This window comes from Bidens hawaiensis, unplaced genomic scaffold, assembly GCF_021521415.1.
Source record: "Bidens hawaiensis isolate Kalapana, Puna unplaced genomic scaffold, B.hawaiensis_p1.1 tig00019200_1, whole genome shotgun sequence".
NCBI lineage: Eukaryota > Viridiplantae > Streptophyta > Magnoliopsida > Asterales > Asteraceae > Bidens > Bidens hawaiensis.
In genome coordinates, this window is record NW_027492910.1 from 60,026 (window position 1) to 132,114 (window position 72,089).

The 72,089-nt window shown below is 38.0% G+C and overlaps 1 protein-coding gene and 1 pseudogene across 1 annotated transcript; both read right to left on the reverse strand.

Moving 5' to 3' along the window:
* Nucleotides 1–8,785: 8,785 nt before the first annotated feature.
* LOC143557824 (xanthotoxin 5-hydroxylase CYP82C4-like) lies at nt 8,786–47,665 on the reverse strand (annotated as a pseudogene).
* Nucleotides 47,666–57,129: 9,464 nt separating this feature from the next.
* Nucleotides 57,130–58,140, reverse strand: LOC143557825 (uncharacterized). Its single transcript, XM_077046803.1, has one exon. The coding sequence runs from the start codon at nt 58,138–58,140 to the stop codon at nt 57,130–57,132; it is 1,011 nt and encodes a 336-aa protein (XP_076902918.1).
* Nucleotides 58,141–72,089: the final 13,949 nt, after the last annotated feature.

The following is a 72,089-nucleotide window of genomic DNA, read 5'->3' on the forward strand; positions in this document are numbered from 1 at the left end:
ATCAACCACAACCACCTCAAACCTTCGAAAAATATACAAAGCAACCACCCATTCTTCACCGCCGCACCGCCACAATCGACCTCCGTTACCACCACAAACGAGGTCACCACCATGTTTAAATCAATGAAAGACGGCCTGACTTACATTAACCGAGGCTAGCAAAATTGAGTGGCGGGGTGACGGCTTGGGCGGTTAGATAGCAACCCTCGAAGGAGATAATGAGGAGTCGACGATTACTGATTTTAGGGAAGACTTCTTAGACCCGTCTTTTATTAAACTAAATTGTCAAAATTTAATTTGACCTTGGAAAGGAAGGTGGATCACAAGCAGGTACCTTTAGTTGTTTTATAGAACAAAGTTTCAAGAATTGAAAAATGTACCCTAAACCTAATGGAAGGGCAAATATGGCTCAAACTTATGTTGGAAAATCAAATAAATCATGGATATTCGATTGTGGTGCAACCGATAACATGACTTATGATCTATCAGATCTGATGTCATCGTATAAACCCTAAAGAAAGTATATACAAACTGTAAATGGCAGGACAATGGATGTGAAAAGGGAGGAACAATTGAGATTCCGTCAACACTAAAACTCTCTAATTGTCTTTACGTCCCCTCTCTATCACATAAACTTTTATCAATAAGTCAGGTGACTAAAGAACTCAATTGCACTGCACTTACGCATCCCACCATCTGTATTTTACAAGAGATCTGGACGGGAGTAATCATTGGTAGTGACACCTAAAGACAAGGATTATACTACGTGGACGAAGTGACTCAACATGGTACTGTTATGTTAGCTCATAGGACTGTAGACTGGGAGACATGGTTATGGCACAGAAGATTGAGCACCCATCCACAGGTTACTTGAAAATTCTATTTCCACACCTATTTCCTTCAAAACTGTTTCGCATTGTGAAACATGTGTTTTAGCCAAAAGTCACAAACAAAACTTTAACACCAAACAACACTAGGTCAGTTCACCTTTATCATTGATTCATTCTGATGTTTGGGGTCCTATCCCAATTATTGGGGTCGTTTTTTCCTTCTCTTTGTGGATGGTTGCACTAGAATGACTTAGGGTTATTTCTTAAGATACAAAACCGAATTAGATGAATTTAGTGCCTTCCATTCCATGATTAAAACACAATTCCAAAAAGATATTCAAATTGTTTGATCCGATAATGGTGGGAAGTTTGTTAACACACATATGAAACAATTTATAGAAACTAAAGGAATAATCTATCAAACATCCTGCACATAACAGTTTAATAGAAAGAAAAAACCGTACCCTTTTAGAAATTAGCGGGCATTGTTAATTGAATCCCAAGTTCCTAGGAGTTTTTGGCATGAACCTGATTTACCGTCATCCAACCTATATCCTAAAATTAAAAACCCCATTACAATCCCCCTCAGAACTCATCAAAGTACCACCTTTCCATACCCTATAACCTCGAGTCTTTGGTTGAATTGTCTTTGTCCATATAACCAAACTAAACTAAATAAAACGTAACTCGACCCATGTGATTAAAAGTTCGTGTTAGTTGGTTATGGAGTGAATCGAAAGGGATATTGGTACTATAACCCACAAACAAAGCGTATGCATAGAAACATGAATTGTGATTTTCTAGAAACAGAGTATTATTATTATTCCCAACACACTAGTCAGGGGGAGAAGGAAGATCTTGACACACTGAGTTGGTTGCAGTATATACATAAGAAGAAATTAAACATAGGACTCACGAAGAGTCAGACTCAAACTCAACACAAGAACCCGAAGAACCAATCACTAGTGCTACGACCTCAAATAACACTCTTTCCAACATGATACCTGAGGTAAGTAACTTATCTGATCCTGAACCCTCTGATGGTCATGTTACTAATTCTCCTGATGTTTCTAATTCTTCTGAAAATCACGAGAGAGTAGAAAGTGGAGGAATTGAACCATTATCAATTCTTGAAATAATAGAATATAGATGTGTACTACCTACCATATCCAACAGTGGAGTTCCTCCAAAATGGTATTCATCGGAAAAGCAATCCCGTCGATCTAAGTACCCTATAGCTAATGCAGCATAATGAAATTCATCCAAGGAAGCCAACGCTTTTGTTTCATCTCTTTATTCTGAAGAAATACCTACGGATATAGAACAAACTTTGCAAGCAAAGAACTAGAAAGATGTAATGGAAACAGATTTGGAAGAACTGAAAAAGAATGGTATATGGGAAAAGGTACTCTTCGGTCAAGAAAGAAACCGGTGGGATGTCGTTGGGATTTCAAAGTTAAGTACAAACCAGATGGTACGATTAAAGATACAAGGCCCGATTAGTAATAAAAGTTATACCCATACATACGGGAATAATTATTTCGAAACATTTTCTCAAGTTTCCAAAATCAACATAGTTAGAGTTCTTTTCTCTGTTGCTGCAGATAAAGGTTGGTCTCTTCATCAATTTGATGTGAAGCATGCATTCCTTTATGAAGAGCTATAGGAGGAAGTGTACATGGAAGCTCCTCCTGGATTCACAGGGGATTTTAAAGAATGAGACGTATGCTGGCTAAAGAAATCCCTTATGGGCTAAAATAGTCTTTGCGGGCTTAGTTTGGTATATTAACTCTTGCAATGAAGTATGGGTTTTAACAGAGTAATTCAGATCATACTTTATTCCTTAAACAAAGAAATGGTCTTATAACATGTCTAATAATATATGTTGATAATATGATTATTACTAGAAATGATATAGTAGGAATGGAACAACTAAAAAGTACCTTATTTGCGGTATTCAAAATGAAAGACCTAGGAAGACTAAAATATTTTTTTGGGAATTGAAGTACTAAGGTTAAAGCATGGGATTTTTATCTGCCAAAGAAAGTATATTCTTGATCTCCTAACAAAGAAAGGTTTGATTGATTGCAACCAGCCAAAACCTCTATGATACTAAATCAAAAACTTCATATGGAAGTTGAGGCTGAACATGCAAACAAAGAAAGGTACCAAAGATTTATGGGAAAATTAATATATGTCTCACATACCCGACCTGATATAGTATATGATGTAACATCTCGGAAATACCATATTCAAGTTTTGTGCTTACAATGACATTCCTGGAACTTAGAGGGTTTAAAATGAAATTTCGGTTTTTAAGACCCATCGCGTTACACGATGGGAAGATCATAGTCTTCGTCACGCTACGCAATGCAGTATTCCAGGAATTTAGAAAAATGGGCATTGCGCTACGCGATGGTCCAAGTTTAAGAGGTTATCGCGCTAGGCGATGACACTACAAGAAATTTCAGTTTTAGCGGTGACTTTTGTCGCCGCTAAAGGCCCCTAAAGTCGCCGCTATTGCTATTAGCGGCGACATGTCGCCGCTAAAGAGTCGCCGCTATTTCTGCGCCGCTGATGCTAAACCTATCGCCGCTGATGCCAAATTCCGTCGCCGCTAGTTCCTACAGCGATGATTTCACCAGAAAACTTTTCGGTGACGGATTTCCATGCTCTTTAAGCAAACAAAACACGATTAAACCCAAATGAGAATTTTAACTTGAAAATGAAATAAAAACACGACTAATATCTCATTAAATCGGAAAAATTTATACAAAATTTCAACTAACACAAGATGTACAAGTGGCTGGAGCTCTAGCTAGCTAAACCAACACTATACACCATTTGTACATAAAATTACAAGAGATATAAACTAGTGGTGGTGGTGGCCGGAATTGAAGTTCCAGGTGCTACCATGGTGGTTGACGGTGGTGGCCAGATCTGAAATTACAAGGTGTATTGGAGCTGCAAGAAGGTGTATCGGAGCTTCATCGGTATGTCGCTTCATCGGTGGCAGATCTTCTGTGGTGGAAGATGAAGGTGGTGGCTGATATGTGGGTTTTTCTTATGGTGGAGGATGAAGTTGAAGATGGGGATTTGGTAAAGGGTGTGAATGGATAGAGGAATAAAGGAGTGAAGATGTAACAGGTGGAGATTTAAAGCCGTTAGATCTTGATATTATCAATGGTCAGAAATTGATTTCAAAGGTTCACACGGATCAGGACCTTTAGTGGCGACACCTTTAGCGGCGACGATGCCAGGTGTCGCCGCTGATGCCTGTTGTCGCAGCTAAAGGTGTCACCGCTAAAACTCCGATTTCTTGTAGTGTGACCTCGTTAAGTAACTGAATCAACGTGTCCAACCACGTGTTAACATGTGGCAGATTCTGGTGAATTGCGGCGTCGCGCTACGCGATGGTCGAAGGAAAAGCCCCGTCGCGCTACGCGATGGTGGCCAAAACTTGCCTATAAAAGGGGAGCTACGGTTTTGAACCAAAACAAGCAGTTGATGATAGATTTGGATTTATGATGTCAAATTAATTAGAGAAGCAAGAAGGTGTCTTGAATTAAATCAATCGTGATATACATTAAAGAGAAGAAAAATAAGATATTGTTGCTCTTCATGAGGAAAAAAATTTAAGTAGAAAGTTGCAATTACGGAGAATTAATTTGATAGCCCACTAGCACCATAAATTCGATCGAGAATCTAGAAGCAAGAACTAACCCTTTAATTATTATTTTTTTCAGACGAGAAGAGCAAGTTAAAAGGAAAAGGCGAACGAAGAGTTAGGCCAACAAATCAAAGACCTGAGCAGCAAGGAATAAGATCGAATCCACCTGAGAAGACGGATTGCAATAGTGTATGTCACGCCCCGCCAAGTCGGAAAAGCGGCGTGTGACGTTATGTATACCGTAAGCATATGATTATCGCAAACATAATAATATTAGGATTTCATGAGTAAATAGTTTTACAAAATAACTTGTCGTTGAAACTTTAAACACTAAAAATAGGATTTTCCAACTACTACAAAAAAAATCCCATTAGGTTACATGCGCAAATCATTTTCAAAAGCGGCATCCTAACTGAAAAGCATACTAGAAAGTGTCAACACTAGGTTGGTGAGTTCACATATTTATATATAAAATTAGTTTTCTTGTGAATCTTTCATGTAAAAGAGTAACTATTCAAAGAGTTTCTGTCTTGTGTATAATTAAGCAAACAGTTTAATCGTAAGTTTTATGTAAAAGTATGAGGAATAAATAGAGCTATTAATAGTGATCCGTCATAAGTTTGCAAAAAGGAAAGTAGTATTAGCCAAACCAAAACATTTTTGATTTTCCCCATCTTGTGGTCTTGTTAAACCAAGACATCTTGTGGCACAAATCTTGTGGTCTTGTTAAGCCAAGACATCTGGTGGCGCGAACCTTGTGGTCTTGTTAAACCCAAGACATCTTGTGGCGCAAATCTTGTGGTCTTGTTAAAACCAAGACATCTTGTGGCGCGATTCTTGAGTTTGTATAAAACTTAGTTATATTGTATAAAACTTTCTTATAATATGTTTCTAGCATCGTATAGTCTCGTGGTTATATAAAAACAGATTTTAGTATGTTTCTCCCACGAGGTTATAAAAACAATAAAAAGCGTAAAAGGGGGGGGGGGTCATGAACTCACCTGGTAGTTTCGTTCTTGTGACCCAGAGAATTAGTTTAGTTTGGTTCCTGTACCGCCCTAAACACGTACGAGCGGTTAGATTCCAATGACTATCTTTTGAGTTAGTTTATGCCAATTGTCGGCCCAACTTAGTTATATGCGTTTAATTCTCATATGTCTTGCGAACGTTAAATTTTGATAAAACGTTGGTGGGGTGTCTTAAAATTACAAGAGAGTATGAAAAACAAGCTCGGTTTACAAAATAAACTAATATCTTAACCCGGGTCATAACTCGACTTGATTAAAATAATTATATACAAAATTATATATATATATTGGGAATGTTCACCAAATACAACTCGTATTTATATTATAGTATATATGCCATTTTTCAATATTTTTGCATATATACATTCCCAAAAAGATATATTGGTTTGTTTAATTGTGCATTATATGGTGAATGTATCCTCATGTTTGAAATATATCTTTTTCTCTATTTACTATCTTGTAGTAAAAGGTCATATTTGGAGTCTATGATTTAACCACTAACTTGTATATTAAACATCATCAGTAAGGATAATACTCGAAACCACACCTTTGGAGCTAGTAAAATACTTGTAATACTTGTGTATTATCAAATGTCTTTTAGAAAAACAACTTGTTTAAGATATAGGTTTCCAAGTTTTAGCGAGTTAAAGATACACTAGTTGGGCGAGTCTTTCTAGGCATAAATAACTTGATAAATATTAATGGTAAGGAGTAAGTTTATAAAGAATGCTCACTTAGTTGTTTAGGGAATGTTGTTTAAGACGATAATAAGAAAGAACTTGAGCTAACTACCGGTCCGCTATGCTCGGTTCGGTGACTTCGGGTTCCTAATCCTTGTTTTAGATTGAAAACCAATGTAAGGGTGGGCGATGTGTTCGGCCTACGGGAAGAGACCGTAAACATGTGTTGTGATATTCAATTGGAAAAGAATGCAAGGATTGAGATTTGAAACTTGGAACATGAGAATGGTTGGGGTTGTGTGTTTCCAACCGAAAACAAGAAAGACACAGAAGGCATTTGAGAGTGATGATTGGCTGAAGATTTTGTTGTCCTTTGGAGCTATATTAGAAGACTAGGTTAGAGCCCGTGTTTCATATGGGTAAAAATATAATAAAAATAAAAAATTGTTATATGTAATACATTAATTATAAGTGAATTAACAATATATCATTTATAAGTCAAGAAATTCAACACAATAACTACTTAAGTAGAGTTGGTAAGCATCTTTAGTTTGAAACATGAGGTTTTGGGTTCGAGACTTGTATCACACAATAATTTATTTTTTAAAATTTTACAAAGATAAAATAGGAAACTGCTCACATGGCATCCATGTGGCATCGTATATGGAAGCCCTAGAATGATGCCATATGGAAAAATCATGTTGCTTTAATATATAGTTAGATTAGATTAGATTAGATGTATGCAAATACTTTACACACACACACACACATATATATATATATATACATGGGAGATTTCAAATCAGAACCCCTTTAAGTTTTAAGAATTCGAAATAACTCAGTGTAACGATTTTTTTTTCGAATTTTTTTTACACATGCGTAATATATGTAGGTTACATATACGTAAAAAAATTACAGAATTTTTTACGCACCGAGTCGACTTTTTACACGTGTAACGGACGTAAAAGTTAGTGTTACCACTTACATCGTTATTCTCTCTCTTACTTTGACTTTTTTTACCAGATTTAATCTCAACCACGTATTCCAATCCATTTAATTAAATGTGTGGCATAGAATGGAGTTCTTAAGTTCTTACAGCTCAATATGGTTCTCAAAAACGATCAAGGAGAAGACGAAGACGGTCGTATATGTATGAGCGATCAAGAAGATGAAGACATTCATATCTGTGTGAACGATCAAGGAGAAGAAAAAGACGGTCGTGTTTGTCTGAACGATAGAGAAGAAGAATCAACGTCAATCTATGTGATTCGTTGAAAGAAGAAGCAACGTTAATCTGTATGATTCGTTGTGGTCGCATCCGTGTGAGCGATCAGAAAAAGACGATCTATGTGATGTCAAGAAGGTTCTGTGTGAACCAAGAAAAAGAAGACGAAGAGAGGAAACAGCGTGTTATAGCTCGAAGAAAGAAGAAAGTTGCGACTGTTTAAGTTTTGGACGAAAAAATCGGAAAAGAAAACAGAGAGGAGGATCGGAGTCGCTTCAAATAAAGGAAGAGGGATAGTAGAAAAGATTGTATGGACAATGTTCAAAGTGATAGTTTGGATGGTTATCCGAAGCCAAGTGACAAAATAAGGAGTTCAAGTTGATAAAAGAAGTTGTTAGGAAGTATGTCGAGCCTACATGAAAAGAATGGATGATTCATATTGTTGGGTACAAGAAGTCGAGGTATGTTAACCGGTTGGTAGATCAAAGACGAGTGTTACTTGGACTTCAAGACTTAGGAGGAACACATTAGGATTAAGGGGGCGAATGAAGGGCTGATTCTAATAATTTACATGTGAAAGGGCTAAATGGTTAAATCGATAAAAAAGAGGGTTGAAGTTTAAAAGTTGGTGATCAAAGATAAACAAGAATGATAAGTAGAGATAATTATTTGATTAATAGAAAAGTTTATTTTAGTTAGTTTATTTAGTTTCCTAGTTTGAGTGGTGTATTGTTGAGAAAATTACACTTTTAGTATAAATTGTGTGGTTTTCGTTCTTAATAACTATTGAAAGAGTCTTGGTGAGTTACAACAAAAATATTGGTGTTGTTCGTATTGCTCGATTCAATTAAGTCCAACAGTGTAGACGACAACAGTAGTGCAAGTAGTGGTGTAGGAGGAGCCGAAGGAGGGCCGACAGAGGCGACGGTCCGTTACAATGGAGGCAGCATTCATGGAGTTGCCCACAGTTGTTTGGTCTGTCGCAATGATGAGATGATGGCGGCTGGCGTGGCAGTTGTTGCTATCACCTATCAGGCTTGGTTGGGTAAATAACTAAATATTTTGAAATAGTAATAATAAAGGTTAAAACAGTGGGCTGTTAGATTCGATGTTCCAAACTGTTAATTATCAAACCGTCAACGCCGCAAACCTGGCTGAACCCGCCAGTTTCTAACTACATTTCTTTATGTAAATGAGAAGATTAAAGGTAAACTGATGGTAGTTTTGAGTCATTGTATATGCTAATATGACAGATCTATTAATTTTAAAAATAAATAACAAAGAGATCGATCTATTCAAATGACAAGAAGCTCTTATGGTTGTTTCACATCAGACATGTTATTCATTACAACTCAACCATAAATCAAAGATGGAAGACGGGGGGTTAGCAGGACCTCTAATGACTTCTTTTTAGGATTAGTCATCCCAGGGCCTTCGGTCATGTCCACTGGAAGACCTCCCGGTCGACTCAAATCGAAAGAATGAACAAGACGAGCCAATGTCAGGTGAATCTCAAGGAGAGCAAACGTGACCCCGGGCAAGAGCATCGGCCAAATCCAAATGGCAGGAGGACAAACTGTTGGCCTCTCAGGTCGATGTGTTCATGGCCTAAACCCATAAACCTCTCGGGTTGAAATTTAGATGGATGACTCCAAACCCTCTCATCCCTTTGAATCTTCCAGACAATAACGGTTAACCTAGTCCCGACTTTGACGTCATACGCCGCTACGTACCGTACAGTCTTTCCTGGCCTCCCTCGGTGCTAGGAGCGGGCCCGCCGGGTAAAGACGAAATGTTTCTTTGATCATCGCCTCAAGAAATACAACGTTTTTTTATGTCAGTTTCATCAACTTGTCTTTCTTTACCTACATGTTCATCTATCTCTTGTTGCAATTTCATTAAAACATCAGGATGGTTTTACAATAATGCGATAGCCCAATTTACTATCCCGGCTGTCGTGTTACCTCCTAGGATCATGCCCTATAACATAAAACATTTTAAAGATTGTACCTATCAACAATAAGTGTTTAAAATTTAAGTTATTAGTATATATGCAACTTACCAAACATGTAGCCTTGATGATAGTATTTGTATCAATCTCACTATTTGGGAGTTGCCCTTCATCATCAAGTGACAGCATCACATCTATAAAATCCTTTACATATTCATCTTTATTTCGTTCTAAATCTAATTTCCTCTTCTGTCGATGCTCGTTTAGCCACCCACCGAGCACCAAGTCCAAATCTTTTGCGGTCTTTTTCATCTGCTTCTGGTAACCATGCAAGTCCAACCACCAAAGAAAAGGTATCACGTCAGATACAACGAAAACACCAGACAATCAATAGAACTCGCTGATGGCCTTCTGGAACCTTGCCGCCTCATCACTGTTGAAATATGATTCAAACCCCATTTGATATGCACTTGGTGATTGGTTTGTTCATCCGAAGTTCAAGGCTTTTTTTACTAGTTCTTTTGTTTACGTTATTGTTTATTTGAATAAGTTTGTGTGATCCACAATTGTAGGCATTTCAGTTTCTTTCCGTTGTAATGTTGCTTATAAAACGCAGCCTCCTTACTTGTTTCATTCATTCACTTTTGCATAATAAAAAAAGCCTTGAGTATTGATCTAAGTGAGAAATATATTTGAGTGTTATTAACAGTTTTGATATCAACAGTGGTATCAGAGCTTGAGTGTGATCCATTTTCCATTCCTTCCTCTACTCTCTCAATCAATGGCCGATCAAACAAGTACTTTGCCCACTGCTCCTACTCCGATTCCTGTCTTTAAGGGAGAAGGGTATGAACATTGGAGCATACGAATGAAAACCATTCTAAAGTCTAGAGATCTTTGAGGTATGGTGGAACAAAGAGTCAACAATGCTGAACCTGATGAAATCAAACTCAAGAACATTAACAAAAGAGATGCTCATGCCATGGCCATTATCTAGCAGGCCGTTCATGATCAACTATTTTCTCGAATTGCAACTGCTGAATCTTCCAAAGAAAGTTGGGATATACTGAAGATGGAGTATCAAGGAGATACCCAAGTGAAAGCTATAAAATTGCAAGGGTTAAGAAGAGAGTTTGAGAATCTCTCAATGAAAGAAAACGAAACTGTTGGAGAATACTTCTCTAGATTCATGGGGAATGTGAGCAAGAAGAGAGAAGAGAGCATATGGGGAGATCATTTCTGATGAAACCATAGTTGAGAAGATACTTCTAAGTTTATCTCCGAAGTTTGATCATATTGTTCCATCTATTGAAGTATCCTTTGATTTGTCGAAACTCATTCCAGTGAGGCTGATGGGTTCCTTGCAATCACAAGAAGAAAGAATAAATAGTAGATCCCATGAGAAAACAGAAAGATTTGAAGAACATGCCCTACAAGTCATGCAAGAAGGAAATCGGTCATCAAGTGCATGTAGTAGAGGACGTGGTGGTTATAGGGGCCGAGGCAGAGAAAGATCATTTGACTGAAGTAAGGTACCACAATGTTATACATGCAAAAAGTATGGTCATTTGTCCAAAGATTGTTGGTATAATGAGGAGGCATAAATCAATATTGCTGTTGAACAGGTGGAACAAGTAGAAGGAAATAATAACAGTGAAGATCAACACTTCTTTATGGCATTTGTACCTGAACAAGAAGCCAACAATCTGTGGTTTTTTGATTCAGGATGCTCCAGCCATATGACAGGTTCCAAGGCGAGTTTTGTTGAACTTGATGAAACCGTCAAGATGAGTGGTCAATTGGGTAATAAACAGTCTCTTGCAGTTGAAGGTAAGGGTGTTGTCCGAATTTATACTGGCCCAAACTCATACAAATTGCTTAATGATGTATATTATGCTCCAACCTTGGAGTATAACCTGTTGAGTGTGGGTCAGCTCATGAGGAAAGGTTACTCATTGTTATTTAAGGGAAGTAGCTGCACCATTAAGAATCAAGGTGCTGAATTGATGAAAATTCCAGTTGCCACTAACAATATGTTTGTTGTCGATGCCTCAAAGACTGAATCCAGCACTCCCAACAAGTCATCACTTCTACAAGTATGGAACAAGAGATATGGTCACTTAAACGGTGATAGTTTAAAACTGTTGCATGAGAAAGTTGTGGTTGTTGGTTTGCCTCAGATTAAAGGCACAAGCATATGTGAAGGGTGCATTCTAGGCAAGCAGATCAGGCTACCCTTCAAATCCACTTCCTGGAGAGCTATAAAAAGATTGGAACTGGTGCATGCTGACCTTTGTGGTCCAATGCAGGTACCTAGTCTTGGACACAGTCTTTATTACTTTCTATTAACAGATGATGTGTCTAGGATGTGTTGGGTATATTTTTAAGTGAAGAAATCTGATGCATTTGAAAGATTTAAAGTATTTAAAGCACTGGTTGAAAAACAAAGTGGGTATAGCCTGAAAGTGTTAAGATCCGATAGAGGTGGAGAGTTCTGCAACAATGAGTTCAACTCCTTTTGTGAAGTGAATGGTATTAGAAGGGAATTTAGTGAACCTCATACAACACAACACAATGGTGTTGTGGAAAGAAAAAATAGGCCGATTATGGGAATGGCCAGAAGTATGCTAAAGGAGAGAAGCTTGCCAAATCATTTATGGGCTAAAGCAGTTACCACAGCAGTGTATGCCATTAATAGAGCTTCAACCTCAGCTGTTCTAAATAAGACTCCTTATTAGGTATGGTTTAATGTTAAGCCGAATGTCACTAATATGAAGATTTTTGGATGTGTTGCATATGGTTATAAGTTTGTTTAGGGGAGGAGAAAGCTTGATGATAGATCAAACAAAATGATCTTCATTTGGTATTCTTCTAATGGTACAGGGTATAGACTCTATAATCCTGTTACTAAGAAGATTGAGACCAAGAGTTTTGGTGACACAATGATCTTAGAAGACAATTCATGGGATTGGCAGGAGTTGCACAAGGTAGACAAACAATTGTATGAAAGGATGTATTCCGATCCTTTTCCTGAAGAGTATGCTGAGAGTTCATTAGTTGAAACCACTAATGATGTTGAACCTTCTGATTTGGAAGGAGTAGCATCACCAAGTGCTAAAACTCCTCAAGGCAGTACTCAACAGCCCAACATTGCTGACAGTTCAAGTTATAGTTCATCGACTCCTCTGAGAGTTAGATCCATGGATGATCTTATGCTAATACTCAAGAAGTTACTGAGGTTCCTTCTGATTATTTGAACTGCCAGTTTGATCTTAATATTACAGAGCCTATGAAATTTTCTAATGCAGCTAAGAAGAGAGATGGCAGGAGGCCATGAAATCTGAAATAAATGCCATCACTAAAAATCATACTTGGAGTCTGGTTGATCTTCCAAGCGGCAAAAATGTTGTGGGATTGAAATGGCTTTATAAGACCAAAGTGGGTCCAGATAGGAAGATAATCAAACACAAAGCCAGATTGGTAGCTAAGGGGTATTCTTAGAAGTATGGTGTAGATTATGAAGAAACGTTTGCTCCGGTGGCTAGATTTGAGACTATCAGAATGGTGATAGCAGTTGCAACACTTAAAGGATGGCTATTGCATCAGTTGGATGTAAAGTCAGCCTTTTTAAATGGTGATCTTGATGACGAGATTTATGTTGAGCAGCCAGAAGGGTTCATGATGAAAGGGCAAGAAGACAAAGTTTATAGGCTGCACAAAGCTCTCTATGGTTTAAAACAAGCACCTAGATCATGGTATGCAAAAATAGATGGGTACTTCAGTAACAATGGTTATATTAAGAGCCTCAATGAACCTACTCTTTATACTAAATATTGTTCAACTAATGTCATCTATGTGTGTTTATATGTGGATGACATCATTTACATAAGTTCTAGTAAGGTTCTAATTACTGAATTTAAAGCTGGAATGAAGCAGATGTTTGAAAAGACTGATTTGGGGCTGCTTCAATACTTTCTTGGATTGGAAGTGAAGCAGACTCAAGATGGTGTTTTTATTTCGCAAGAAAAATATGCTCAAAGTTTGTTGAGCAAGTTTGGTATTCAAGACTATAAGATTGAGGATGTTCCTATGAGTCCGTATGATAAGTATTTGATTGATGATGGTGAAGACAAGGTTGATGAAACTAAATATCGAAGCCTAGTTGGTGGCTTAATATATCTAACTCACACACGGCCATACTTGGCTTATTTAGTTGGTGTTTTATCTAGGTTCATGCAGTCACCATAAAAAATTCATGAAGGTGCAGCTAGGAAGATTCTAAGATATGTTGCTTCTACATCCGAATATGGTATTTGGTACAAAAAGAATAACCAAATCAAGCTGGTTGGTTATTCAGACAGTGATTGGGCAGCATGTGTAGATGACAGGAAAAGTGTTGGGGCCTATGTGTTTACTATTGGTAATGGAGCTGTATCCTAGAGCTTAAAGTAGCAAAATACAGTCGCACTCTCTAGTACTGAAGCTGAGTATATTTCAGCTACTAATGCAACTTGTCAAGGTATTTGGATCAGAAGAGTTTTAGAAGACTTGGGGTACCCTCAAAGCAATGCTACAGTAATTTGGTATGATAGTCAATCAGCAATCAACTTATCAAAAAATCCAATGGAACATGGCAAAGCAAAGCATATAGAGTTAAAGTATGTAGGTCCCGACGCGGGTGGATCTAACAACAATCTTTGGATCAATCGAACTTAGTGCTAGCGGAAATCACACTAAGTCACCTAAGTGGTCTCGGATCTTGAGAATGTTTATGTTCGGGTTTTAGAGAGAGAGTAAGAGAACTAGAGAGAAAGTAGGAGTATGAGAAGTTAGAGAATTTTGGCAAAAGGTTGTTCTTTCTCATGCCATGCTCCCTATTTATAGAGGAGCATGCATGAGAAATGGTTTTATTTCCAAATGCCCAATGGGCTTGATTACATTTCCCTTGGGCTTTGTACATACAAAATAACATCTAATGCACAAATAAATACAAAAGATGCCAAACGTCCCAAAAACAAAAACGAACCAATACAAAAGACTAAATACATAAAAAGGGACCTAAGAATCTTCCTATAGTCTTTAGTATTGGAACTCGTCGGTGTCGTAGACCAAGCAGTCCTCCTCGGATAGTGGAAGTTCAACAAGTCTTCGGACGAACTTGTTGAAGGCTTCAACTATCCGGTCTGTATTCTGACGACCCAAATCCTCGACGGTCCCAAGCGGTGAGTTGTAGAGCTTCTTCACATCTTCAATGTGGAATCCCATTAGCTCATGCTTATCAAACACTCAAATCTCGTACATATCACGACAGTGGATGACGGCCTCACCTGTTTTATTATCAAATTCCCAACTAATGAAATCTCGGAGAGTATTGGGAAGGAAGGGCTCGCCATGATATATCTCGTGAAAGTCTTTTGGCGCCCTGTACCTCCTCATAGTACGTCGCTCTCCGGTGGTTGGATCAATCTCCCGTGGGTTCTTGAACTTGTGACCTTTATTGACTTCAAATTCCTTGTATCCCACTTCTGATTGACGATGTAAATGGGTCTCGACACAGCCCTCCAATGTATCCTTATACTCACCATGGCCTATAGCTTTTCGAAGATAGTTAATATCGAGCTTTGGTAACGACTTCAGCTCGTGGTGGTTGAGATAGATTAGGTCTCCGCTGTATCTTCTTATAGCCCAACAGCTGTTCTCCTTATCATACTTGGCGTAGACAATCAATGTATCGTCATGATAAGGGTAGTTGAGCATGCGGGCACAGGCACGGCTTGACACGATGTGGGTCTTTCTCTTTTTCTTTAGAAGTTGATGTGTCAAGTCGGTGGCTGGATCAGATATGGGCTCTGTAGCAGGGGCCTCTGAAGCTTGAGCTGGCGGCGTGTCAGGATTTGGCGAGTAGTTGAAGTAGTCGTCAGTTGTGTCTACTGCCTCCTCCGTTCCTGCAAGTAAGTCGACCAGGCCCTTCCCAGTTTCAATAAACTCATCCATAACACCTGCAAAATCATTTTCAGGAAACAGTTCCTTATACATGTCACTGATTTGTGTGTCGTGCTCCCTGACTTTTCCTGCAGAGTCGTGAGCAGCAGGGTCTTGAACATCTTGTTGAGTGTGTGGAGGTGATTGAGTGTTAACTCCACCTCCACCTCCTGCTGCCCCGGCCCCTCCATCTCCACCATCACCATCACCATCACCATCACCATTGTCATCATCATCTTCATCAAAACTGTCGTGTACGTTTTCGTCGTCTTCATCTTAACCATCATCATCATCTTCCTCATCTTCACCTTCCTTCTCACCTTCATCACCACCACCATTATCACTAGACTGGCCGCACTGTTGTACCATATGACCAACAGTCGCCTCACCCTCAGATCCAACAACCTGTACTCCTCGGAAGGACATACTCGGTCCCGCGGTAGGTTGCTCACCACTGATTTGAGAAGTCTCTCCTGACCTTCTCCAACTCCTGACCACAGCATCAAGCCGGTCTTCCAACCCAAGAAATGCATTAGAGGTGGCTTGATGCTTGTTGATGAACTCCTAATTGAGTTTTGACTGGCGTTCATTTAAACTTTCTTGCACAGCCAGTCTAGCTTGAAGAGCTTCGATCTGTGTTCTCAGCCTTGAGTTCTCAGCAACGAGTGCATCAGATGAGCTTGATTGATTCTCAAGAGTTGAAATCCTAGAGTGGGTGGCCTCCTTCTCTACATCCCACTTGGTTACCGTGTCATCAATCTTCTTGAAAAGATTTGCTTCAAGCACAGTGGCAGAGGGTAGGTTTCTTTCAAGTGTGGCCACTCTATCGCCAAGTCTCGAGTGGTCTACCCTCAAATTTGCATTCTGAGAAGCTTTGTGGTTCATCAGTAGCTGATGATTCTGAATTCTGGTATGCAGTGTGTTGATTAGCAGCCTTTGATTTTCAGTCAGCGTATCGTTCAGCTGCTTCTGCTCCTCCAACACCTGTACCCTCTCCTTTAACTCTGCCTTCTCCTTCTCATCCTCAACCTCCTTCCTTTCCAGGATAAATATCCTTGATAAACAGAAGAAGCACAATCTCTCGTTCCGCCCTTTTTGCGTTTGATTCCTCCAGTGCGACGATCCTATCGAGATAGGATCGGCGTATACTGGAGGTGTCGAAGACTTCCCTCTGGTAATGGGTTTCGGTGAGAAGATTGTGGTTGGTGGGGTTGTGGACATAGTGGGTAGTGAGGTGATTTGGAAAGGTTACGGTGATGGATTGGGTAGGTACTGGTGAGGTTGTGGAGGTTGTTGGTGTTGAAGTGGGTGGTGATTGGGTTGGTATGGGTGGAGTTGTGACGGTGGATGATTTTGAGAATATGGAGGTGTATGGTATGGGTTCTAGGTTTAATGCTGGTGGAGGCTTTATAGGTGGGGAGGTGATAATGGTTTGGCTCCAAAGGCTGGTGGTTTGTATGGGTGAGCTGAATATAGATGATGTGGATATTGAGGAGGTTGTAGATTCAGTAGTTGGTTGTGTGGGTGGTGTTGTGGTTTGGAAGGCTCGTGTTCGGTTTGGGTTGGTTGTTTGGTTGGAGCTGTGGTTTGGGATGGCTGTGATTATGGTGGTGAGGTCGGCACTGGTGGTAGGAAGGTTGAGATAGGTTGGTCTATTTCTAGGGGTTCGGGAGAGGAATCGGGTGAGTCATGGAGCATGGTTTTTGTTTTCTTGACTTTGGCTTTCTTTCTCGATTTGGGTTTCCTATAGGTTGGGATTTGGATTTTGGCTACATCTAGTTCTTTGAGTACTTGGGCTAAGGTCTCTTTGGTAACTACAGGAGGGTCAGAGGGCTTACCATGAGAGGGAACCTTGACAATGAGCTTGGGAACCTTCTTGGAGTCTCCAAGCTTCCTCAGACGCTTTAAAGGCGGTTGGTCTTCCTCTTCTTCCTCCTCTTCAACAATCTTTTCTTTTCTAGAAGCACTACCAACAGAAGGCTTGTCGGCAGCCTTCCTCTTCAGATTTTGCTTCACCTTCTTACTATCTTCAGGTGCTTCATTAGATGAATCAGCTTCAACCTCAGCCTCAGATCCCTCGATCTCTCTACTTTCAACCTCCTGGTCACCCGCAGTCTCGGTCTCCTCAAATAAACCGAATTTAAGACCCGGCCTTGGTCCCTTCCCTTTGGTGCTCAACAACACACCAAATATAGAAAGCTTGATTTCATCGACATGAGAGGGCTTGGGAAGGGACTTTTTGTCTTTGGCTTCCTTGTGGTGAGGTCTGGCTGTGTCTGGCATCAAATCATCAATCCACGAATGTCATCAAAGCAATGGGTGACTATGTGAAAGAGAAACCTCCAATATTGCGGGAGGTGTTTCTTCTCTAAGATCTTCCACTAAGTGTCATAAGCCATCTGAGCAACAAAGTCTTCCAACTTAGCCCTGTCACCCTTTTCATAAGTATAGTTAGGTTCGTCTTTGATCTTCAACACCCTTCTAATATCCCCTTCAGTGATGGTCAGTTCATTCCCCGCTACTTTTGTAGTGATTGACAAAGCATCATCAGCAGGCTTTGCAAACGCCCATAAATCCAACACCCGTTTGTAATAAACAGCTGGGTCGGCAGAGATAGCATGTGCAACAGGTGACTGTCTTAAGTCCTTTACCATAGATGTGAACACTTTGTCTTCTTTAGTTTTATGAAGCTCAAGAGCACAGAATTGAGAATGACCCTGAAATCAGACATTGAGATCATGAGAATCATCATTTAATGTAAAAGTAAAACAAATAAGTTATATACATATGCTTTAAGTATTTACATATTACATTATTTAATTAATTACTTGTAGTTGATTAATTGTGTTCATTTTAGTTTTATTAAGTTAAAAGGGTTAATTTTAATCTATTAATAAGTTTCTAAGTCCAATATATACAAAGATTAAGTCCCAAAACAGTCCAAGAGTCCAAACAGTCCGTTAGTCCATAAACAGTCCAGTAGCCTTAGTCTGGTCCTTCTGAAAAATTTTCTAAGTATAAGAATTTCGCATGAGGTAACGGAAAACCCTTTCGCTTCGCATGCCTTCACATGGGCATGCGAAGCGAAAAATGTTGGGTTTTAACAAGTTTATCAAAGTGATAAAACCTTACTTTTACCAAAAACGCAGCGGATAAATGTTTTAAATCTTGTTAGTTTATAGTGTTTAAAACCAATTTTATACATGCAAAACCCAAACCCGGATCCAAATACGAAATACATACTATCAAACACATGCATGTCACTATATGTCCATGCATGTTAAGACTACCTTTCAAAACCAAGGAAATGTGAAAGGGATGATGAATAGTAGGCTAGAACTTCAAGGTAGGAGTTCCTCAAGCTTGTATACCCTTCAAGCCTACAAGCAAACACCTTGTAGCTAGGATTTGCACTCAAAAATTTTCTTCCTCCCTTGGCTCCTCCTCTTGGCTGAAAATTAGAGAGAAAAAAAGAGAGAGTAGAAAACTTTTTGTTACTTGCAAAAATGAGAGTGAAAGAGGAAGTAAGTGTGTATCTTTTGGCACCACCCATGGCACCAATTAGAAACCTTGCATGTCTCCACTAACATTTGAAATAACAATAAAATAATAAGAGAGAAAGAGATTCATTCCTTGTTATTATTATTATTATTATTTTTTAAACCTTCCATTTATATATTTGATTTATAAAACTTATTACTTATAAGTATAACACAATATATAGGCAACATGCTAGGTAACCATTTTTACATATTATTATTTAATCATCTTAAGTAACACTGTGGAATGTTCTCTCTCAAAATATAAATCATACATATGATTTATTCATTTCACAAGTACATTGTATTTAGAAACCCTTTTCCAAATAATATAAGTGTCAATATTTATTTACTTATGATCATATCATATATAAACAAATATAATTGGTGTTTGTCTAGCTTGTTATTGGGTATGACCCGACTTGGATCATAATGTACTAGCCACATCAATTATAATATGTGTCTTGGGCAGACCAAGTCCAACAATATCCCACTTGCACAAGATACATAGAAGATTGATGCAAGTAGCAAATACCGCCTGACTACGGTTTACTACCCCTAATACACATGACGAAGTGCCATTCAATAAATCATCCCCTTCAAGTCCCTTACTTGAAATGATTTAGGTGAATCTATCATTTATCATTTTGTCTCAGATGTCATGTCAAATCCAAAGACATAGAGTGATCATTCTCAGTTGATTTAACTTTCAGGCCTTAGACATCTCACTCTCAACGAATAAGAGCGACAAATCTCCTCTTGACTACATAGGTCTCTCACAATCACCTTCTACCATACCTAATCTTAGACTTATGTACTGTCATGTTTCAGAGCAGCGAAGAACTAAGTCAAAGTACAATATTCGGTGAATATCAAGACCCAATATGTATCTCAGGTCGGAGGATACTATTATATTCTCCTTTACTCAAATTTACTTATGATCAATCACAAGGATTCCATGTAGTAACATTTGAGAGCGGGTCAGTCCAATATTTATATCCCATAAATATCTATAAACCTTGGCAGCAACCCTTGCTCTATATTCATATCCCATGAATATCCACCAATCTAAGTTCATAATAGTCTTACCTTCATATTTGTTCCTACAAATATGAACGACTATGGACATTTAGAATAATTAACTTATTCATGGATTTAAACATGCTAAAATGGAACATAACTCAAAATATCATAATCATAAACCATAATCATATGATGAGTCAAATTACAACTGTTCCGATATCCAAATACAAGATTCGATCATATCCAATCACTAGAATATCGAAGTCCTAAGGCACAAGTGTGACCTTCATGCTTTGGCCTTTCAAGGAGCTTCATGAGTGGATCCGCAATGTTTTGATCGGTGTGAACTTTGCGAATACATATCTTTCCCTTTTCAACTTCATCCCTTATGTAGTTGAACCTCTGCTCAATGTGCCTCGTCTTTTGATGTGCACGAGGTTCCTTGATTTGAGAAATCACACCCTCATTGTCACAAAAGATTTCTAGAGGATTCTGAATGGTACGGACCACCCTTAGGTCGGCAATGAATTTCCTAATCCATGCAGCTTCTTGAGCTGCCAATGAGGCGGCGATGTATTCCGCATCTGTGGTGGACAAAGCTACCACATTTTGTTTCGAGCTCTTCCAAGAGACTGCCCCACCATTCATAATGAAAACATATCCCGATTGTGATCGAGAATCATCTCGATCGGTTTGGAAACTCGCATCTGTGTAACCCTTTACAACGAGTTCCTCTTCACCCGAACCGTATATTAGAAACATGTCCTTAGTCCTTCTAAGGTATTTCAATATACTCTTAACTGCCATCCAATGGCTACTTCCAGGATTATGTTGGAATCTACTTGTCATGCTTAAAGCGCATGACACATCCGGTCTAGTGCATTCCACTGCATACATGACGGATCCAATAGCTGATGCGTGTGGGATCCCATTCATTTTATCTTGCTCTTCCTTTGAGCTTGGACATTGAGACACACTCAATATCGTTCCTCTTTGAATAGGTACCAAACCTCTCTTAGAGTTCTCCATCTTGAACCTTTTCAAGATTTTATCAATGTATGCACTTTGGTTTAAACCTATCAACCGCCTTGATCTATCCCTATAGATCTTTATTCCCAAAATATAGGCAGCTTCACCAAGATCTTTGATGGAAAAACAACTTCCAAGCCATACTTTTACACCTTCCATGGTTGGAATGTCATTTCCAAATAGTAGTATGTCATCAACATACAATACTAAGAAGGTAATGATGCTCCCACTAGCTTTCTTATACACACTAGCTTCATCACCATTTTTGATGAATCCAAATTTCTTAACTTCTTCATCAAAACGGCGATTCCAACTTCTAAATGCTTGTTTCAATCCATAGATTGATTTCTTTAACTTGCATACTTTATTAGGATGTTGTGGATCGACAAAACCTTCGGGTTGAACCATATAGACATCTTCCTCAAGATGCCCATTTAGAAAAGCAGTTTTGACATCCATTTGCCATATCTCATAGTCATAATGTGCGGCTATGGCAAACAATATCCTAATAACCTTTAGCATTGCTACGGGATAAAAAGTTTCATCATAGTCAACCCCTTGAGTTTGAGTGAAACCTTTTGTGACAAGTCTTGCTTTATAAGTATCCAAGTTTCCATGCATATCGGTTTTCTTCTTGAAAACCCACTTACTTCCAACCGGTTTGGAATTAAGAGGTTGTACAACCAAATCCCATACTTGGTTATCATGCATGGATTGCATCTCAACGTTCACGACTTCAAGCCATTTGTCAAAATCGGATTGTGACATTGCATCACGGTATGTGGTGGGTTCATCTGAATCTACCACGTAGCATCCATCCATGAAAAATCCATATCTTTCGGATGGATGACTAATTCTACCGGATATGCGAATGTTTTGTGTGTTTTGATCAACCATTTGATCATTCTCAACATCCTCTTGTTGATTGCTAGTATCAACCAAACGTGTATCGGCTTGTGGTTCTCGATCCTCCTCGAGTTCCACCGTTCTACTAGTACCTTCCATAAGGAACTTAGTTTCCAAGAACTCAGCCTTTCGAGCAACGAACACCTTTTGCTCGGTTGGGTTGTAGAAATAATATCCCATAGAATCTTTGGGATATCCTACAAAGATACACTTAGTGGATCTACTTTCAAGTTTGTTTTGGGTGTTGTTCTTGACATAAGCCTCACAACCCCATACCTTTAAATATGATAATGATGGAGCCCTTCCATTCCATATTTCAAAAGGTGTCTTGTCCACTTTCTTGGTTGGGGCCATATTTAGAATACGGGCTGCGGAGAGCAAAGCGAAACCCCAAAATGATAGAGGCAATGTGCTTCTAGCCATCATAGATCGAACCGTATCCATTATAGTTCAATTCCTCCTTTTGGACACACCATTGTGTTGTGGTGTTCCGGGTGGAGTAAGTTGTGAGATAATCCTACAACTTGTAAGATGATCTCGGAAAGCATCACTTAGGTATTCACCTCCTCTATCCGAACGAAGTACTTTGATGGTTTTATCGAGTTGATTTTGTACTTCATTTTGGAAGATTTACATTTCAAAAGCTTCATCTTTGTGTCTTAACAAGTACACATATCCATAACGACTATAGTCGTCAATAAAGGTAATGAAGTATCTTTCACCATTCCTTGTCATTGCCTTAAAAGGACCACATACATCCGAATGTATGATACCTAATAAGTCTTTTGCCCTTTCGTTTGTTCCACTAAATGGGTCCTCGGTCATCTTTCCTAACATACAAGACTCGCATTTATCAAATGAATCACCTTCACTTGATTCCAAAAGACCATTCTTTTGAAGTGTATGTATGCGATCTTTGTTTATGTGACCAAGGCGACAATGCCAAAGATAAGTTTTACTCAAATCCATTTTAAGTCTTTTGGTACTTGATTGGTATAATATGTTATCATAAGATGTGTTATTATGAACCAATTCATAAATGCCATTAGATGGAATTGCTTTAAAAAAATACATCATTCATGAAAACATAAATACAATCATCCATAAACTTAAAATCATAACCATATTGTCTTAACAAGGAAACGGAGATAATATTCCTAGTCAAACTAGGAGCATACAAAACATTGTTTAAAATAACTTCCAAACCATTTGGAAGCTTCAAAGTGTAGTCCCCTCGGGCTTCGACAACAACCTTTGCTCCGTTGCCCATGAAGAGACTAATATCTCCTATCTTGAATCCTTCATTTCCTTTGAACCTCTGCAACAAATTGCAAATATGAGTTCTACATCCGTTATCCAATACCAATGTGTTAGAGGAAACAATATTAAGATCAATATGAATCATGAAAGTTGTACCTGAGGTTTGCCCCGCATCCCTCTTAGCTTTCAACTCTTTGAAATAGGTTTGACAATTCCTCATCCAATGCCCTATCTCCCCACATCCAAAGCACGGATCCTCCGCGCAAACCTTTGGCTTCTTTTCCTTCGGCTTGGGTGGTCCCGCTTTCGCCTTTCCCTTGAACTTGGCCATGACTTGTCCCTTACCTTTGGCAACCTTTGCCTTAGGTTCCGGGTGATGACTCTTCTTATTTCCTCCCTCATTGATCGTGAGAACGGGTAAAACCTTTTTACCCATTCCCCGTCTCGGCCGTCTTGAGCATTGCATGAAGCTCACCAATGCTCTTGTCACACCCATTCATGTTATAATTCATAACAAATGTCTCAAACTTTTTAGTTAAGCCATTTAGGATCAAATCTATGGCTAACTCTTTAGAGACGGGACAATTAAGGCGCTCGAGACGATCAATGTGGCTTTTAATCTTAAGTATATAGGAGGAAACGGATTGGGTTTCTTCCATACGACATGCATGAAGCGCTCGAACCGTTTCGAAGCACTCCACCCTAGCTTGTGTAAGGAACATTTCCTTAAGTTGGGTAATCATGTCGTATGCCCCATGAAGTTCAAAATCCTTTTGAATTTCGGGAATCATAGTTCCCAACATGAGGCAAGAAACTTGCACCGAATCCTCATTGTGCTTTACCCAATTGTTATAGTTTTCGGCATCGTCAACACTAGGTTCATTAGGAATAGGTTCGTCTATTACGTAGTATTTCTGTTCTTGCTTGATAATGATTCTCAAGTTTCGATACCAATTCATAAAGTTGGTATAGTTTAGACGATCCTTATCGAGAATAGATCTTAGTGATAGGTTATTTACGGGTGGAATAATAACGTTAGGTGGATTGTTGATTGCGGCCATCTACAAAAATAACAAAGCTCAATTTTAGTATTTTCATTATCAATTATTTTAATCTTTAATACCCTTTATGTCTCCAAGACAATTAATGATTAAAATCTAGAACCCAACGTTACATTCAAATAGTAGTTAGGTGACCTTTATCCTACTATTTAAATTAACAAGGTAGTCAACGCTTTCGATTGCAACCCTTTGCAACTTCTAGTTTTATGGGATCGGTTAAACATCTAATGTTTAGTTGGCATGTTTAATCCCTTCAACACCATTGTACACCATGCTTCGGTGACCATATTCACATGGTTTCCAATTTAAGTCGTCCTACTTATACACACATGTGATTTTACATATACAAGTGGTTAGGTGACCTTTATCCCACTTATATGATAAACCCACCTCAAACTCACAAGTTTCCTCCAACATGGTTAGGTGACCTTTATCCCATATCGAGTTCCCAAGTGATTCGAGTGTTGTATAAAAGGATGGTGTTCGACTTATTTTATAAAAGGGATTTTTAGTTTTCAAAATTCTAGATTGGAAAACTTTTTATGTACCTTTCATTTGCATGCATTCAAATGTATGGTACTTAGTTGAAAAACCCATTTCCAAAGTTCCTATTAGTAAAACCCATTTTATTATGAAATCATTAGCCTTTAATAAAACCAATTTTTATTACCTAACGATTTCTAAGGAACCAATTTTATGCTAGTTGTTTTTTTTTTTATTAAGTTGTTAGAAAACCACATTGCAATAACACAAACAAAATTAAAACAACCACACAAGCATAACACATACACAACCACAAGTTCATAACCATAGCCTCCTAATGTTGACCACACTTGTTGACCGAAGACAAGTTTGTCAAAAGGTCTATCCTAAGGGACTCAAAAGGACATGTGCTTGTGTCGGTGGACTCCCACTTGATCCCGCATCCAAATGCTCCAAGTGTTCACCCCCGTGTTGTGGTCTCCATCATTTTATTTGGGCTTCCTTCCTTGCATCTTCTTTTACAAAATATATCCTAATACATTTTTCAAGTAAAATAAATGCATCTAATCTACTTATTATTACAAACCAATTGAAATGAATAAATAGATTAAAAACCCAAATAAATATTACAACCATATTGAATGAACAAACAACCACTTTGAATGAACAAACATAACAACACAAACATTCAACCAAACACAAGGCAATGGCTAGGTTATGAACATCTATTACACATATAAATATGCGATAATCCAAGACCGAAAAATGGTTCCTCTTTCCCTCAAAACTTTTGGCCCAACCTTAACCAAACCGAAAGTTTCGAGTTTTGTCCAAACAAAGTAAACAATCATCCAAATGACCTAGTTTTTCAAAATTACCAAATGCATGTAAAGAATAACCTTGAAAAACCACGGGGAAACCAAAACCCCAAAACTTTCAGCCATATGGTAAAACTCACCATAAACCCAAAAATTTTTGGGTCTAATGAAGCATGCAATTATATAAGCGGCTCTTGATGCCATTGTAAGGTTTTAACAAGATTATCAAAGTGATAAAACCTTACTTTTACCAAAAACGCAGCGGATAAATGTTTTAAATCTTGTTAGTTTATAGTGTGTAAAACCAATTTTATACATGCAAAACCCAAACCTGGATCCAAATATGAAATACATACTATCAAACACATGCATGTCACTATAAGTCCATGCATGTTAAGACTACCTTTCAAAACCAAGGAAATGTGAAAGGGATGATGAATGGTAGGCTAGAACTTCAAGGTAGGAGTTCCTCAAGCTTGTATACCCTTCAAGTCTTCAAGAAAACACCTTGTAGCTAGGATTTGCACTGAAAAATTTTCTTCCTCCCTTGGCTCCTCCTCTTGGCTGAAAATTAGAGAGAAAAAGAGAGAGAGTAGAAAACTTTTTGTTACTTGCAAAAATGAGAGTGAAAGAGGAAGTAAGTGTGTATCTTTTGGCACCACCCATGGCACCAATTAGAAACCTTGCATGTCTCCACTAACATTTGAAATAACAATAAAATAATAAGAGAGAAAGAGATTCATTCCTTGTTATTATTATTATTATTATTTTTTAAACCTTCCATTTATATATTTGATTTATAAAACTTATTACTTATAAGTATAACACAATATATAGGCAACATGCTAGGTAACCATTTTTACATATTATTATTTAATCATCTTAAGTAACACTGTGGAATGTTCTCTCTCAAAATATAAATCATACATATGATTTATTCATTTCACAAGTACATTGTATTTAGAAACCCTTTTCCAAATAATATAAGTGTCAATATTTATTTACTTATGATCATATCATATATAAACAAATATAATTGGTGTTTGTCTAGCTTGTTATTGGGTATGACCCGACTTTGATCATAACGTACTAGCCACATCAATTATAATATGTGTCTTGGGCAGAACGAGTCCAACAAAAAAACTCTTTCATGCGAAAAAATGACACTTAGCCTATTTTTTTATTTTTATTTTTTGCTCCTTTTTCATATCACCAAAGTCGCTTAGACCTGAATTGAGTTTCTGGAGACTTTGGGTTGAAAACCCCTTAATTTACATGGTTAATTGGACCCCTGAAACATTGAATAAGACCTAGATCTACAAACTGTACACACAAACCTAGAACCAAAGACTAATTATGATAAACATGATCTAAACGGCCTAATAACAGTTTCTATTGAAGATTATGACAACATGTATGAAGATCTGATCTCAGATCTGGCCGACGGTTCATATGAACCGCCGCCAAGTTCTCCGTAAACCCAGAAACATAAGATGAAAGGATGAACTGATGATCCAAGGTGTTTATGAAGTTATACCGAGGGAGTATGTTCTGGATTCATGATCAAATGTGATATAGAGTAGGCCGGATCTTGAGGTGGAAAGGTTAGGGTTTGAAGAAGAAAGTAAAGTAAGAGAGAGAAAGTGAGAGTGAAAGTTTGAAAGGTTTTGGTGAATAGTTAATGAAAAGTTAGGTTCCCCATTTATATAGGGTCAGCCTATCTCGCGATAAGGTCAAAACATCGCGAGTATTCACCGAAAATACACTCTCGATCCTCGGTCTATAAACATATTTTCATTTTCAACCCCGAAAAACATTTACCCACCGAATCCGAGCACTTGTTTATTTATTTGATTTTTCTTTTGTCGGTCCGTGACTGTTAACGTTTGCAAGATCGATCTCTTCAGCAAAACAAAATAAAAGAAAGTTAAAATATCCTTTTAAATTAAAAATTAATATTGAATTAATTTACATATCTATATATACATAATCTTTTCATTGATTAATTTACAAAGAACGATCTCGACATGGAATCATATTGGTTTGCAAAGCCCTAGATCGCGTTTCCATTTTGAAATTATTGTGACACAAATTCATCATCAATTATAGATATAGTCCACTTGTTTAACTTGACAAGTATTTTGATGTTAACCTGATACATTTAAGATTCAATTAAGCACGGTATTTATGTTGTCCCCACATAATCAGACATGTTACTGATTCCATCATATCTCGGGCCTAGTTTGTGTTGACATATCACCTCAACTTGACTTAAACCTTTCTTAGTTGATCACAGTACTCTTGTTAACATACTTGACACTTTGACTTTGTACATTTGACTCTTTTGTGCTCTTGACTTGATCTAGAAAGATAAAAATAAAGCAGAAGTTCAGGCAATAACAATCAGGTCGGATAATACCATATTATCGCGCAGAGAAAGTCAAAGGCTTGAACAAAAGTAAGAAAATAAAATAAAGTAGAAAACTCAGGGCCTTAACGATCAGATCTTGTATGACTACAAACGTAGAAAGTCCAAGGCTTGAGTCGAAAATAAATGAAGAAATAAAGCAGAAGTTAAAATTCCTATAACTGACTCTTTTTCTGACTTCTTTTGTTTTCTGACTCTTTTGTTTTTCCTTTTCTTGCTTTTCTTGACGCTTTACTTGACTCTTTTCTTGACTCAATAAGAATTAAAATTGACACATATTTCATAAGACGACTATGATCAGGTATAGAAAGGATTGGGTATGATATGCGTAGTTACATTTCATCCTTCATTGATATGACTTTAACGGGATCATGCAACCGCTTCATACACGTATAGCCACTAGCAATGACAGTAGTTTAAGTTTATATCACCCAACACTTACTTGTTTGTCAAGCCTATCTACACATCAATGAATGACTTTGTAGCCTTTTGTTCTACTCTTTTAACGTGCTAGGATCAATACATACCAATGTACTTTCACTTTCCACTAGGTTGGATCAAATTCTTAACTGAAAAAATTTTTAAATAACCGACACCCTCTACGAAGGAGCTCCCTCTAAACGAGATAAATCTTTTTAAATTTTCTTAAGATTTTCTTAAATAGGAGGAAAGATGGAATTAATATTAAATGAAAAAAAAAATTTTGTTAAGTCAAGTGACTTGATTTTGGTTTTTCTAAAAGTAAATTTAAAATATTTTTGGTGAGTTAAAGTTAACTCATTTTCTCCCTCTAAAATTTTGACATATTTGAAAAATATTTACAATTTTAAAATTTAAAATTAAAATTTACTCAAAAGAAATCATGCCCAACGACTCAACGAGAAACAAAAATCGGGCACGAATAAAAGCTTTGGTAAAGAGATCTGCAAAGTTAAAGTCATTATGGACCCTTTTTATATCGACAAGCTTACGATCATAACAATCACGAATAAAGTGTATTCGGATGTCGATTTGCTTAGTCTTTGAGTGCTGGACCGGGTTTTTAACAATAGCAACGGCCACCTCATTATCACAATTGATCGTGGTTCCATAGAAATTCAAACTGTAATCCAGCAGCTAGCAGCTGATGCTGGATCCATATCACTTTAGAGCAGCAGCTGGATGCGGCAATGTACTCGGCTTCTGCTGTGGAGGTGGACACATTGACTTGTTTCTTGCACTACCATGAGATTAACCGATCTCCCAGGAATTGACGTCCTCCAGATGTTGATTTTCTGTCCAAGTTGCAACCCCCATAATCACTGTCGGTGTAAGCATGAAGTTCCAAGGGAGACTCCTTTGGATACCAAAGGCCCAAACGTGGTCTACCCTTTAAGTATCTGAAAATACGCTTGACAGCCGTCATGTGAGATTCTCTCAGGTCTGACTGATATCTGGCACACTGACAAACAGGGAACATGATGTCCGGTCTGCGTGCAGTAAGATACATCAGGGAACCAATCATTGACCTATAGAGGTGTTGATCGACTGTTTTCCTGACGGATCAGGAGCGAGAACAGGTCGCGTAGCGATTGGTGTCATGAAAGCTGTTGAGTCCTTGAATCCAAATTTCTGAACAATGTCATGAACATACTTTTCTTGATGAATCAAAGTCCCATCCTTCTTTAGTTAAACTTGTAAGCCCAGGAAGAAAGTAATCTCCCGTAAGGAACTCATTTCAAACCGCTGTTGCATAACCTCAGAGAACTCCTTGCACAGATTCTCATTCATGGACCCGAAGATAATGTCATCAACATAAACTTGTACCAGAATCAAATAACCCTTGACCTTCTTGACAAAGAGAGTTTGATCGACGATTCCTCTCTTGTATTCATTCTTCACTAAATGATCGGCCAGTGTGGCATACCATGCACGAAGTGCTTGATGAAGACCATAAAGTGCTTTGTCAAGACGGTAAACGTGATCAGGATGATTTGGATCTTCAAAACCTGGAGGTTGACTGACGTAGATTTCTTCTTTTACTTTCCCGTACAAGAAATCAGTCTTGACATCCATTTGATACACTTTAAAGTTCATGTACGAGGCGTATGCCAGAAAGATACGAATTGCTTCTAATCTTTCTACCGGTGCATAGACATCATCGTAATCAAGACCTTCACGTTGCCAAAAGCCTTGCACAACGAGCCGGGCTTTATTTCTAATGACCACCCCTTGTCATCTTTCTTATTTCGGAACACCCATTTCGTTCTGATCGGCTTCTTATGTTCTGGCTTCTTCACTAGCCTCCAAACATTCAACTTCTTGAACTGTAACAGCTCTTCTTGCATGGCCTCGCCCAGGAGTTCTCTTTCAATGCAACTATGTAGTCCTTGGGTTCCACCTGTGAAATAAAACAAGCAAAAAGACATCTGTTAATTGTTCCAGAGGTGCTACGTGTTTGGATGCCAGCAGACGGATCTCCAATGATATTCTTAGTCAGATGTCGATGATGAATTGGTAACTGTGGAATTTGCTCGCCATCCTTGATGTGTAGGTGAAAGAATGTGTTTTAAGTAAGTTATATCGTGCGTTTTATGTGTTTATATGCCTTGGACATGATTACATTGAGTGGTTTTACATTTACAGGTAAGTGGAGCTTAAAGGAGCTAAATTGGCGCATATGAGATGAAATGGAAATGAAGATTTTATTGCATGGAATTATAGAGAATTTGAAGACGAAGACATAGCCAAAAACGGTGCGTAAAACGGAGCTATAACGAAGAAGTTATGGGCAAAACAGTGCAAGGGGGCTATCACCGAAAGCAGGGGCGCTGATCAGGCAATTTTGGAAGAGAGGCCGCAAGTTTCGACCATATGAGCACAAATTGCGGCCCTGTTCGTAAAAAGACGCGGATTTTAGGTTTTTGCCTTCATATATAAATATAACCTTAGGGTTACGAAAAGGGAACTTCTCCCAGCCGTTTTTGGGTATTAGGAAGCCATCTGATGTGTTGTAAAATACACGTATTTTCCGCACCTTTTATCTATGTAATATATTATATTTTATATGTTTTTAACTCGTTTTAGATAGGTTTTACGTAAGTTTAATAACCTTGTAGGTTTTGGGTGAAAGAAAGAAGAAAACCGGGACTTTTCGAGCATTCTACGATCCTTTTACGCATACAAGTTCAAGACAAAGCTCAAGGCCCGACCCGTATACATCATGGAGGCCCAAATACTATTATAATATTATAATATAAAAAATTAAAAAACCCTAGGGTTGGACAGCAAGTTCCGATCGCAGCAGGCAGCAGGCAAGGGGAAGAGGAAAAAGTTTTTTTCGGCTTAGGTTTTGAAGGTTGTGGCGGCTAGGGAAGGAAGAAGACACAAGAACCAAGCCTCGAGATTGAATCCCCATCGTTTTTGACAGCAAGAACAGCCCTGGAAACATCTATATCCTTACATCTCTTTCATTGTTCATACACTTTGATTTTCTTGTTTAATTGTTGATTTGTTTTGCAATTGATTGAGAGATTGAATTGTTATTGATTATTGTTGATCATTGGATGATTATTAAGATGTTTGGTATGGGATTAATGATGTGTTTATTAATTGTTTGCTGCTGTCCCAAAATGATTCTCGGCTAAACTTGTTAGTTCTACCTAGGAATGATGATTCTTGTTAGTGTTTGATAGGTTTTATGGATTGTTTGATTGATAGACTTGAAATGCTATTGTAAAGTTTGATTTAGACATGAAATAGGTTGTGCTTAGTGGCTGGAAATTTTGGTGATTTATTGCATAAACCCCGTGTGTTGATTGATTAGTTTTGTATTGATTGATCGGTACATTGTTTGATTATAGACTTTGTGTTTAGGGTTTGTTTGCGGTAGGTACAACCGTAGGGTTTTGTTGCGTGATTATTTGGATTAAGTACAGCGGTTAAACACCTTCTTTGAGACCGAGAGGTGATAGGAAGTTAGGGTTGTCTCATTGCCTTTGCATGCTAGAATAAGGATTGCGCGAGAGCGAGTTCGTTTCTTGTCAGGTTTAGGTGTTTTGAGCAACTAGTTGATCTATTTTAGTTAATTGTTCCTCTATACTTGGTTATGTAGTATTCATTGCCATTAGGGTCGAGTGTTGGTGAGACCGAGAGGTGATCCTTCATTAGAACACGTTAGCAATTGTTTCCCGGGTTGGTCGTTTTAGCCGATTTTGAGTAGTTAGGGTTTGTTGTGTGAGACCGAGAGGTAATCCAGTGAGCCCGAGCGATCCTTAGTCGTGTCATCTTTAGGGACCGGTGTCTATATATCATTCAATCCATTAGCTTGTTAGGCCTACAATTTGATTCAGACCTAGGTAGACGTTTTTCTCCATTCCTAAGTTAACACAGTTAGTTCCCCGTTAAGTTTTCTATTTTTGGTAAGTTTTGTTAGTCAGTCTAGTTAGTTCAGTTAAGTATTTAAAAATAAAAAATCAATATAATTATTATTCTAAGGTAGGTCTTGTCTAGGGTTAGTGATCTTTAGCGTTCTGACATGTCCACGTGTTCGATACTCGGACTTCCTAAGTCTATACTACTTGCGATCGGTACACTTGCCGGTTGTGTGTGGTTTTAGGATTTTCGTTTTAATATTAAAGCTTAGTTGTGAGGTTCATATTTATAGGGTTATTAGACACACATCACCATCTTTCCACCATCTTAACACCTTTGAATCACCCGAATCATCCATGGCATCATCCACTCAAGAATCAAAGAACCAATTCAAGATCACCATGCTAGGCTAAACCACTCGTGACCATCTCCGGATGTAGGGTTGAGTTGTTCATTGGATTGTTGGTACTCTAAACCTAACTTTTGGATTTTGTTTGTGTGCTTGAACATGCTTTTGGGTAATCATTGAGATTTGCAGTTTATCAGTTATTGATTTTGGTCATCAACGACTAGGATTGAGTTCTTAGTGTCATTGACCTGGGTATTTTTAACCATAAAACTAATCTTTCGTCATAGCCCAAGATTACAATCAAATAGATCATTGTTTAGTTGTGTCAATCAATTGGATTAAGTTCTAACGATCATCGATTCAAACAAAGAGTATTTTATAAATGTTTTTTATTGACCTTTCGACATCGATCAAAATGGCGCCGTTCCCGGGGAGCTAGTGCGCTTAGTGTTATATCGTTTTTTTGAGCTTTCTAAAAATAAATTTATTAAAAATAATAATAATAATAATAACAATAATAAAAAAAGAATTTTCTTGTTTTGTTTTGTTTTGTTTATTTGTGTTCCATTTTACCTCGGGTATTTTAGTTCTTTTTGCAAGTTATTTTTAACAGAAAATCCAGAAACCCGAGCACGCTATTGTCACCATGAGCAATGATGGTGATTTTTGTTATTTTGAAGGCCTGTATCACTATCAAGATTGTCCAGCAGTTTCACGAAATTGGCAAGAGTGTCAACATGGGTCGGATGATAACTCCATCAATGAAAAATTGGATACAATTATTGAGTTAATGATGGATATTCAGAAAAGCAACAAGATGAGAGAGAAGGAAATCAAGGCATTGTCACAGAAGGTTACACAATTAACTGAAGAAGTGGCAATCATCAGAAGAGATCAAGGTAAGCTTTGTAGTGATACTCAGATATGTCCAGCTAACAAATCCTCTAACATGACGAGTGTACGCATAAATTAGGTAAGTACTCGTCCTCTTTCTGAAATTTCAGTTGTTGAAACTTATTCATCACAATGTGTTGAGGGTGGGGTGAATGATATAACTGAGTCTTAGTGTGAGGGTGAACATGATCATGAAATTAAAAGCTTTAAAAAATCTAAAAACAATTCAAATAACAAGTTTGCTGAAAGTAGTAATTTGAATGTGAAAGTTCCATTTCCATTAGCTTTACTTGCACCGAAAAATTTAAGTAAACGGGAATCACCTAAGGGTGAAAGGTGGGACAGTTTTGAAAAAGTGAAAATAAATAAACCATTGCTTGAACAAATTAAAAAGAGTCCTGATCATGTTGAGTGTTTAGAAGAGTTAAGTACCCTTAAACGACGTCACAAGTTTCCTAAACAACTTGATATAACTGCTAGTGTGAACGTCGTTTTGATGGGTACCCTTCCCCCAAAACTTCAAGATCCAGGAACACCTATTATTTCAATACAAATAGGTGATATTAAATTAGACAGTGCTTTGTTGGATCTTGGAGCTTGTGTGAGTATTTTACCGGGGAGTTTGTATGATCAGTATGAGTTTGGGTCACTACAAAAAGTTAAAACCACAGTGGTGTTGGCTGATCAAACTCCTACGTGTCCTAGGGGGACTGTAAAGGATGTGATTGTAAAAGTTGGCGAATTCTATTATCCTGTGGATTTCCTCGTGCTTGATTGCATAAAAAATACACAACCGACTGTTATTCTAGGTAGACCGTTCTTAGCTACAACAAAGGCTATTATTAATTGTGCTGAGGGAATGGTTAGAATGAGGTTTGGGGAAAGGAAAATGATTTTAAAGGTGTTTTCTAATTTATCTAATCATAAAATTGATAATTGTGGATCTTCTGAGAAGGAGAATCAAAGAGAAGAGAAAGAATGTTTTAAGATTGATAGGTTAAAGGAAGAGAAAGTAAAGAAGAAGTCAAGAAGGAGAAGAAGAAAAAAGGCCAAGAAATTGTTGGAGTATGATTATTACAAAGAAACTTGTAAATTTTATGATCTGGTATGGGAAAAAAATAATAACGAGAAAGGAACAAGTTTAGAAGCGGAAGGAGGCAAGCACCCCACAAGACCATACCTGATGTGCCGTTCATGGTGGTCTTGTGGAGAATTTACCTACCGTATTTCCCACATACGCTCAGTAGGTAAGGTGCCAAGGTTGTGCTTCCTCTTTCACGATCAGCATCTCTAGTGAACCAATACGGGCCGGTGTGAATGCATATTTACCTTCAGAGATTCCAACATATGCTCGGTAGCAAACACGTCGAGCCCAAGCACCATTCCTTATCTTTGAAGCATCAAATGTTGATCGGGGGCGAACCAAACATTTTCCCACCGAATTCCCAGTTTATGCTCGGTAGTTAAGGTGTTGTATCCAGACTTTCTTTCTTGTGGTAGACACGTTAGTAGAACCAATATGGGCCCATTTCAACACGTTTTGTTCAAGGTCTTCCAAACTCACCTTCCTTTTCCTTGAACTTGAACCATTCCCCTTAACTTCGTTTATTGGTGTGCTTATTATAAGAGAACAATCGGGATTCACCTGGGTTGCTTCAATCACATGCTCTTCAAAGGTTGATATGACTTCAATAGGGTATAAACTTTCAACTTCATGCCCTAAATGATCTGAACTATGTCCCTCAATATCATCATCTTCAACCACAACCGCAACATTCATTGGCTCATTAGTAATTGACGGATTTGGTGTGGTATTAATGGGCTATCACCGCAAGCAGGGGCGCTAATCAGGCAATTTTGGAAGAGAGGCCGCAAGTTGCGGCCATATGAGCACAAATTGTGGCCTAGTTCATAAAAAGACGCGGATTTTAGGTTTCTGCCTCCATATATAAATATAACCTTAGGGTTACAAAAAGCGAACTTCTCCAAGCCGTTTTTGGGTATTAGGAAGCCATCTTTCCACCATCTTAACACCTTTGAATCACCCAAATCATCCATGGTATCATCCATTCAAGAATCAAAGAACCTATTTAAGATCACCATGCTAGGCTAAATCACTCGTGACCATCTCCGGGTGTAAGTGTGAGTTGTTCATTGGATTGTTGGTACTCTAAACCTTACTTTTGGATTTTGTTTGTGTGCTTGAACATGCTTTTGGGTAATCATTAAGATTTGCTGTTTATCAGTTATTGATTTTGGTCATCAATGATTAGGATTGAGTTCTTAGTGTCATTGACCTAGTTATCTTTAACCATAAAACTAATCTTTCGTCATTGCCCAAGATTACAATCAAATAGATCATTGTTTAGATGTGTCAATCAATTGGATTTAGTTCTAACGATCATCATAGTCAAACATTTAGTCTTTTGGTTTTCATATTCAAACAAAGAGTATAATTCCATAGGTTTAACCATTCATCCAATTGGCTTCAAAACCTGAACCCTGGAGTTTTGTTTCTTTTTCATTATTGTTTACAAATACAAATCTTTTAAACCGCTTGACATCGTTTGTCCACTTAGTACAACTAATAATTAAGTATTAGAATTGATTAGCACTTTCCACTGATTCCCTGTGGATTCGACACCTTACTTGCCCTTGCATGTATTTTATAAATGTTACATCGATCAAAATGGTGCCGTTGCCGGGGAATCAACGCGCAAAGTGCTTGTTTAGTTTAGTAATTTAGTTTTTGTTTTTTGCATTTATTCGTTTGATTTTACGCGGCGTATTGGTGTGTCTCATGTGTGCTGGGAACTCAAGATGACGTGGAGTTGGGTTTATGACCCACTTGAAGGATATAAGGCTGTGGTGGACGACAACTCGCACTCTCCATTTTCTCATCATGAGCCACCTTCACATAACCTTCAAGGATACTGTAAGTCAGATAATTATAACCAAAGGAACTTCAATCAGCAAGGTTGTTACAATCAGTACCAAAATAATTCACCGACTCCACCTAATGATCATGAATATTATGAGTCATGTGAGTATGATAGTGATGGGCCCGAGACACCAATGTTTGTAAGTTATGAAGAGGAGGAGTATGACTACTATTCTGATGAGTACCTTCAGCCAAGGTACGAAGAAATTCCTCAATATAATAATCAAGATTCTGAGGTGTTGACACTACTGAAGGACCTTAATTGGAGGATGGAAGTTCACGAAAAGGCTAATGTGGCCCAAGATGAACTAATTAGTCAACTATTAGAAGAGATGGCCCAAATTAAACGAGAATGAGAGAAGTTGGCTAGTGGTTTCGAGGTGGATGATGAAGTGATAGATGACGTTTAGGGACTTTCAGAGCACGAAGTGGGGGAAGAGGTTGTGGAGATTAATACCACACCAAATCCATCAATTACTAATGAGCCAGTGAATGTTGCGGTTGTGGTTGAAGATGATGATATTGAGGGACATAGTTCAGATCATTTAGGGCATGAAGTTGAAAGTTTATACCCTATTGAAGTCATATCAACCTTTGAAGAGCATGTGATTGAAGCAACCCAGGTGAATCCCGATTGTTCTCTTATAATAAGCACACCAATAAACGAAGTTAAAGGGAATGGTTCACGTTCAAGGAAAAGGAAGGTGAGTTTGGAAGACCTTGAACAAAACGTGATGAAATGGGCCCATATTGGTTCTACTAACGTGTCCACACCGATAAGGAGAAAATTCTGAAGGTAAATATGCATTCACACCGGCCCGTATTGGTTCACTAGAGATGCTGATCGTGAAAGAGGAAGCACAACCTTGGCACCTTACCTACCAAGCGTATGCTGGAAATACGGTAGGTAAATGCTCCATTAGACCACCATAATCACTAAATGAGGTAACGGTCTGGCGTAAGAACTTAACAAAAACTTAGCGCTGACCGGGAGGCAACGCGACCTTTTGTTTTGTTTTTCGTTATTTTCGTTTTTTTTCTTTTTTCATTTTACGTTTTGTTTGTGTTTAGCAGTCTTACTAAACCCTAAATGTGGGGAAGTTCATGGTGGTCTAGTCATGATTCGGTGGAGCATATATTGCCACATCAAAGTTCTAGGAGTTCGGATCAAGTTTGCAACAATACTTATCAACAGGACCCGTTTGACAAGAGAGATTCGAATCAGGTGCATGTGTCTCTTTCCTTTACTTTGGTTGTTAAAATTTTTAAGTTCTCGTATACTACACTCAATTTTTAACAGTAAATTACATTGGGGACAATGTAAAGTTTAAGTATGGGGATGCGAGATTGGAGTTGAAAAAGTGAAAAATGTTAAAAATGTCCCGAATTTAAAATTTTGTGCAAAAACAATGGAAAATGATAGAAAAACTGGAACTGTTTGTAAACATTTATATAAATAAAAAATAAATAATAATAATAATATTAATAATAAATAAATAAATAAAAAATAATAAAAAAATTAACAATAATAATAATAATAATAATAATAATAATAATAATAATAAAAGAACAGTAACACACTTAATTTGGGATGTGTCGGTAGGCTCAGCCTTTATAAATGAAAGGACGGTTTGGGTGTTACTTAATTGAACTTTTAATGGGAAACATCTTCGGGTTTTGTTTGTTTAGCTAAGCCTGTGTAAGGACTGGGATGAAAGGTCGAGCCATACTCAAGCCTTTTTGTTAGATTTGATCACCAAAAGAAAATTTTAAAATATGAATAGACTATTGAACGATGCTTAGATAGGCTTAATGTTAGAGTATGCTAGCAGGCTTGTGATACAAACATAACAAAAATACTTCTAGTTTAAGTGGTTAACGCTTCATAGGTGTATGGTTTTATAACCTTAAATCCTGTATTGATGGGATGCTCTAGGGTTCAGACACCAGGGGTCTTTATGCGTTATATCATCTGGGTATTCATATCTCCTAAGTGGATTTATGAATATTAAAAGAGTACAAAGAGCAAACCCGCAGTTTATCTGCCAACTATAAGTCATTAAACATGATCATTACGTGCTTTTAAAAGTAAACTTACACTACTGACTTGATCATCCACGCTGTTAGTCATGTGGGGTCCCTGTGCTCGCGCCTCATTACCATTAAGAAACGGACCACACAGGACACGCCACATGTAAGCCCTATAGATGAATTCGTGCATACTCACCCCTGGATATGGATTTTGGGGTGTTGCTTGATAACGGAGGTATACCATGTAGTGGGGGCTATTTGCTAGTTAGTAACCTAATTGTACCTTAATCATATCTAATGGCAATTCTGGTAGACTTTGAAGCTTAAGTTTAGGTTTTGGTTCGATAAAATATCCAGGATTGTTTAAGCTATTGCATATGGGCTTAAAATGGTACACATGGTTGTGCATAATTTTGATCATCTAACCCTAAGGTTTAAGTCAAGTTGGGGTGGTCTGGCTCGGTAAAACCATAATGAAGAATGGTAAGGCGGCTTCATAACTTTGATGTGTGGGTCCCATTTAATCATATAAACTAATAAATTGTCACACCTTATTTGTCCCGGTAAGTATTAGGGCATGGGTTTAAGTGGATAGCAATATCGGCAATCGCGGTTTTTGTGTTATCTGTTAATAATAAAATAAATTGAGTAATTAGTAAAACAGTTTCCGGTTCTGATTCCATTGTAAATATTTTTCGGGACGAAATAGGACAAGTGTGGGAATGTGATGTGTGGGTGAAAGAATGTGTTTTAAGTAAGTTATATCGTGTGTTTTATGTGTTTATATGCCTTGGACACGATTACTTTGAGTGGTTTTACATTTACAGGTGAGTGGAGCTTAAAGGAGCTAAATTGGCGCATATGATATGGAATGGAAATGAAGATTTTATTGCATGGAATTATAGAGAATTTGAAGATGAAGACGTAGCCGAAAATGGTGCGTAAAACGGAGCTATAATGAATAAGTTATGGGCAAAACAGTGCAAGGGGACTATCACCGCAAGCAGGGGCGCTGATAAGGCAATTTTGGAAGAGAGGCCGCAACATATGAGAACAAATTGCGGCCTAGTTCGTAAAAAGACGCGGACTTTAGGTTTTTGCCTCCATATATAAATATAACCTTAGGGTTATGAAAAGGGAACTTCTTGCAGCCGTTTTTGGGTATTAGGAAGCCATCTTTCCACCATCTTAACACCTTTGAATCACCCGAATCATCCATGGCATCATCCACTCAAGAATCAAAGAACCTATTCAAGATCACCATGCTAGGCTAAACCACTCGTGACCATATCCGGGTGTAGGGTTGAGTTGTTCATTGGATTGTTGGTACTCTAAACCTTACTTTTGGATTTTGTTTGTGTGCTTGAATATGCTTTTGGGTAATCATTGAGATTTGCAGTTTATCAGTTATTGATTTTGGTCATCAACGATTAGGATTGAGTTCTTAGTGTCATTGACCTAGTTATCTTTAACCATAAAACTAATCTTTTGTCATTGCCCAAGATTGCAATCAAATAGATCATTGTTTAGCTGTGTCAATCGATTGGATTAAGTTCTAACGATCATCGATTCAAACAAAGAGTATAATTCCATAGGTTTAATCTTTCATCCAATTGGCTTCAAAACCTGAACCCTGGAGTTTGGTTGCTTTTTCATTATTGTTTACAAATACAAATCTTTTAAACCGCTTGACATCGTTTGTCCACTTAGTACAACTAATAATTAAGTATTAGAATTGATTAGCACTTTCCACTGATTCCCTGTGGATTCGACACCTTACTTGCCCTTGCTAGTAAAGGTATTTTATAAATGTTTTTAATTGACCTTTCGACATCGATCAATGCTCGACTGGTGTTTCCTCTAGCTGAATGGTCAAGCTTTCTATGGGATGGAAAACGGTGGTCGCAAGAACAGAAGCACTTGGTTGAGGATCAATTTCACCTTCTTCTTGATCAACCAAGTGTTCTGGAGCAATAGGACCTTCCCATAGGTTGTCATAGAATGCAACAACGGCTAGAACAGAGGTTGAGTCGGTGTTATCAAAAGCTTCGTTTGGACTGGGATCAACCAGCACATTTGATGCGTCAACCTCCACTGCTGGACCTTGATTACTTTCTTCTGAGGGAGGTGTGGCGACAGATTCCACCACACTTGGTTCTGCAGGAGGTGGCTCTGCTTGTTTGACTTGAACATTTTCTTCGTTGTCAGCTGACACATATGAATCAGTATCTAAATCAGTGATGTCTTCAATAACGGGCATCTCGGCGGTGTCTGCAGAGGACTGCACGTTATTGACCGCGGCTGGTTGATTAGCCATGGGCGGTACATTAAGTGCAGGTGCAGGAGCAGCTATATTAACATCTTCAAGACCTCTCAATACAGCTTGCATCAAAATAGATTGATCATCAGCAGGTTGAACTGGTGCAAAAACAACAGAGGAAACCATTGGTATTACTGGTGTCAAATAAATCCCACGAAACTGCTTGAACAAACTTTCATAATCAAACATCCAGTCAGGATAATTGTGTGCATCGGTAGGGTTCAATTCCTGCCAATCAATGTTGAACGACTCTAAGATCACTCTAGTTTTCTTCTTATATACCCAATAAGCACTTTTGTCAGCAGAGTAACCAACAAAATAGCACTCATCCGCCTTTTTAGCAAACTTGGAGGTTGTTCCAGCATTGGTTTGGAGTATGGTACAGGGACATCCAAACATTCTGAAGAAATTCAACCTTGGCTTTGTTCCATAGAATACTTCATATGGAGTCTTGTTCAGTCTTTTGTTCAGAAGCAAACGATTCTGGGTAAAGCAAGCTGCGTTAATAGCTTCACCCCAGAAAATCAATGGTAGTTTGGAATATGCAGCATTGTTCGAGCAGCTTCAACCAACGTACGGTTTCGTCGTTCAGCCACCCCATTTTGTTCGGGAGTGTAAGGTGCACTGAATTGACAAAGGATTCCCTTTTTGAGGCAGAATTCATTCACCACTTCACCTTCTTGTCAGTTTTATTTTCATCTAACATGATAAACCTGAGCAGAAATTGTGATGTTTCATCCTTGTGCACTAACAGAAATGTCCAACTGAAACGCAAAAAATCGTTAGTAATAACCAGACAATAGTCTTTTCGACCTATTTCCATTGGTTGAATTAGACCGAAGAGGTCCATGTTCAACAGCTGGAGGGTGGAATTTATGGAATTGACAATCTTGGGTTTGTGAGGGAGTTTGTGCTGTTTGCATTTAGAACAAGATAAACATTTTTCAGCACAATGAAAAGATTTTACAGGTAAGCCCCTCACGTGGTCACCTTTAACCAACTTATTCAAGTTCTTAAAGTTGACGTGACCCAAACGTCGATGCCATAAAGATGAATCGTTCTCCGAGGCCTTGGACATCAAACAAGAAGCAGAACGCATAGAATAATTGCTTCTCATGTCCAGATTGTAGGCATCGTTGTGCCTCGGAGTACGCAACATGATCCACTCTTCAGGGACTTTAAATCCTGGTTTCAATATAAGACATTCATTTTCTGTGAACAGGGTTGTGAATTTCTTATCACAAATTTGGGATACACTAAGCAGGTTGTGGTTATGCTGTTCCACCAGATTAACATCATCAAAGGTCAAAGTACCATTTGAGACCTTTCCTTGCTTCGTTATCTCTCCTCCAATGTCACCAGCAAAGGAAACATGTCCACCGTCGAATGGTTTGATGTCAAACAACAGGGACTCGTCTCCTGTCATGTGTCGGGTGCAGCCACTGTCTAAGTACCAAATACTATTGACAGGCCTTCTAGGCTGACCCTACACACAAGAACAACCAGTTAGTGGACGGTTTCCCGAGACGCACTTGTCCCGGGAAAATTAAACACAAAATCACCAAGTTTAATTTTATGATTTCTGAAAATATAGTCTTTTGGTGAGTCAGAATCTGAAGAGCAATCCCTCGAGGAATTTGAATTATGATTTCCTCAGTTTTGAAATGGTTTTCTGGATTGCCTTCGTTTTGGTTTAGGTTTAACCACAAAATCTTCTTGATTAGCTTTAGTGAAAACCTTTGAAGGGCTCTTGGGCTTTTCAGCTTCAGACCCCTTCACTAACCTCTTCCTTTCCCTTTGGGTTAGCCAGAAAGGTTTCTTGGGTTTCTCAGTTCTTTTGGGTCTGAAATCCGTCTCACTGGTTGAAGTGTGAGTTTGGTTAGGCATTTTTTTAGTTTGAGCAGGAAACTTAGGAAATGTCTGACCAAACTTACTGTTGAAGTCTCTTCGTTGCTTATGCCAGTTCTTGCAATGTCTTGCAAGATGAGACGGATTGCCACAAACAAAGTAACATTTTCTTTGATTGTAGTTATAGATATCTTGATCACTGAGATATGTGGGATAAGGTGATGTAGTTGGGTTAACATGGCTGTAACCTGTATCTGTTCGATAATGATGAACATTTGAAAATTTTGAAGCAAAATAATTTGAATGCCTCGGTTTCTGTTGAGAATAGTAATAGGCATTATCGAACTGATTATAATATTGAGAACTGTTGTTATAATAATTATTTTGAGAAAATGAAGTTTTCTTTGGTGGCACATATTTAAAGAAAGTGCTTGGTTTTTCATTTTCAAAACTAGATTTCTGTTTTGTTAAGTTCTCAACATGATGATCAGTCAATGAGCAGCTAGGACTGTTCTGTCCATTAACCTTAGCTTCAATTGTTTCATCAAAAATAGTTTCACAGTCTGAATCAGATGAAGAACATTCACTTTCATCACAAACATTTGTACAATTTTCATCACTAAAAGTTTCACAAAATACAGCTTTTGATCCTGACATCAAACTTCCTAACATTGATTTACACACTTTATTACAAACTGGATTGTTAATATTTTTAATTAAATCCACACAAGATTCAAAACGTGGTTCTAACACTCCTTGTGGCCTACAACCCAAGTTAACCTTCCTACAATCACCATCATTTACATCACCTACTACACAAGACACGTTGACGTTAGACTTATCAGATGATTGAATTGGAGCAGCAGTTTTTGATGCTGCATGAACAAATTTCACTAGTTTTGGTACTTTACCAATCCCATATGCCATTTCTTCATCAGGAGAAGTATTATAGCTAAAGTGTGGCAAACTAGTATAATTATCATTCATTGGTGGGGGCACCACTGAATAATCATATCCTAGCCCCGTTTTAACTTTAGTACTTCTTTGTGCTCCGATAATATCATACAATTGCTCAGATGACGCTTCAAATCTTTCAACTTGTTTTTCTTTTTCTCTTTTATCAGAAGCATCAAGTTTTAATTTCTCAATTTCATCTTTCAACTCATTAATTATATTTTTATAATAGATGACATCTTGCTCCTTTACAAAATTTTTAAGTTTAAGATTTGCCACATCATCATGGTGAGTTTTAATCTTTTCAACATAGATCTTGTCAGCTTTAACATATTCAGCATTTAATTGACGAAGTTTTGCATTTTCTTTCAAAACTTCGTCTTGCAGATATCTATAATATGTCACCTTATTTATGCAAGCTTGAGTGCAAAGGTTATGATTTACCTCATCGATGGGTGATACATCAGAACTTGCAGCTGTGGATGTGGATGCTTCATTGTTTGTCGTGAAAGCCATGCCTGCCATGTTGAGATAATTCTGCAGCTCTTGAAATTGATCATCCCAATCCATACCAACTTGGACCTCCGTTTGGGAGACAAGGGCCCTTGTGTTTGAGCTTGAATTTCCCTTTTGTGGATGATTTCCAATTCTTGGTGCTGAGCTGCTTGGCTTATGCACCTCATGCTTCTTTCCATCAGCTTTACTGTTTTCTTCTTCAGTCACCTCAGTCACACGAATATCATTGGCTGGCTTTGAGGGATTTGTGCATTCTCTAGAAAAATGACCCATCTCACCGCAGTTGTAACATCGTAGTTTCGACTTGTCAAACCCGATCCTCTTCCTGTCTGAATCCTTGAAGCTGTCTTTCCCATACATCTTCATGAAGTTTGTAGCTCTTTACACGGCCATTGCCATTTGGTACTTGATATCCATCTTGTCGAGATCCTTTTGATTGATATCTCTCATGTCCCCAATCTCAAATTGTGGTGGCAATAAATTTCCTTGCATCAACTCTTCATGGCTTGACAGAAAAGCATGAACTATTGAGATGTTTGAGTCATTCAACATGGGTAGTGCTTCACAGTAGATGTTTGAGTCATTCAACATGGGCCTTCAAAGCTTGCTCAACTGCACAATCAACTGCCTTTTGAAAAGAGTTAGGCTCAGATGATCCAGATTGACTTCCTGTTGAGATAAAGGCATTAGTCTGTGGAGGAACATATAAGGAGTACTTTGGAGTGTTCACAGGGTACACATTTTACTGGGTTTTGCTTAGAAAAGCAGTTGGACTAGAGGATGCAGTACTCATCCCAGCTTGATTCAGAGAACTCAGATGATTATTCATTCTCATTTGCTCGTCCATCTCAAATGACTTGATAGTGGATATCAAATCACTGTTTGTCATGGCATTCAGATTGGTGGTTCTCTTGATTGTGATTGTGTTTGTACTCCAACTATAAGGCAACGAATACATCAACTTGTGATTGACCTCAGAGTTGGTGATGTTGACACTTGCAGCTCTGACTCTTACCATTAGCTTCTCAAACCTCTTAACCAAGTCCAACACACCTTCACCTTGACGGTGGTTGAACATATTGAATTCTTCTTTTAACAGGGCTTTCTTGTTTTCCCTTATTTCAGCATTGCCCTCAACCTTCTCAACAAGTGCATCCCACAAACCATTTGCACTTCTGTGTTCACGTAAAGTCTCAGTGATATCATTTGAAAGACAAACTGTCAAAAGGAGATATGCTTTCTTATCTTGTGCTAACAGGTCCCTATCATTTTGATCATAATTTTCAGGAGCCTTTAGTTGTTCCCCAGCATGTGTAACAGTCATGGGAACATGAGGACCTTGTTCAAAACATCTCATTAATTCAGTTTCAGTCAACGAGATATAGTTCATGAACCTCTATTTAAAATCGGCAAAGTTATCATCTAGGGTCATGTACTTTGGAGGTTTTTGAGGAGTTCCCACTTGGTTTTCTAACAAAAAATACCCCTTCAACAGCTCAGAATCAGTGCTCGTCATGATCTTAGCAGTCTCAAACACTTAACAAATCTCAAACAGTTCAAATTTCAAAGCAGACAACTTTTTCGCGCGAAACAGTCTTTCAAGCGAAGCGAAAAAGTTGTTTCAAGCGAAGCGAAAAACTTTGTGCAAAATGAACAGTAATGCGAAGCGAAAGGACAAGCGAATCAAAAAACCACGTGAAAGCGAAAAGCCAAGCGAAGCGAAAAAGTTAGTTATGCGGAAAAGTTTAGTTTCTAGAAGCAATTTTTCTTGGGATCTGTCCACCTAATCTTGTCAGTTCTGGTCAAAAGTAGGTACACTGATTTTCATACCAAGTGATGCGAAAATCTTTGACCTATCATTTTTAGCAATTTTTCAAACCCGTAATATCCATTTTAACACTTTTAAACCCAAAACTTTTAGATCTAAGGCTAATACACTTGTTGTTTTTCACCAATAACACATCCTAAGACATCTTATGAACTTTTAGCCGAATATATATTTTTTTATTTTTCTTGTTTTTGTGAATCTTCTTGTCAAGAACACTTCTTTTCTTTTCCCAAGATCAAAACCCAAGGTTGTGATCCAAAAACCCTCAACTAGTGAGCCGAAGCTCTGATACCAATTGTAGGTCCTGATGCGGGTGGATCTAACAACAATCTTTGGATCAACTAAACTTAGTGCTATCGGAAATCACACTAAGTCACCTAAGTGGTCTCGGATCTTGAGAATGTTTATGTTCGGGTTTTAGAGAGAGAGTAAGAGAACTAGAGAGAAAGTAAGAGTATGAGAAGTTAGAGAATTTTGGCAAAAGGTTGTTCTTTCTCATGCCATGCTCCCTATTTATAGAGGAGCATACATGAGAAATGGTTTTATTTCCAAATGCCCAATGGGCTTGATTACATTTCCTTTGGGCCATTTTCCTTGGACTTTGTACATACAAAATAACATCTAATGCCCAAATAAATACAAAAGATGCCAAACGGCCCAAATACAAAAACAAACCAATACAAAAGACTAAATACATAAAAAGGGACCTAACAAAGTATCATTTCATTAGAGACATGGTCAGGCAAGAAAAGGTGATTCTTCAATTCTGCAGTACAAAAGATGAAAAGTTTGTGTTCTTTCGTCATCAGTTGGGAGTGTAGAAGTTTGAATCAAGGGGAGGGGGGGTGTTGAAATATGATTCAAACCCCATTTGATATGCACGTGGTGATTGGTTTGGTCATCCGAAGTTCAAGGCTTATTTTACCAGTTCTTTTGTTTACGTTATTGTTTATTTGAATAAGTTTGTGTGATCCACAATTGTAGGCATTTCAATTTATTTCCGTTGTAATGCTGCTTATAAAACGCAGCCTCCTTACTTGTTTCATTCATTCACTTTTGCATAATAAAAAGATCTAAGTGAGAAATATATTTGAGTGTTATTAACAGTTTTGATATCAACAATCACCACCCACTCCAACACCAAAATATCGTTTGCCGGACGCCATAATCACAATTATGTTTAACAAAATGTGTTCCAACCAGTTACTCAGTTCCACAACCACAGGCCGGTGTGAGTTTTGAATCCATCGCTTGTAAAGCTCGTTAAGTCCTGAATTAATCTCTGATAAACGGACATCTTTAAGCTTCTTGATGCGACGACTGGAGAGGAACTCCCGGATAGAGATCTTTTTCATTTCTCACCAAAAGGGAGTGTACGGCCCCAAACCAAACACCTTATTGTTATAGCACATGTACTTCAGCGCGGCTGTTTTTGGCCTGCAAGCAAGTGCTTCGTCATTGATGGTTAAGCATTCTTTGGCTAACACACGGCGGGCTCCTACACGGGTGTTGAAAGCCGGACCGTATTTGTCTGCAATAGCACCTAGTGTACGGTGCAAAAGTTCGTCGCGGCCGAATAAGTTGAGGTGTCCGATAATTGGCCATGCGCCACCGAGTTCTGAAGCTTCTCGTGGCGTTGATTTCGACTTGGTTCGATTGATAAATATGAGTAACAGTATAGAAAGGAATAAGATAATCAGTTCAAGTGGATAATTCATTGTGTACGTAGTTGTGTGTTTCTTGTACGTGGTTTTACAGGCATAGCATGGGAATATATATATGGAATTAAGGAGCGTCAGGGATTTTGTTACCATAACATAACATATGTATGAAATCAAGTCAAATTTACTGTATATGAAAATAGTGTGATTAATTGTGCATCATTTTTTACTGTAAGGTAAGCATTATGTGTATACATCAAATTTCATGAGAACGCCGGCTCATTTAGTTACTAAACCATAATAAATGAATACAAACCACGTAGTGTGTCCAGCGCAATAAAACTAAGATCAACAATGACTTTCATATCTTATAAAAATCGTTAACGTTTCATTACCTTTTCGTGGCTATGATTACTCAATTCGTTATTGTAACTTTTAGTTTTACCAGCTGTAATGAAAATATAACATTTTAACAAAATATAACATTATATATGTAAATTCATTTTAGCCCTGCTTGCGGTGCGCACATATGATGTATATATGTGTGAACCCTCGGGTGGGCAAAAGTGAAATTGCACTAATTTTGACGTTATTTTACTAATCTCGTGAAAATAACGTTAAAAGTGACGGACGGTTAATCAGGCATCATGTAGTGGCGTTGATAGCCGAAAGACAAGGGTACATGCACCGATCAGCCGGTGTCCCGATGATTGAGTGCTATGTGCCTTATGTCCAAGGCTTGATGCAAAACTACTATCGAGCCGGGGGTCTCACCGGAAGCAGCCTCTCTATCCTTATGGGGTAGAGGTAAGGCTGTCTACATCTTACCCTCCTCAGACCCTACTATAGCTTTGCTATTGGTGGGATATACTAAGTACGATGATGATGATGACGACCAGGCATAATAAAAATTCGACCTAGAAAAAGAAATCATCTGTCTGTCACTACATATCTACCTATTCTAATAAAGTAAAATATATGTGAACATTTGTCATGTTTTGGTTAATTCTTATAATTTTTTTTCCTCCAAAACTAATATACCCTAATATATGTAATAAATCAATAATGATTCACTTTCCTTTTACAGTATATTTATATAATATATATATATATATATATATATATATATATATATATTTATAAATATAAATATTAACATATTATTTTACTATATATTTCAAAATACTTGGTGAATTTCAAAAATCAATAACAAATCATGTGTCTCAAATAAAAATTTGTTTCGGGTTTTTTTGTGGAACTTAAATTTGATTTTATGGGTCAAAAGTTGGTAAATAGATTGTTTGGTACAAGTTAACTGCATTTAGGTTAAAATTTGTAACGGGTCAAAAATGAAAATTTTTAGTATTTTTAAAAGTTTGAGAATGCAAAATAGATTTATCGTCAATTTGTTATGGGCTCAAAATGTTGACTTGAAAATGTCAAAAGTATGAAAGTTATAAGTTTAAACATGATTCGGGTTTCAAAGTTATTTTAAGGGCATTTTTTGAAATAATCAAAAGGTTCAGGATTTGGCAAACTGACTATTTTTCCCTCAACTATTAAAATATAAGAAAAGATTGCGAACACTTTCGACGTGCCACCCCATGCCTATCAATGCTTCTAACTTTTATCAAATTGAAATATTTATGTCAACATTAATTTTCCTTCATTGGTGATCAGAACGTTGTATGAGAAGCATGTCATGCAAAACTATGCTCAAATGAATATTCACAAAATTGAATGGCTTAACATGTTATTTTTTATGTTGTCATTATGACAGAGTCGAGAAGCCCTCTGAAACTTATCAAAATCTTTTTCATGGTGTAGCTCAGAAAAATATAGCTCTTGAAGAACATCCATTATTACAAATTAATGCTCTACTTGATGAGTGGTAAATTGATAAATATATCAATAAAGGTAACGCTCCTTTTGTATTTAGGCTGAGTGGTTAGAACTAATATCGTATGAGAAGCTTTATTTCCTTGGTTCATAACTAAAAGTTTTTTAATTATACATATATGGCACCGAGATTGAATTCAATAGAAAGAAGCATTCTTGGGTACGTTTTTGCACGGACATTGTTTTTATTAAGTTCATTTAAAAAAATTACTTTATGATATATATAAATAAAATCAATTTATGTACACATTTTATAGATACAAACATAGATGTAATACATTTTTTTCATATATGCTATTTAATTATTTGTTTTACTTATAATTTTATAATTTGAATTATCCTGTGTGTGACACGGGCTCTAAAACTAGTAATATATATTACTAAAATACTTTTCGCCTTGCGACTTATCTAAGGATGATAAATATTCACCTAATTGTTCTAATTGATTAGACGTAAACCTAATTAAACCTATTCCTTGTAGTAATTAATAAATATGTTCGGATGATACAGAAACCAAATTGCAAATTATTGATATAAAGAACTTATAATCACGGGAAAAGCAAGTTTTGACATTACACGATCCTCAAAAGATGATATGATATTCCTTGATTTGGTAGTGGCGTGATTTCAAGGATAGAGTTAGTAATGTTTCATGCAATGATATAACGTGTGTTTGCCTAATATTATATTAGGATGGTTGGGGTGGGCAGCGGGTAGTGCCCCCGGGTAAAATCTGGGTACAACACCGCATCCACCCTCTCCATGTTGCTTTCTGGGTTGTGTCTCTAGGTAAACAACCTGATTTATTTTGTGGAATCTGGCTTTTCAGCGGTTAGGATTTGACCGTTGGATTTTTTTTTTCATTGTAAATAAACTTATACTCTCTATTATTTACTACATCTAATCTCAATTAATTGAATACAAAAGTCTAGATTTATGTAGTGTGGTTTGTTTCTTTTTGTCAGGCATCAAGCTTGTATGAATCTAAGTAAACATCTGAAAAGAAATAATCACGGTTATATGATAACAGTTTTCAACTCTTTCTTCATGTAAGCAAAAAGAGAAATAGTCTACCCATTATGTAACATAAAACACTGAATTATAAAGTGTGTGATAACACTACTATAAAACAGCTTATTTTCCTACTAAAATTTTGTACAAAATTTCTTTAGCATGTTATTCCAACAAATTTAAGACGAATTTAAAACAAAAATGAAAAGAATTGTCATTTAGTTTTTGAAAATGATCGTATTAGTTTTTCCACTTCTCTCTCATATTAGAGAATAAAAAAAACAAAATGGCAAAAGATGCCCTTTACGTTGTTTGACCTGATTTTCATTAGACGTCCTTTAACAAAAGAAATGGCAGAAGACGTATTTCATGTTTCAGATTCTTTTCATATTTCGTTCTTTGTCACTAACCCAGTTAAATTTTTTTGTTAAATCTGGTCATGTGCACATGAGGGCAAACCGGTCATGTTACCTATTTATTAAAAAAATTGTAATAATAAAAATCAATTTAATTAACCCCTCTCTTTGAGTTCATCCACCACCACCAAAGTTTCATCTCCGGGGAGGAAGCCACCACCGTCTTCTCTGGCGAGCCACCAACGTTGGCACCGGAACCACCATAGCTGGCCACCTACCATTGTCTCTCCCTCCAAGCAACCCAACACTGCCACCATGAACGTCTTCCCTTCCCAGGTGGGTTTCAGGGTTCCAATTGAACCACCTGGTAAATCAGAACCGGCCAAATCATTTGGCCTACCCACCATCTCTATCTCTCTCTCACACACATAATCACCCACCCTCCCTTTCGCCTACCCACCTCCCCCACTGTCACACTGTCACCGACGCTTGCTACCCACCGCCACCATCATTCCAGACTAGCCATGGTATCTCCACCATCTACCCAACACCAATAACTTAAACCAGTGTTCACCACCATAACCTTTGATTAACCATTTAACCACCATTTAACTCACCTCCGCCATGAACCATCAGCTTTGAATGAAAATAGCCAACAACTGAAATCAATTTCTTCAACCAGATACCCAACATAAAATCATCTGTATAAGAACCTCCTCCTCCTACCCTCTCTCTCTCTCTCTCTACAGCACCACACCCGGACCAACGTCAAACTACTGGCCAACCAACTGCACACCACACCACCAAACTTAAGACCCAGAATTAGGGTTTCCGGATAGCCAATTAAGGATGAAATTAGGATTTCTAGCGGACTTCATGCGTTCTGATAGTAGTCCGATTGGACTTGCAACCATCATCTGATACTACAATCACCACCAATCGCCGCCAAAGGGGGCTTCTTTTGGTTGCGGAAAAACGAGAGGGGTTGTACCCTCTGCTGCCATCGCAAACCAACATCCTCGTGATGCCCAAACTCCATTAATACATACTAGTTTCGTGGCTTCCCTGATGCTAGTGGTGGTGGTAACAGTGGTAGGTGGTGGTGATGGTAGGTGACAGGTGGTGGTGGTAGGTGGAAGTGATGGTGGCTAAGAGAGATCGGAGATGGATGTGAGAGAAAGAGAAGAGATGAGATGGGGAGAGAGTATTTAAGTGATTTTAATTATAGAAATAACTCCTTAAGAGGTAAAATGACTAAGTTGCCCTCACATGAGGCGCACATGACTGGATTTAAGAAAAAAAATTAACGGGGTTAGTGTCAAAGGACGTAACGTGAAAGGAATTTGAAACATGATGTATGTCTTCTGCCATTTCTTTTGTTAAAGGACATCTAATGAAAATCAGGTCAAACAAAAGGACGTCTTTTGCCATTTTGTCTAAAAAAAGTGTATCAAACGAGCTCACTTAAACTTAAAAGTTAGCATAATGTGAGATCTGGGTATTCAATTAATAAAGGGCCAAACTATTGTCTAGATCTATGAATTATTAGGAAATCGCATAAATAGGTACACTTTTGAAGAAACATGAAAAGAATCCGGGTCGGAACCATGTAGATGTTCCCCGGTTTTCGAGATGAACGAACCACAACTTTGTCTTCTTCTCCGGTTGCTCGAGATATGCCATGGAAAAGTGGTGGAGTGGAGGTGACTGCTAAGAGTTTCCTCTTTTTTACAGACACAAAAATATGTTGGAACTCTATGGCTACCATCATGAAACCCTAACCTTAGTGGGCCAAGCCCGGTTAAGGGTTGCCTCCACAACCCTCCAGCCCATTGGGTATTGGTTAGTAAACGATAATAATATAACAAATATAATATATAACATTATAAGTAAAAGGTCGTACCAAGGATTTAGGACCCTACCTCCACAACTTTAGAAATCGCAAAAAATGAGGTTATGTACCTGGAATCGGGATAGCTGAAATTAGTATCATAATATTGGGCCATTTTTTTGTAGTAATTAAATTTTGTGCATAGCTACTAATTTTCATGACTCTAAATCATTGTCTATCATTCAACATCACTTAATTTCCTGCATGGGTTCAGCTATATGCTGGTGAAACGTTGACTCGATAAAACAGTTTATAACAGTCGTTAAATACAAACATAGTTTTCTGTTTCACAAACTCAGGAACGTCTGTCATTCCTAGGATTTGTACCACTGCCCTATACACACAATTCGAAGGTTCCCCGAGATACATAGCCCCTGTTCGGAGACAACCTTCTCCTAGGCTAGTTGTCCCGGTTGGAGAACTGGTTATGACTGACTTGGTATTGTATGCCAATTATGAGTTATGTATGGATCCAGACACATGTGTATTCGGTCTGAGTTGCTTTTTATTATCTATTTTTAATTGTAACGATTTTAGAGACAAATAATCTCATGCAAACATTTATCAGACTCTTTGCAATAAACAACCTGTTTGTTACAAGAGTAAAACTTGTTCAGTTGGTAAAAGATTTAACGCGTTCATCTGTTGTTGTCAGTTCGGTGATAATCAGAACTTTTTCCTTCGGTATGATATTAACCTATATTTGTAATAGGCTTTCATAAGTACCTATATGAAGTTTCTTGATTAATCAGCTGACTTTAAGTCTGTTTCAGTTCAGCAGACTTTAAGTCTGATTCAGTTCAGCAGACTCCTAGGTCTGACCCAACCTTAGTAGAGTTATAGTCGTTTAAAAATATACTTTGTATTTACATATAACATTTGGGATGGCACGCTTTGGCCTAACAAAGTCTATCATGTTGGCAAACTTCTCTAGGTAGCTAAACGGGTCCCGCGGTTGATTGGGATTTGTATGAATTACTTACCTTAGACAAGAAGAGTCTACTAATGTTATCTCCCTTACAGTTACTACATGCCCGTCAAAATATATAGTTTTGATAACATTATTTATTGTGGAAGTAACGTCATTATGTTTAGTAAAGCATCATTTGGAAAACATTTTAGTTTAACGACTATACCCATAACTAGGTTTTAAATAACTAGGTAATAAAATAACTTAAAACATAATCCTACCTTAAGAAGCTAGTTGACAACTAAGAACAAGAAATTGGTAGCTCGTCGGTTAGTGCTTCGCTTAATATGGCAGCGGGTTGTTGGCAGCGTCTCGGAACCTAATTTTTTCACGAAAACAAGCCTTCGGAACTTCAGGAAAACCTTGGCACACACTCCTAGGTTAACTATGTGAAAATGGAAGTGATTTGGGATGGCTTGAGGTGAAACCCATAACTTCCCTTTTATAGTTGAAATTTGGCCATCTTCGCGTTGCGCGAATCGCCTTTGCTCCGCACATTTATGCATGTCAATCTCATGATGTCATGACACGTGGTAGGACACGTGGATTCGATTACTTAACCATGTTTCGCGTCGCGCGAATATTCAGCATATCTTGAATTGTGTGCCGGCTACTTCACATAGCGCGAAGTACATCAGTCTCAGATTCGCATCGCGTCAAGATGAATGAAAATCAGAGTTTTCATTTTCAGTCCTTTAACTTTCAGAATTTGCATTTTTAGCCCAAAATTAAATGGGGTATTAACATGGTGTTACATCCTCCCCACCTTTAGAAAAATCCCTTCCTCAGGATTTATGCGAAGAGATATGGATATTTTCTTTTCATCTCAGATTCAAGTTCCCAAGTGAATTCCGGACCACGTCGGGAATTCCATCAAACCTTTACTAATTTCAGTCTTTCACGTTTAAGGAACATAGTTTGTCTGTCCTCAATTTGTATAGGTTCCTCCACAAACTTAAGTTTTTCAGTTACTTGCACGTCTTTCAGAGGCATTGCGAGTGTTTTATTAACTAAACATTTACGTAGATTTGATACGTGAAACACATCATGAATTCAATTCATTTTCGAAGGTGGCTCTAGACGATAGGCTACAGGACCTATTATTTTAACAATTTTGAATGGCCCAACAAATCGTGGACTTAACTTTCATTTCTTTCCAAAACGGACAACACCTTTCCAAGGTGATGCCTTCAGCAACACTGTATCCCCTTCTTTAAATTCCAACGGTTTTCACCTTATATCAACATAACTCTTTTGTCTATCTCGTACTGCTTTCAGTTGTTCTCAAATTTGAATTACTTGATTAGTCGTTCTTTGGACAATTTCAGGACCTGGCAGTTGATTATCACCAATCTCGGACCAGCATATGGGCGTTCTACACTTTCGTCCGTACAATGCTTCATATAGTGCCATTTAAATACTTGTGTGATAACTGTTATTGTATAAGAATTCCATTAGAGATAGGTGGGTATCCTAATTACCACCTAAGTCTATAACACAAGCACGAAGCATATCTTCCAAAGTTTGAATTGTCTTTTCACTGTTCGTCAGTTTGTGGGTGATAAGCGGTACTTAAGTTTAAGCGCGTACCCATTGCCTTTTGAAAACTTCTCCAGAAGTTGGAAGTAAAACGACTGTCTCTGCCAGAAATAATGGATAACGGCACGCCATGTAGTGATACAATATTTTCTATGTACAGTTGTGCTTACTTATCCATGCTGAACGATTCTTGAATAGGAATGAAATGAGCATATTTTGTCAGTCTATCTACAATAACCCAGATTGCATCATTTTGACGAGAAGTCTTTGGTAACTTCATAATAAAATCCATATTTATCATATCCCATTTCCAGATAGGGATCTCAGGTTGTTGCAATAAGCCTAACGGTTTTTGATGCTCAGCCTTGACTTTTGAACATGTTAGATATTTGGCTACATACAAGGCAATTTCTTTTTCATTCCGATCCACCAGTAATCCTCTTTTAGGTTGTGATGCATCTTGTCACTTCCAGGATGCATCATATACTTTGAATTATGGGCTTCTTCTAAGATTTTCTCTCGTAAGTTTCAAATCATCGGTACCTAGTTTCTTTTTCCTAACTGGAGTATTTCATCGCCGCCCTTAATTAATTGATCTATTGTAACGTTTTCCTTTTCAGCCTTTATGTTATTTTCTTCTAGTGCTATCTTCTAAGCTTCATTTATTTCGGTAAGTAGATCAATTTTAAGTTCCAGCCTCAGAGCACGCACTCTTTTCGGCTTTTCATGTTCTTTTCTGCTTAAAGCATCAACCACAACATTGGTTTTTCCTTCATGATAGACGATTTCACAATTATAATCATTTAGTGTTTCCATCCATCGTCTTTGTCTCATATTCAGCTCCTTTTGAGTAAATACGTGCTTCAAACTCTTGTGGTCAGTGTGGACAGTAAACTTTACACCATACAAATAGTGTCGCCGTAACTTCAACACGACAATTATAGCTCCTAACTCTAGATCGTGTGTGGTGTAATTATTTTCATGAATTTTCAACTGTCTTGAAGCATAAGCAATAACCTTCTTTTCTTGCATTAAAACGCACCCCATACCTTCGTGTGAAGCATCATAGTATACGATAAAGTTATCTTCACCTTCAGGTAAGGCTAAGATAGGTGCATTTGTCAATTTCTTCTTCAAGGTTTTAAACGCTTCCTCTTGTTTCGGTCCCCATTCGAAATTAACAGATTTTCAGGTAAGGGAAGTCAAAGGAATTGCTATTCTTGAAAAGTTTTGAATAAATCTTCGATAGTAACCAGCTAACCCTAGAAAACTTCGAACTTGTGTCGGGGTCTTTGGTGTCTCCCATTTCGCAATTGCCTCAATCTTTGCCGGATCAACTTGAATACATTTTTCGTTTACAATATGTCCAAGGATGCACTTCAGACAGCCAGAACTCGCACTTCGAGAATTTAGCATATAGTTTCTCCTTTCTCAATGTTTCAAGTATGGTTCTTAAATGGGCTTGATGATCTTATTTTGTCTTGGAGTTGATAAGAATGTCATCAATGAAAACATTAACAAACTTATCCAAGTATGGTTTGCAGATTCGGTTCATCATATCCATAAAAGCTTCCGGAGCATTAGTGAGTCCAAATTGCATAACAGTGAACTCATAATGTCCGTATCGATTTCGGAATTATGTCTTTGATATATCATCTTTTTGTACTTTCAGTTAATGATATCCAGATCTCAGATCAATCTTGGAAAAACAACTCGCCCCTTGAAGCTGATCGAATAAATCATCTGTCCTCGGAAGTGGATATCTATTCTTGATTGTAACTTTATTTAATTCATGATAATCGATGCACATCCTCATCGATCCATCTTTCTTCTTCACAAAAAAAATTGGAGCTCTTCAAGGTGAAGAACTTGGTCTTATGAATCCCTTCTCCAATAATTCGTCTAATTGCCTCTTTAGTTCCTTCATTTCGGTTGGTGCTAATCTATAAGAAGATTTTGCAATCGAAGCTGTTCCTGGAACTAAGTCTATTCTGAACCCAACTTCTCTATCTGGCGGTATTCCAGGTAGTTCATCGGGAAATACATTCTTGAATTCAGAAACTATCAGAACTTCTTCCATCTTCTTAGGTTCAGGTTCCTTAGTTACGTATGCCAGGAATGCTAGGCAACCTTTACCTAAACAATGACTTGCTTTGATTTTTGAAATGATTCCAATTCTACCATATTCTTTATCACCAGCTATACAGATAACTTTCTTATTCGGAATTAGTATATTGATGGCTTTTTCATCACATATAATGCGGGCTTGGTTAGCAGATAACCAATCCATTCCTAATATTACATCAAATCCTGCTAATTCCATATGTAACAACTGTACTGGCATATCATACCCAGCTAAGGATATATAACTACTTAACACTTCAGATATTTTAATCATGTTTCCGTTTACAGTTTCTACTTCGTAATGATTACTTAATTTAGCTAGAGGTTCATTCAATAGACTACAAAATTTATAATCTATGAAACCCTGATTAGCTCCTGAATCAAATAATACTCTAGCATAAACATTATTAATAGGAAATGTACCAGTAATCACATCTGGCAGCTCTCCCGCCTTCTGTGTATTAAGCATAAAAGCGCGGGCATTTCCCTTCCTTCCGTTATTCTTGGCACCACTTCCACTGGTGCCACTTGTAACTGGTTTCTTCTTAGTGCACTTAGCACTAAAGTGCCCTCTCTCCCCACAATCAAAACAAACTATTAAATTCTTCCTGCAATCCTCCTCCTTATGACCTGGCCTTTTACATAAATTGCAAGTTGAAAACGGATCAAACTTGTGAATATCGATTCTTGGTATAGGCCTCAAACATCTTCCTTCATGTCTTTTCTCATAGTTCTTACACATCGGTCGATTAAACACAGCCTACCCCTCCTTTCCTTTCTCAAACTTCTTCCTTCCATCACCTTTTCAAGGATAGAGTTAGTAATTTTTCATTCAATGATATAACGTGTGCTTGACTAATATTATATTAGGATGGTTGGGGTGGGCAGCAGGTAGTGCCCTAAGGTACTCTGGGTACATCACTAGGAGTGTTTAAAGGGTAAGATCCAACTGTTTTACCTAATACCCTACCTGGACCCTTTACCCTTTTAGAAAAAACGTGAACCCGAGACCCTACCCTCTAAACAAAAAAAGGGTTGAGTATAAATAAAGGTTTCAAGGGTAACCGGGTTTCAAGGATCCGACCCTTATCTTGCTCACCCCTATACACCGCATCCACCTTCTCCATGTTGCTTTCCGGGTTGTGTCTCTGGGTAAACAACCTGATGTATTTTGTGGAATCTAGCTATTCAACGGTTAGGATTTTACCGTTGGATTTTTTTCATTGTAAATAAACTTATAATCTCTCTATTATTTACTACATCAAATCTCAATTAATTGCATACAAAAGTCTAGATTTATTTTGTGTGGTTTGCTTCTTTTTGTTAGGCATCAAGCTTGTATGAATCTAAGTAAACATCTAAAAAGAAATAATCACAGTTATACGATAACAGTTTTCAACTCTTTCTTCATGTAAGCAAAAAGAGAAATAGTCTACCTATCATGTAACATAAAAAACTGAATTATAAAGTGTGTCATAACACTACTATAAAACAGCTTATTTTCCTACTAAAATTTCATACAAAATTTCTTTAACATGTTATTCCAACAAATTTAAGACGAATTTAAAACAAAAATGAAAAGAATTGTCATTTAGTTTTTGAAAATGGTCGTATTAGTTTTCCACTTCTCTCTCATATTAGAGAATAAAAAAAGGTGTATCAAACGAGCTCACTTAAACTTAAAAGTTATCAGAATGTGAGATCGGGGTCTTGTAGGTCCCAAACGGGGTTCGGATCTAACAACAATTCTTTGATCAACCAAACTCGGTGCTAGCAGAATATCACACTAAGCTACATTTGGTCTCGGATCTTGAAGTTTATTTTCGGATCTTTAGAGTGAGAATGAGAGTTATAGAGATTAGAGAATGAGAGTTATTTTTTTTTTGGACAAAAAGATTCTTGTTCTCATGGCATGCTTCCCTATTTATAGGAAGCATGCATGAGAAGTAGTTTTATATCATAAAGCCCAATGGGCTTGTTTACATGGCCTTGGGCCCAAACACTAACAAAATACAACACAAAAACCCACTACATATGATCCAATACAAAAGACTTAATACAAACAAAACAGGGCCTAACAATCTCCCTATAGTCTTTTGTATCGGAAACCATCCGTATCATAATCCAGAATGTCGTCCTCAGATAGTGGAATCTCAACAAGTCTCTTGATGAACTTGTTGAAAGCATCAACTATCCGGTCAGTGTTTTGACGGCCAATATCTTCAACTATGGGCATGGGTGAGTTGTAGAGCTTCAAGATATCTGCTTTTCTAAGCCCCATCAGCTCGTTCTCATCGAATACACGAAGATCGTGCATATTCTTGCAATGGACGACGGCCTCACCCGTTGTGTTGTCAACGTCCCAACCAATAAACCCTCGGAAAATGTTTGGAGTGAATGGCTCACCATGATTGACGATGTGACTGTCTTTGGCAGCCCTATATCTCCACATCACTCTTGGTTCTCCGGTGGCTGGGTCAATCTCTCTTGGGTTCTTGAACTTTCGACCCTTATTCATTTCAAAATCTTTATATCCCACTTTTGCCTGATGCTTCAGATGACGTGTCACCCAGCCGTTCAGATCCTCATCATACTCACCATCTCCTAATGCCTTTATCAGGTAGTTTATGTCAAGTTCTGGTAATGAGTGCAGTTCTTTGTGGGTGAGGTAGATGAGATCTCCGCTTACTCTGTGAATAGCCCAACATCTATTTTCTTTGTTGTATCTGGCGTATACAATCAATGAATCATCGTGGTAAGGATAATTGAGAGAGCGGGTACTAGCATGACTTGTCACAATATGAGTCTTCCTCTTCTTCTTTGGTGGTGCTTGTGTCAAGTCTGTAGTTGGAGCATTCACAGGATCTGATGCAGGAGCATAGGTTGCTTGAACTTGAGCAGGAGAAGTTTCTGGATTTGGCGAATAGTTGATGTAGTCATCGTCTTCTGCCTCCTCCTCCTTGCTAGCAGTCGCGGCTGGATCATCATGAGGCTCTTGGTCTTGTGGAGGTGATTGAGTGTTACCTCCACCTCCACTGCCTCCCGCAATGCCAGCTCCACTATCTCCTCCACCTCCTCCAGTGTTGTCATCATTATCATCATCGTCATCGAAACTATCATGGACATTATCGTCCACGTCCTGGTCATCTTCGTCATTAGAATCATCTTCCTCCTCTTCTTCATTAACACCACCATCTCCTTTATTAACACCACCAACTTGCGCTTGAGTTTGTTCAGTGTGTTCAAGTCCCAAGCTGGTTCCCACTCCACTTCTTGCTTGGCCAATTTGCGGTACAATACGACCCACAGTTGCCTCTCCCTCAGAACCGACAACCTGTTCGGCTTGCATGGCCACACTTGGACCTGCGATAGGTTGTTGACCGCCGATCTGAGAGGTCTCCCTGGTTTTCCTCCAACTTCTAAACACAGTGTCAAGTTTGTCCTCCAGGGCGTGAAAGTCATCATCACGCATGCCCATTAGATTTAGGCAGCTTGATACTTGCTCACCAACTCCTCATTCGTCTTCAACTGCAGCTCATTTAGACGGTCTTGGGCTGCAATCTTAGCTCGGATAGCCTCAATCTCGGTTCTGAATTCTGTGTTTTCAGCAATGAGTATACCGAGAGAGGAGGACGATGCTAACTGTCCCTCGAGCATAGACACTCTGGAGTTGGTAGCTTCCATCTCAATATCCCACTTGGTTGTTGAATCATTAATCTTTTTGAACAACTGGTTCTCAAGAGCAGTGGCAGCAGGTATGTTCCTTTCAAGAGTTTCTACCTGATCTGATACTTTTGAGTGTGCAGCCCTTAGATTTGCATTTCCCAAAGCCTCACGATTCAGAAGTTCCTACTGATAATTGATAGTGGTCTGGAGGGTGTTGATCCAAGATCTTTGACTGTCAATGAGGGATTTATGCAGGTCCCTCAATTCCTCCAGAACTCCTATTCGATTAATCATAGCAGCCTTTTCTTTGGGATCCTCCAGCTCTTCCTTCTTCTGAGCTTTAAGGTACTCAAGGAAAACCATTTCACGTTCAGCCCTTTTAGCATTTGATTCTTCCAATGCGATGATCTTATTGAGGATAGGATTAGCATACACCGGAGGTGTCAAGGACTTTCCTTTGGCTATCGGTTTGGGTAAAAGGATTGTGGTTGGTGGAGTGTCAGACAGAATTGGTGGTGATGTTGATTGGAATGGTACGTAGGGTAATGGATTGGGTAGGTAATGGTGAAGTTGTAAAGGTGGGTGGTGTTGACTGTGTTGGTGGTGAGGAGAAAAAAGTTTGGGTACATAAGCTTGTAGACTGGATTGGTGAACTGAATATGGATGAGGTGAATGGTGAGGTTGGTAAGGGTTTGGTTGGTTGTGGTTGTTCGGGTGGTGTAGTGGTTTGAGTTTGTTGTTGAGGTGGGGAAAGAGGTAGGTCTTCTAGAAAGGTGGATATCGGTTGGTCTTGTTGTGTAGGTGAGGGTTCGGGTGAGTCATCTGGTGAGTCGTGAAGTAAAGTCTTTGGTGGTTTGGATTTGGTTTTGATTATGTTTTTTGGTTTCTTTTGGGTAGGGATCTTGATCTTGGCAACGTTAATGTCTTTGAGGATTTTGGCTACGGTCTTGGGTAAGGCAATGTGTGGGTCAGGTATGGAGGAAGGCTTTGGTTTGCTAGAAAGCTTGACAATGAGTTTTGAAGACTTCTGGGAGTCTCCAACTCTCTTCAAACGTTTCAAGGGCTGTTGCTCTTCTTCCTCTTCCTCAGCAGCCTTAGCTTTACTCAAAATACCACCAATAGAAGGCTTGTCGGTAGCCTTCCGCTTCAGATCATGCTTGGCCTAGGTTCTGTCTTCAGGTGCATCATCAGATGAGTCACCTTATTTAGCTTCAATCTTTGGTTCATAAGGCATAATCTCCCCACTTTCTTCCTCTGACTCAAGATCAGGAGCCTCCGTCTCCACAAATAGACCAAACTTGAGTCCAGGTCTCTCCCTCTGATAAATGTAACCCTTCCCCTTTGTGCTCAACATCAGACCAAACACCGTCTGCTTGATCATATTGACGTGGTAAGGTTCTGGAAACGACTTCTTAGCCTTGGCTTTCTTATGAGCTGGCCTGGGCACCTTGGGAATCGAATCATCCAGTAATAGCTGCACGAATCTTGGATACATAAGCCATGTTGCCTCTGTGGTTGCATTATCCAACATGTAGAGAAATATCATCCAAAAGTAGTTAAACTTCTCCTGAAACGTTACAGCATACATAATCCGTACCCAGTCTACCCTCAAGCTATCAAACCCACCCCTTAAATCTGATAATTAAGCTGTGCATCACAACGTGGAACAGAAATCTCCAGTAGGGTGGTAGATGCCTCTTCTCTAAACTTTTCCACTAATTATCGTAGCCCATATCAGTCACAAACCCACTAAGCTTGGTCTTGTCCCCCTTCTCAAACAAATACTCAGGCTCATCTTTGATTTTTAGTGCACGTCTGATGTCACCCTCTGTGATCTTCAAGGTTTTGCCTGCCACTTTGGTGACAACAGACAACGAATCACCAGCAGCCTTCGCGTTTACCCAAAACTCTGTCACCCATGTGGTGTAGATGGCAGAGTTAGCTGAGATTGCATACTCCAAAGGTGACTGTCTTAACCCCTTGATCATTGAAGTGAAAACTTTATCTCTTTTCTTTGAGGGTAGCTCAAGCCGACAACATTGATTATGCAACTGAAAACAAACATTAAGATCATGAGTATCATCTAATATAAATGAAGGATAAAAGATATATTAGCTTTTAAGAATGTATATTAGATTTTAGATATATAAACTTATATACATAGGTTACTAGATTAATTTTAAATATGTGCATACTTATACATAATTTTTTGTATACAAATCTGTTTTGATAAGTTAAAAAGTGGAATTTAGTTTAATATTAAGTCAATAAGTCCATAATATATTAATTTTGCATGTCCATATTGGTTCCAAAGTGAAACAGTCCTTAAGTCTCAAGACAGTCCAGTAGCTTGTCAGTCAAACATTCAGAAAATTTTACCAAGTGTGAGAATTTCGCATGGAGATAAGTTCACATGAAACTTTATTCGCTAAGCATGGATATGCAAAGGGAATTAGATGTTCAATTAGCTTTGCATGGCCGTGCGAGGCGAAAGAGATTTCCTATTCGCTTTGCATGAGCAATGCGAAGCGAACTAGAGATGTAGTTCGCATCGCATGGTGATGCGAAACGAATGAGAAAAGAATTTCACATCGCGTGCTTGTGTGAAGCGGAATAGAATTCTTATTCGCTTCGCATAATCCATGCGAAGCGAAAAACCCTTTGCGAAAACTTCTCTTTTGCGAAAAAGATACACTTAGCCCCTTTTTGATTCTTTTTGCTTTCCAAGTGGTCTCCTGGACCCTAATTGAAGATCTGGAAAGTTTGAAGCCAAAACCCTTTCATTTACCCCCTTCAATCGAACCCAATAAGTCCGAACAAACCCTAGATCTACAAATTGTACAAATTAAACCTAAAACCAAGATCTAAAGATGATTTTCATGATCTAAAAGTCCAATGACAGTTGCTAGACCAGATTGTTTCAACAAGCATGAAGATCCACCTCTGGATCTAGTCGACGGCTCATATGAATCGTCGTTAGATCTGGATGAAACCCAGAAACAAGAAGATGAACAGGTATGATGTTATACTGTAGGTGTGGGTTCCATTTTGTGATCAACGTGTGATATTAAGGCTAGATTGATTGTAGATTCTCGAAGAAAAGTTAGGGTTTGGAAGATAAAAGAGAGAGAGAGAGTAGTTTTGGTAAAGTGTAAAGTGAATAGTGAATGGTATTTTGAGTGGCCATATATATAGGGTTAGCCTATCTCGCGATAAGGTCAAAACATCGTGAGTATTCACCAAACATACGCTACCAGTCCTCGGTATTTAAAAATGTTTACACATTCAAACCCGAAAATCATTTACCCACCGAATCCAAGCACTTGGTTGTTTTTCAAATTTTCTTTTGTCGGTCCATGACAGTTAACGTTTGCAAAAACGATCACTTTGATAATGTAAAAAAAATAAATAAAAGTAATAAAGTAAAACTAAAAATAAAATAAAATAAGATAAAATAAATTAAAAATTAAAAAAAATAAAAATAAAATTAAAACAAAAAAATAAAACCAATAATTAAAGATAAAAGATAAAATATTAGTTTAGTTAATATTTTACAAAATGAAATAAATAAAAAAACAAAAATAAAACACAGGTAAAAATAAAACTAAAGTTAAGATTAACTTTTAAGAAAAATAAAAGGAAAATTAATATTAAAGTAATTTACATAATTTTATTAAGAACGATCGCAACATGGAATCATATTGATTTGCAAAGCCCTAGATCGCGTTTCCATTTTGATATTATTGGGTCACAATTTCATCACCGACTGTAGATATCGTCCATTCATTTAACTTGACAAGTGTTTTGATGCCAGTGATACATTTGAAGTACAATTAGGCACGGTGCTTTTGTGGTCCCCACTTAATCAAACATGTTACTGATTCCATCATATCTCGGGCCTAGTTTGTGTTAACATATCATCTCAACTTAACTTAAACCTTTCTTATTTGATCACAGTATACTTATTAACACACACTTGACTCGATCTAGAAAGACTAAAATAAAGCAGAAGTTCAGGCCTTAACAATCAGGTCGGATAATACCATATTATCGCGTAGAGAAAGTCCAAGGCTTGAACAAAAGAAAGAAAATAAAACAAAGCAGAAGATTCAGGGCCTTAACAATCAAATCTTGTATGACTACACACGTAGAAAGTCCAAGGCTTGAATCAAAATAAATGAAGAAATAAAGCAGAAGTTAAAATCCCTATGACTAACTCTTCTTGACTCATTTTCTTGATTTTTCTTTTTCTTTTCAGAATCTTTTTGTTTTCTTTTCTTTTCTTTTCTCGACTCTATTCTTGACTCAATAAAATTAAAAATTGACACTTATTTCATAAGACAACTGTGATCAAGTAAAGAGAGGCTTGGGTATGACATGTTTAATTACATTTCTGCCTTCATGAATATGACTTTAATGGAATCATGCATCCGCTTCATAAACGTATAGTCGCTAATACTGGCATGAATTTTAGGTTTATATCACCTGACACTTACTTGTTTATCAAGCCTATCTACACATCTGTGAGTGATTTTGTAGACTTTTGATCTACGCTTTTCATGCGCTAGAATCATTACATACCAATGTACTATCATTTTCCAAAAGGTTGGATTAAATTCTTTATTTGAAAATTTTAATTATCCGACTCCCTCTAAGCGGGATAAATCTTTTTGTGTTTTCTTAAAACAGGAGTAAAGATGACATTAATATTATATATAAATATAAAATCTTTTTGTTAAGTCAAACGACTTGTTTTTGTTTTTCTTAAAGTAAAATTTAAAAATATTTTTGATGAGTTAATGATAACTCACTTTTCTCCCTCTAAAATTGTGACATATTTTAAAAATATTTTACAATTTTTTTTAGAGTAAAAGATAAAATTTACTCAAAAGAAATCATGCCTAAAGATACAACGAGAAACAAAAATCGGGCACGACTGAAAGGTTTTGTGAAGAGATCTGCAAAGTTATAATTAGTATGGACCCTTTTTATGTTGACAAGCTTACGATCAAAACAATCATGAATAAAGTGTATTCATATGTTGATGTGCTTTGTCTTTGATTGCTGGACCGGGTTTTTAACAATCGAAACGGCCGCCTCATTATCACATTTGATCGAGGTATCATAGAAATTCAAACCGTAATCCAGCAGCTGATGCTGGATCCAAATGATTTGGGAACAGCAACAGGATGCGGCAATGTACTCAGCATTGGCTGTTGAGGTGGACACAATGACTTTCATTTTGCACTGCCATGAGATCAACCTATCTCCCAGGAACTGACATCTTCCAGATGTTGACTTTCGGTCTAAATTGCATCCCCCATAATCACTGTCAGTGTATGCATGAAGTTCCATGGGAGACTCTTTTGGATACCAGAGTCCCAATCAAGGTCTTCCTTTGAGGTATCTGAATATACGTTTAATAGCGGTCATGTGATATTCTCTTGGATCGGATTGTTATCTGGCGCACTGACAAATAGGGAACATGATGTCCGGTCTGCTTGCAGTGAGATACATCAATGAGCCAATCATGTACCTATACAGGTGTTGATCAACTGGCTTTCCCGATGGATCAGGAGCGAGGACTGGTTTTGTAGCGAATGGTGTCATGAATGCAGATGAGTCCTTGAACCCAAACTTCTAAACAATGTCGTGGACTTACTTCTCCTGATGAATCAAAGTCCCGTCCGTCTTTTGTTAAACTTGCAGACCAACAAAGAAAGTCATTTCTCCCAATGAACTCATCTCGAATCGCTTTTGCATAACCTCAGAAAACTCCTTGCACAGATTCTCATTCGTAGACCCAAAGATAATATCGTCAACATATACTTAGACTAGAATCAGATCACCCTGAACATACTTGACAAAGAGTGTTTGGTCAACAATACCTCTTTTATACCCGTTTTCACTAAATGGTTAGCCAGAGTGGCATACCATGCACGTGGGGCTTTGTGCAGACCATTAAGTGCCTTGTCAAGACGATAAACATGATCAGGATGACCCAGATCTTTAAAACCTGGAGGTTGGCTAACATAAATTTCTTCCTTGACCTTTCCATACAAAAAGCCTGTCTTTACGTCCATCTGATATACTTTGAAGTTCATATATGACATGTAGGCCAAAAAGATACAAATTTCCTAATCTGGACACGGGTGCATAAACTTCATCATAACCAAGTCCCTCGTGCTGCCAAAAACCTTGTACAAAAAGCCGGGCTTTGTTTCTAATGATAACCCCCTTGTCGTCCTTTTTATTCCAGAACACCCACTTCGTTCCAATCAGTCTCTTATTTTCTGGTTTCTTGACCAGCCTCCAAACATTCAACTTCTTGAACTGCAACAATTCCTCTTGCATGGCTTCAACCCAAGAATTTTCTTTCGAAGCAACTCTATAGTCTTTGGGTTCTATATGAGAAATAAAGCAAGCAAAGAGACAACTGTTGATGTTACAAAAAGTGCTGCGTGTTTGGATTCCAGTAAATGGATCTCCAAATATGTTCTCAGTCGGATGTCTTCTGTGAATTGACAATTGAGGAATCTGTTCGACATGCTCGACTGGTGTTGCCTCTAGTTCCACTGATAAGCTCTCTATGGGATGAAAAACAGTAGTCACATTAACAGGAACATTTGGTTGAGTAACATTAGTTTCAGGCTCATCAACCAAATGTTCTTGATTAATGGAACCCTTCCACAGATTCTCATAAAAAGGTACAACGATGGCTGGAACTGATGTAGAGTCAGTGTTGTCAGAGGTTTCAATGTGAGCACCTTCTACAGGTTCAATCTGAGCACCTTCTGCATTTGCTTCCTCAGCAATACCTTGATTTTCTTCTTCAGAGGGAGGTGTGGGAACCGACTCTACCACAGTAGGTTCTGACGAAGGATTCGCTGCATGTTCAGTCTGGTCGTTCTCCATATTATCAGCCGAGACATACGAATCAGTGTCTGAATCAGAAGTATCTTCGGTTGTGGGCATATCAGTAGTATCTGTAGCCGGTTGCACTTGATTAACCGCGGCTGGTTGATTAGCCACGGGTTGAACATTCAGTACAGGTGCTGGGGCAGCCACATGAACATCTTCCAGACCTCTTGTTACAGCATGTATCAAGATTGACTGCTCATCTTCAGATTGAACTGGTGCAGAAACAACATGGGAAACAGGTGAACAACTAGAGTTGCGTACATCCCTCGAAACTGTTTGAACAAAATTTCATAATCAAACATCCAGTTTGAACCATTGTGCGCATCCGTAGGGTTTAATTCTTGCCAGTCAATGCTGAATGATTCCAAGATTACTCTGGTTTTCTTGTTGTAGACTCGATAAGCACTTTTGTCGGCTGCATAGCCCACAAAGTAGCACTCATCAGCCTTCTCGGCAAACTTGGAAGTTGAGACGGCATTTGTTTGGAGCATAGTGCAAGGACATCCAAACATTCTGAAGAAGTTAACCCTTGGTTTCATTTCATTAAAGACTTCATAAGGATTCTTGTTCAGCAACACACGGTTCTGGGTAAAGCAGGCAGCATTGATGGCTTCACCCCAGAAAAACAAAGGAAGTTTTGAATATGATAGCATTGTTCTTGAAGCTTCTACCAGTGTACGGTTTCGCCTTTCAGTCACCCTATTTTGTTTAGGAGTGTAAGGGGCACTGAATTAACAAAGGATCCCCTTGTTGTGACCGAACTTATTGACAACCTTGTTGCAGAATTCTGTTCCATTGCCGTTTCTGATGCACTTGACTCTTTTATCCGTTTGATTCTCCACCAAAACAATGAACCTCAATAGAAATTGAGCTGTCTCATCCTTGTGCCCTAGAAGAAAAGTCCAACTGAAACGCGAATAATCGTCATTAATAACCAGAAAATAGGATTTTCGACCTATTTCCAAAGGTTGAATTGGACCGAAAAGATCCATATGTAACAGTTGGAGAGTGGAGTTTATGGAATTGACAGTCTTGGGTTTGTGAGGAAGTTTGTGATGTTTGCATTTAGAACAAGATAAACATTTTTCAGCACAATGAAAGTATTTTACAGGCAAACCCCTCACATGGTCACCTTTAACTATCTTATTCCAGTTTTTAAAGTTAATGTGACCCAAGCGTCGATGCCATAAGGATGAGTCGTTCTTCGAAGCCTTGGACAATAAACAAGAAGCAGTCCTCATTGAGTACGCATCAAACCCACTCATCAGGGACACTCATTTTCTTTAAAGAGGGTAGAAAATGCTTATCACAGATTTGGGAGACACTGACTAGATTGTGGTTGAGCTATTCTACAAGGTTCACATCCTCGAAAGTCAGGATTCCATTTGAGACCTTTCCTTGTTTCATTATTTCTCCGCCTACATCACCAGCAAAGGAGACATATCCGCCGTCGAATGGTTTCACATCAAACAGCAGTGACTCATCCCCAGTCATGTGTCGGGTGCAGCCACTGTCCAAGTACCAGATACTGTTGACAGGCCTTCCTGGCTGACCCTACACACATGAACAACTAGTTAGTAGAGGGGTCCCGAGACTTGGTTGTCGCGGGAAGATTAAATAGAAATCACCTAGTTTAATTTTGTGATTCTTGAAAATGTAGTCTTTTAGTGAATTAGACTCCGAAGAGAAATCCCTCGAGGAACATGAGTTATGAGTTCCTCAGTTTTGAAAAGGTTTTCGGGATTGCCTTCGCTTTGGTTTGGTTCTTACCACAAAGTCTTCAGTATTTTTCTTGCTGAAAACCTTTGAAGGGTTTTGGGGCTTTTCTGCTTCTGAACCCTTTGCTAACCTTTTTCTTTCTCTTTGAGTTAGCCAAAAAGGTTTCTTTATTTTCTCACTTCTTTTAGGTTTAACATCCTTCTCGCTGGCAGTGGAGTGAGTTTGGTTAGGCATTTTCTTAGGTTTAAAATCAGCCTTAGAAAATGTTCGACCAAACTTACTGTTTAAATCTCTCTGTTGTCTGTGCCAGTTCTTGTAATGACTCGCAAGATGAGATGGATTTCCATAGATAAAACAACATTTTCTTTGGTTGTTTTTATAGACCTCTTGTTCACTGAAGTATGTGTGATTTGACCTGTAAGCTGATGTGGGTGGGTTAACTTGTCTATAATATATGTCTGGCCTATGCTCATGATAATCTGAGAACTGAGCATGAAAGTAATTTGAATCGCTAGGTTTCTGGCTTGAGTAGTAGTAGTCACTATTCGACTGGTTATACTATTGAGGATTTTTGTTGCAATTTGTATTTTGAGAAAATGAAGTTTTCTTAGGTGGTATGTATTTACAAGATGTGCTTGGTTTTTCATTCTCAAAACTAGATTTTTGATTTCTTAAATCCTCAACAAGATGACCAGTTGATGAGCAGCTAGAGCCATTCTGTCCATCAACCTTGTCTTCAATTGTTTCATCATAAACTGTTTCACAATCAGAATCAGAAGAAAAACATTCCTTTTCATTAGAATCAAAATCACAACTTTCACTAGTCACAGTTTCACAAAATACAAATTTTGACTCTGACTTCAAATTTTCTAACATTGATTCACAAACTTTATTACACACTGGATTGTTAATAGATTTTGTGAGATCCACACAAGATTCAAAACGTGGTCCTAAATCTTCATTTTGCTTATAACCCAAGTTAACTTTCTCACATCCACTTTTGTTTACATCACCTGCTTCACGAGACACATTGATGTTAGATTTACCAGATGGTAGGACTGGAGCAGCAGTTTGTGAAACCGGAGGAACAAATTTCACTGGTTTTGGTATTCTACCAACACCGTATGACATTTCCTCCTCGTGAGAAGTATTATAGCTGAAATGGGGCAAACTGGTATAATTGTCATTTAAAGGTAGAGGTACAGTGGTATAATCGTACCCAAGCCCAGCTTTCAGCTTAGTACTTCTCTAGGCTCCAATAATATTATCTAACTTTCCTGATGATGTTTCAAATCTTTCGACTATCTTTTCTTGCTTTCTTTTGTCAAAAGCATCAAGTTTCAAATTTTCAATTTCATCTTTTAATTTAGAAACTATGTTTTTATAGTATATTACTTCTTGTTCTGTTTGAAAACTTTTAAGTCTAAGATTTGCTACATCATCACGATGAGTTTCAATCTTTTCAATGTAAATCTTATCGGCTTTTACATACTCAGCATTTAACTCCTTGAGTTTTGAAATTTCTTTCAAAACTTCATCATGATTGTATCTATAAAAAGGAACCATGTTGATGCATGCGGAGCAAAGATTGTAATTTACCTCATCAATGGGTGATGCATCAGAAACTTCATTTGAAGACGAAGATGCTTCATTGTTGGAAGAGAATGCCATTCCTGCCATGTTCAAAGGATTCTTCAGCTCCAGAAATTAATCATCCTAATCCATACCGGTTTGGACCTCTGCCTGAGAGACAAGGGCTTTTGAGTTTGAGCTTGAGTTGCCTTTGTGTGGATGATTTCCAATTCTTGGAACTGAGCTGCTTGGCTTTTGAACAACATGCTTTTTCCAGCTGACTTACAGTTTTCTTCATCAGACACTTTAGTCACCCGAATGTCATTTGCTGGTTTGGGTGGATTGGTGCATTCTCTTGAAAAGTGACCCAATTCATTGCAATTGTAACATCTCAGCTTCTCTTTATCAAACCCAATTCTTTTCTTGTCATAGTCATTGAAACTGTCATTTCCATACTTCTTCATAAAGTTTGTTGCCCTGTGCACAGCCATGGCCATCTAATACTTGATGTCCATTTTCTTAAGATCCTTCTTGTTGATATCTTTCAAGTCACCTTGTTCAAACTGTGGTGACAACAATCTTCCTTGTAGCAGTTCTTCATGACTTGATAGAAAAGTGTGAACTAGTGCAATGCTTGAATCATTCAGCAATGGAAGAGCTTCACAATAACTGGAACTTTGAATTTGTTAGCCCTTTGAGGAAGAAGTGATTCCATGGGCTTTCAAGGCTTGCGCTACTGCACTGTCAAATGCCTTCTGGAATGAGCTGGAACTTGAGGATACTTGCTGATTTCCCGTGGAGATGAAAGCTATT

What these genes read in the sequence shown, in the direction of transcription:
- LOC143557825 (XM_077046803.1), bottom strand. Translation starts at nt 58,140, where the DNA reads ATGTGTAAGAACTATGAGAAAAGACATGAAGGAAGATGTTTGAGGCCT.